Source organism: Engystomops pustulosus, chromosome 6, assembly GCF_040894005.1.
Source record: "Engystomops pustulosus chromosome 6, aEngPut4.maternal, whole genome shotgun sequence".
Classification (NCBI taxonomy): domain Eukaryota; kingdom Metazoa; phylum Chordata; class Amphibia; order Anura; family Leptodactylidae; genus Engystomops; species Engystomops pustulosus.
Genome location: NC_092416.1, coordinates 145656173 through 145727921, shown reverse-complemented (window position 1 = coordinate 145727921; position 71749 = coordinate 145656173). Strand labels below are relative to the sequence as shown.

Here is a 71749-nt window from a genome sequence, read left to right as displayed (position 1 = left end):
AAAATTCAGTGAAAATGGTGTAAAAACGCATTTGCTTCGTTTTCTTGTGGGCTTGGATTTTACGGCTTTCAACTTTATTCTTTGTGTCGTTACGATCCCGGGGATACCAAATTTATATAGGTTTTATGATGTTTTCATACATTTACAAAAATTAAAACCTCCTGTACAGAATTTTTTATTTTGCCATGTTCTGGCGCCAGTAACTTTTTCATACTTCGATGTATGGAGCTGTGGGTGGTGTCAATTTGTGCGACCTTTGATGACATTTTCACTGCTACAATTTTTACGTACGTACAACCTTTTGATCACTTTTTATTGAATTTTTTCTATTTTTCAAAATGGCAAAAAAGTGCCATTTTCAACTTTGGACCCTATTTTCCGTTACGGGGTTAAACACAGTGAAAAAACATTACTATATTTTGATAGATCGGGCATTTTCGGACGCGGCGTAACCTAATGTGTTTACAATTTTTACTGTTTATTTATATCAGGTCTAGGGAAAGGGGGGAGATTTGAATTTTTAGGTTTTATAATAATTTTTTAAACTTTTTTTTTACCATTTTTAACCTTAAACTACTTTAACCTTAACTACTTTAACCCTAGGTTGTCTGATCAATCCTACCATATACTGCCATACTACAGTAGTACAGTAGTACAGTATATACGGATTTCCCTCCTCATTCATTACAATGAAAGGGTTAAAACAAAACAAGTGGCAATCCCTCACCATGACAGCCTTGGGTCTTCCGAAGACCTGAGGCTGTCATGGCGAGGGATCGCCACTGCTCAATGACGTCACAGGGAACAACGATCCTCAGCAAGATGGCGGCGCCCTTTTTGAAGCCGGCGGCGATCGTGGGGATAACACAGATTGTGGGTGTTACCGATAAGCCTTTACTACAATATGCCGCAAAGATTTACCAGCTATGGAGAGGGCTCAGCCCGTGCAAGATAGCTTCAGATCATCATCATATGATATCATATATATCATATATATTCCTGAATGTGAAATGTTATAGTTTATGTACTAATTCGTTACAGTTTAAGGTTCCAGAAAAAAAAAAATCTCTTTGGGGGGCAATAAAAGAATAAATCTCTACTTACTGCTCCCTACTTTCCCGCTGCTCCATAGAAATAAAAACGGTATAGTATAAAAATAATCAAAAAATGGCCATTTGCCTATATGAAGAATCTGGAATCTATTAAAAAATGAAAAAAGATACCAAATCCGTTCACCAACGACACATCACTAATTCAGGCTACTCCCTTGGGTAGTGCATGGCAGTAGGTAGGCTCATGCCACCCTATTACCTGTTGTTTCCCCATAGCCTGCGATACAATAGGCAGCATCTTATTTCTAGAATATAATGAAATCGAACAATAAACCTTATCTCTGTAACTGAATGAAGAAACCAATATCACATCCTCCACACAGTAATGTAATAAACAATCTCCTGTAACACAATTAACACAAGTCAATGTACTGCTCTAATACACAAAGTCACAAGGGATCTTATTAAATCCACATACACCGGGGAGGTGTAACCACTTCATTGCTGGAACACATCAGCATTGACCCTGCGTGTTCACCAGCTCCTTACGTGGGTCTCTTACGTGTAGGTAGTGTGGCCACCCTCCCCCTCTACACATATACATGCTGATAGCTAATTTGCTTCTAATAAAATTATCCATAGAGAGTGTGACTGATGGAGATATGCACAGTAGTGATAATACATTTTGTGTCCATTCCAGCATGATATACACATTTGAATTTGGGGTTTTTCTGTAGGGCTGAGCTCACACTACCGGTCAAATTTCCGTTCCTTATCTGTGTTAAATGTAAAGAACCGAGACTTGGTCAGAGTGCATTGCCTGAAAAACTGACATTTTTGTCTGCATTTTATCTCAGTTTTTGCAGGGAGTCATTAGTGTTTTTGCATTTTTTTAACGTGCCAGTTGTTTGTGTTTTTGCTGCATTTCAGTGCTTTTTTCAAGCACTTGTTTAAAACCACTTGGTTCTTTCATTGGTGCCCAGATGCCACTTCCTTCTTTTTTTTTACATCACCTAGCATCGCATCCATTAAAAACATATTTTTAGAGTGCAACGTGTTGTTGTTTTGTCTCCATAGACTTGTATGGTGCGTTTTTCAAGCGCGTGACGTGGAAAAGAAGAACATGCAGCAATTTTTTTTAAAAATGCACATGTGTGAAAAAAATGCAAGTCTTACAAAGCCCATTGAATACAATGGGGCACATTTACTTACCAGTCCGCTCGAGTTCCCCGAAAGTGCATTGTCCAATGATAATGCACTGTGCCGTGATTCACTGAGATTGTGCGCCCGATATCCTGCATGTGTCGCTTCCCCGCTCAAGTCCGACAGAGTTCACCTTCTTCCTGGTGCATGTAAGTGACACAATTTGAAAGACACCTGCTAAATACCTGTCCAAGCCGTGCAATCCCCGAAAATGGCGAACAGTGCGCCGAAATTGTGATCCGTGTCCCTTAGTAAATGAGCCCCAATGGGTCAGAGTGCAATGCGAGTTCCACACGTCAGAACAAGCGCATGAAAAACATAAGTGTCGAAGGGGCCTAACATATCAGATAAAAATCCCACTGACATCAATGTAATTTTATGTCATCCATTATGGTCAGTTTGGCAGGTATCTGTTATTTATGTTATCCATGGATGAAAAGTACTACAGCCCAATTTTTTCTGTAAAAAAAAAACGCATTGATAACAGATCCCTGCCGAAACAAAACATAACGGATGACATAAAATTGATCTCTATGGAGCTGACAGAAATTGCTGAGATTAAGGCTATATTCACACTGCCGTTGCCCGCCCGTACCGTAGCGGGCAACGGCAGTGTACGGGGAGAGGAGGTGAGCGCAGCTCATCCCCGCCCCTCTCCATAGGAATTAATGGCGCACGGCGCCGTACTACGGAGAAAGATAGGACAGGTCCTATCTTTTTCCGGGTACGGAGCAGTACGGTGCCACGCATGTGCTGCACCGTACCGCTCCCGTAGGCCGTATATACGTCCTCCATACGTCAGTGTGAATGTAGCCTAACAGAGTAGAACGGTCATATGCGGCTGTCTGCTCCATTAGTCTGACGGAGTGACGAGAGGTCTGATGGACCCCTCATTTTCGTGATCTGTGGGGTCCCCACTGATCAGAAAGTTAGGCCCTATCCCGTGGATAGGGCCTAACTTTTTTTCGTGGAAAACCCCTTTGAGTACATTATCAGTCAGTTTCTGAGACCATATGGCATTCAACGCCTGTTCACATGGTGCAGTTCTGCATGGCTTCTGCTGTTTCTGTGGTGCTGTGCTTGTGGGCCCTGTCAGTATGGGTACTGGAGGCTGCTGGGTCTTGGTTCCTGTTGGTTCTGTTGACTTGTGGTGCCACACTCACTAGTGTAGGCTCCCACTAAATCATGGTTACAATGAAGAGATCAGGTGGATTCTGCAATTTTATCAAAATAGAATTAATAACCTTGAGTTGATTATTAATTTATCCTAGTGGCAATAGATTATTGTATAATGTGTAAATGCACAGTCCAGAAGTCTTTCTCTCTTACACCTACAGCAGCTTTTGTAACATGTTATGTTAATTTCATAGCATTCATGAAGTTGCATCATGGGGGGCTCTGCTAACACCCCCGAAGCCCGTCTTGCTCATTGGCATAATTTTAAAACTTTAGAAAGAAGGATGTCATGTAGAACAAATATAGGGAGATTACACGTTGCCACGTTGCCACGTTGCCTGGATCTATGGGTAAGTGCCCCTGGTTTATCATGATGGATGCTGATGGTAGATCTATTCTTCCATAAATATATGTACTGGCAGACAGCATGGCTCGGTGCTTGATGTTATAAACCTGTGGCAATGAAACCGAATGAAACATATAGATCATATAGATCTGATCATCTAGCTGAAGATTTTGGCTATTGAGATTTTAAAGTTTTACCAGGATTAGAAAAAAAGGTTTTTTTTCCTGAATCAGCACCGTTTTTTGTTTCAGTAGCTAGCACAATTCCCCATATATATCAATGAGCTCATACACATGGCTGTGGTTTCCCAGATCTTTGTATAAACTGATTGCCTGTGCTGAAAAATATACAGCAGGTCCTGTATCAAAGAAGGAATGAAGATGACTACTCTCCATAAACATCTTGTGTTACAGTACCGCAATGCAGTTCGGCAGGTAGACTGGGGATCCTTGCATTAGAGTTATATTATAGTATTTCTATATGATGCAAGAACTCAAATACTGTCAAATGTGTTCAGTCCATGGGATCGTAGCAGCACATCAGTCCATTTCCACAGGCAGAACATGTTTGTGTGAAGCCTATTTTAGACTGGGGACAGATGGTTTGGAATCACTGTCGATGGGGTTGAAGTTCAGAATTGAATTCTGCACTCTGAATTGTAGGTTTTTATAATTTCCTGCTAATGCACAGCCACAACATAACAGAGCTTGGTCTAGGGGTGGATTAGACTGCCATGGTCCCTGGGCTGTATGAATATTATATCCCCTACAAGTCTGACATTCACTTCCTACATATGGTACGATCAGCCTCTTGGGGAATGGGGGATGCGTCCTTTCCGGTTTCCGGACCATTGGAGGACCTTCAAAGGTCCTGAAATGGCTCTTGTGTACATGTCTGTTGAGAGCAGGAACAGATGTATGTGAATTTCATGGGTGAAGGTCCTTCTCCATATACATTTGGTAGCTGATTTGGGTCCCCTACAAGGCTCTGGGATACTGCCCAAACTGCCTATGTTATTATACATTACTAGCTACATCTACATGCTAGTGATTGTGAACCTTTTAGCGACCGAGTGCCGAAACTGTAACCCCAAACCCTCATTTACCGCGAGGTGCCAACCAAAAATTAAAGCAGTAACTTATTGCTGCCTGTTCTTCAACAATGTTCAATGATACTGGCCTCGTGAGGACACCAACACAGTAGAAAGAAGGAGGGAAAATTTGCATCATTGGAGCTCCTTTCTAGTGTTCCTCTGTACACAGAAAATCATGGGTCCAGCAGGAGGTCCTCCAAAGATAATTCAGCCCTGTCTCCCAAGTAGCCAAGTAAGTATCACTTTAAAATATCACTGAAAGCAGCATCTTTGTTTCCAAGTTGCTTGGAACTGCAGGAAGATTCTTTGAGTCCTGTCTGGTGTGCTGGGGCGATGGCTCGGGTGCCCACAGAAAGGGCTCTGAGTACAGCCACGGGCACCCGTGCCATTGGTTCGCCAACACTGTGCTAGAACGTTGCTGGCCCTAGCTAGCTGATTTTGTGGTGCTGGGGGTTGGAACAATACTTACATGATATTGATGACCTATCATAGAAACCCTTGTTATGATATTATTCTAAACATGGGTAGATTTTAGTACCAAGTCAGAGGTCTATTGTATGTCTTTATAAATAATGTTGAAATATGTTTCACTTACTTCTAATAACCTTGTGTCTTGTGATCTTTCGTGTCTCAGATAGGATCCAGATTGCATGTTTCTCAGTGGAGCCAGCATACATACAGGCCATAAAACATTCTGTATAATTTGCTCTCCTTACTGGGTGATAAATTGAATATGCCATGTTTGAAAGAACAACATATCCATCTGCATGAAAAATACATGTAGAAAATCAATTGTTCCCTTCTAGCCAAATTCAATGAAGTTTTTTTCAATATATCGACAAGTCTGATGATGGGGCTGTGACGCTCAGTTTCAGACATCAGATCTCTCACAGAAACTGTGAATTATCAATATGCTAAAGAGCTCTGGATGAGGCCATAGCGCTGCCTGAATCGGAGCCTGTGGGGGGTATTTATCAGGGATTCTGCACCTATTTATCAGGCATTCTCGCGTAGAAGCCCTGAAATAATGACAAATGCTGGCTTATTGCTGGTACTTGCGAATATTTTTCCCAATCCGCCACCACTACGCCGGGAGGTGTGAAGGGGGACGCAGTCGGCCGGGAGTGGGTCGGTGCAGGGTGTTCCTGTCCCCATGCTTGTGCACTCGCTGCAGCCGGCGACTTTTCATATAAATAGGTTGCCACCTGCGTTATTTCTACACCTGGTAGGGCCTGGCGTAGAGATAATCGCTGCGCAGGACCCCGGTGAATACATAAAGAGGCCATAACTGCATCCGGCTGCGCCTTATTGGTGGTGGATGAGCACTGATGATAAATTATATGATAAATAGCCCCCTGCTTTTATGTTCGCCTTTAATTTTTAGGGTCACATTGAAAAGTAAGGATCGCCTGGGATACCTTGGCGTAGATGTGTTGGCTTGGTGTTGCTATGATTGCTAATTAAATTCAATCTAGACATCTACTTATTATTATTTTTTATAGGGCACCATTCATTCTATGGTGCTATACAATTAGTAAATTTCACATACATTACATTAAGTCAAGTACAAATGCAACTACAAATACAAAAACTACAGAGATCAGGACACAGGTGGAAGGAGGACTTTGCCCCTGAAGGCTCACAATCTATTACTTACAATGACTCTCCACTTGGGATTGGTTAGACAAACCTCTAAATAAGACATATAAAATTTTGGGACTGTGTGTATGCCATAATTTTACATTAACAATGGATATATTAGTGTCTGCATGATGGGAATCCATCACTAAATGAAGTAGCAGAGTGAAAGCAGCAGATTTGAACGGGTGGGTTTGGCATACCTGGGGCACCAAGCAAAATTATGTCTTGGTGTCCATCCTAACAGATAGCTCTGTTCCGCACAGTGTCCTGTGGATACAGATAAAGTTAAAAGCAGATGGGAAGGATACAGGTCGCAACCCCACTTCTGTTAATTGGTGATCTTACACTGACCACACTGCCAGACTGACCACACTGCCAGACTGACCACACTGCCAGACTGACCACACTGCCAGGGACAAGATTTTGATATTGATATTTGATGTAAGGAGTCCCTTTTTGTCAGTATTGCTGTTTAGCACAGTATAAGAAACTCCTTGCATCATAAAGCAATATGATGAAAGGAATCACATGCCTGTCGATGTGGTGATCCCATGACACAGGTAAGAATTTTACTTCAAAGTGTGTGAAGTTAATAATAATTTATGTGACAATTAATTCTAGATCATGGTACAATACTTGAAGGATTTTTAAGTAACATTCATATTTTAGAGGCAACACCTATGTATAGCATCTCTTTGAATATCAGGTAGCTACAAGTATCACCAAAAGACAACAATGAAACTATTATGGCATATACTAGCTATTCCAAGCACAATCCATGATGATAATAACACTTTATTGATTGTTTTATATAGGAAGACTTGATAATATTGATATTTTCAGATGAAGTCCTGCCAGGGCCAACAAGAAGAAGATCTACCAAGAAGACTGCATGGAAGAAGACCAAGCTGCCAGACGTCCAACAGGGAAAAAAAGGGAATGAAGTCCGGAATGAAGGTATCCTTTCTGGAGGTTTACACACACAATTGCACACATTGGGGCTCATTTACTTACCCGGTCCTGCGCGTTCCCCGATCCAGAGTGTCCGACGAGAATGCACTGTGCCGCGATTCACGTACATTGTGCACCCGATATTCTGCATGTGTTGCTCCCCGCTCAGTTCGCCGGACTTCACCATCTTCTTCCCGGTGCAGTTTGTCCGAATACGTCGGATCGTTCGACGGCCCGCCCCCCGATTTGTGTCGCATGAAAGCCGGCGCGATTGCACCAAAATCTGATTACGTGCGACACAATGCCCTTTTAAATCGACTTTCAGAAAAGTCGGAAAACCAGAAGGAAATGGTACCCTTAGTAAATAAGCCCCATTGAATCAACACGAAAACCACGACCACTACACAAACATACATACATAGGGCTTATTCACATGGCCGTCTGCAAATTTGCGGCCGCATGTACGTCCCCATAGACGGCAATAGCGGCACGGCGGGGATCCGGGCCGCACACCGCAAAAAGAGAGAGCATGCTATATCTTTTGGCTTGTGTGCGGCCTCCTCCTCCACTCCAGCACACGGACCGCGTGTGAATGTACCCATACATACCCAAATACATTTATACAAGCGTCCTAGAGGTGACCTCACTTATCATCACCAAAGTAAGTGCAGAACGACAACCATGGTTCCCTGAAGGTTTCCTGTCTGAGTGGTGTTGTTTGTTTTTTGCTAATGATAACCAGCACATATTAAATATTCAAATAATAAACTTCCCACATTTTATCTTACTTGCTATGTTTATGTAACTCCTTCTTGTTTTGTGTTCACAGTTATTTACAATCTAAGATCAAAGTGGGGATGTTGTGTGATCTGTAGGAATTCTATTTTTTCAAGATGCAACTTTCAATAGGTTCTTTCCTTGTCCTCATTAAAGTTAAAAGACGAAATTTCATGGCAAAATATATTTGCTTCTTCTTTTTATTTTTGTATTAGTCAAAGTAAAATTTTGTTGACCGAGGACAGGGGTATACGGAGAGGGCTCACGGCTGAAAATAGGTTGATATTGGCAGGGGTGAGGTTTAAAACTTTAACAAACTCTCAACTTTGCTTATGAGAAGTCTGTTGTGTAGAGCACAAAAATGATATCTACAACAATTACAATACTTTAATGCTATTTAAACCAATATTTATGCATCTAAAAGTGTTATGTTTTTCAACTAACCCTTGTAGCTTAGACTTTAAAACATTTGGCTCAGGTTGGGTTCACACCTCGTTTTGTGCTATACGTAGTCCTGACATGTCCTTACAACATATGGCACAGACGTATCCCACCTGTATAAGCAACGGCAATAGCCGCTGATTGGCTGCTGACGATGTTAGATGTTAGGTGTTTCCCCAGTGAGACTCTTATAGGGACAGTGACAAAACCAGTGGCCTCCCTCCTGCTGAAGGACCTATCCACTCAGCAGAGGTTGAGGGACCTTGCATCCGCTCCCCACAGGCTTCTACTGCCTGCGCTGAGTGTATAGAAAGACGTAGCTTTCCATTCTTACAGGATACGTCTTTCCATCGGGACAGTATACGTTGTGCACTGAGGCAACAACTATACCGCCATCTCTCATTATATGTCAATGGGTACGCTCAACAAATACTAAAAGCGAGCCAGCCTAACTATAAATAAATCATTCACATACCTACCTGCACAGACTATTTTGTCATAAATAGTCTCATTTATAGACATATGCAGCCTCTTTAAACGCCCCATAAATGCAAAAATGTTGTTTAAATTACCATAACTAGATTCAGATACAATGCCAGAGTTTTATACATAAATACAGCACCAGAACAAAGCTCTCTGCATAAATACAGCACCAAAAGCAAGTGAGTACATATTTATAGCACCAGAACAAAGCTCTCTGCATAAATACAGCACCAAAAGCAAGTGAGTACATATTTATAGCACCAGAACCAGGCTAAGTACATAAATGTAGCACTACAACCAAGCTCAGTAGAAAAAATACAGTATATAGCAGTGATGGCAAACCTTTTAGAGGCCGAGTGCCCAAACTACAATAAAGATCCGCTTATTTATCGCAAAGTGCCAACACAGAAATTTAATTTGTGATTTACACTCCCTTCTCTGTCAGGGCGCGTTCACACGTTCCGCTATCGTCGCGTTCATAACGTGCCGCTAGCGCACAGTGGGCAGGGTTCGGGCCGATCGCATATGCGTTTCCCGGGAAACGCATGCGATTAATAACCCGATCGCATGCGTTTCTCTGGAAACGCATATGCGATCGCCCCAAACTCCACCCCCTGTACGCTAGCGTCGCGTTATGAACGCGGCGCTAGCGGAACGTGTGAACGCGCCCTCACAGTTTCCATTGATACCAGCACCCTGAGGACACCAATAAAGCAGAAAATAGTCCCAGGTAGAGCTGTCACTTTAAAATACCTGGGCTGTCTGGGACTGCAGGAAGATACCTAGAGTCCTCTCTGGTGATGGCCTGAGTGCCCACAGAAAGGGCTCTGAGTGCCACCTCTGGCACCAGTGCCATAGGTTAGCCATCACTGGTATATAGAATAGTAGCAGTGCCCCTACACTAATAAATATAGTAACAGTGCTCCTAAATTAGCAAATAGTCAAAGGGGCCCCACAATACCCAATTTAGTGACAGTGCCTCCACAGTAGCCCATATAGTCACAGTTCCCCATCAGTAGTTAATAGTCACTGTGCCCCCAGGAGCCAATAGTCACAGTCCCACTTTCCGACTGACAACACACCCTCACCCCCAATAACAGCAAATACACTCCACCACTAACAGCACACACACCCCCCCTGACAACACACACCCTCCCCCACAGACCGCACATACATTCAGCAGCCGGCCTTATTAATTAAAGCAAAGTTCAGAAGCCCCCCTTATTAATTAATGCAGAGTTCAGCAGTCCTCTCCACATCCCTTATTAATTAATTCATAGTTACACCTCTCTCTTAGCCATCATAACAAGTGTGATAATAGGCACAGAATAAATAGACTTTTTGGGGATTTACCAGCCTACCTGTTAGCCTATCTAAGTTAGTCGAGACTAACTGCAGCACATGTTTCAAGGGATGGTCCAATGTTTAGATCCACTGAGACTTTTTTTCTCTGGTAAAATAACATTACAGGCAATAGAGTACTGTTGGTGTCTGGTATTTTACATATTAAGGTCTTCTATTTTTCCTGTCAAAAACAATGAAAGCCCCGACAGCTATGTGAACATCACTTTACAATGATCTTTCCAACTTCCCAACCATGAAACCTTCTGGTAGCCCCGATTATCACACTCCAAGCAATAACTATGTAGTTAATGAGTAGTTCTCTCTCCAAAATTCTCAGCTCAGAGAGAATCTTCCTCTAGGGTTATAAAAACTGTCACTCCCTGTCTTGTCACTGTCTTGTCTAAGGCTTAGTAGAGACTTGAGTCTTGCACTTGTTTTACATTACACATGCACTTAACTCATGTATATATAGGTTTTGTAGCTTATGTTTATATAGTTTTTTTTTTTTTTACAAATAGAGCTGTACATGTGTTATATGGCAGGATGAAATGAGAATATTGTACATAGTGTCCTTTCTGCAGGCATCATGTTATAGAGCAGGAGGAGATTGTACATAGTGTCCTATCTGCAGGCATCATGTTATAGAGCAGGAGGAGATTGTACATAGTGTCCTATCTGCAGGCATCATGTTATAGAGCAGGAGGAGATTGTACATAGTGTCCTATCTGCAGGCATCATGTTATAGAGCAGGAGGAGATTGTACATAGTGTCCTATCTGCAGGCATCATGTTATAGAGCAGGAGGAGATTGTACATAGTGTCCTTTCTCCAGGATTCGGAATCAGTGGATCCTCTGGACCACTGCGGGAGGTGGTACTCGCCGTGAAAGGAATTTTCATGAAGGGCCCCAACAGCCCTCTTGTGAGTCCTAATTAACTCTTTCATGGTTGTCCTGGTACCTGGAACTTGAACATAAAAACTAAGACACACGTCAGTCTCTTAGTGTATGTAAAGATCTTCTCTCGTTTTAATATCTCCAATGCATAATATCACAGACAGAAGAGTCATCAAAGGGGCGTGAATAGTATACTGCAAAGCTATTGGACATCAGCACATTCTACAAAAAGTCAATTAATTGTGCTCAGTTCTCAGAGACCTTGTACACAGATATTGTTTATACTAATTTCCTGAGAAGGAGATAATCGGACTCCAGAATCATAATATTGAAATAAAGATGAAGGACAGACTTGCTTCTCATTAAATGTCAAAGGGTATTAGCTGACAGGCGAGCAAACAGGTTACATAAAATGAAGTTTGAACTGAATTTAACTTGACAATGGTCAGCGAACATGTCTGCTGTATCTAAGATGGCGGACAGTAGTCAAGATGGCGTCCAAAACCAGTGCAATCTCCTTAACAAGCCGACACCTGGGACCGGAATCTAAGTGGCACCTGGTCTTCACCAGAGGCCGCCATAAAAAAGGGATGGTCTTGCTGCGGCAGGGTACTACCAGGTCGTTCCCGCGGTGGCAGCCAAGGTTGGGGTACCTTAGCAGGAGACAATTTTAAAGTTAAATCCTGCGCTCAGTACAAATTAGTCGGATTGCCTGATTGCACGCCCCCCAATTTGTGTCGCATGGAAGCCAAAGCAGCTGCGCCAAAAAACGATCATGTGCAAAACAATCCCAACTCAGGCACCTAATAAATACCTGTCAAAGCCGTGCAATCCCCGAAAAAGACGAACAGTCCGACAAAAGTGCAATCCCCGACCCCCAATCCCCGACCCTCATAGTGTTGTATCTGCAGGCAGCATGTTATAGAGCAGTGGGATTTAGGATATTGTATTGTATATAGAGTCCTTTCTACCAGAAGGCATGTTATATGGCAGGAGTAGTTGAGCAGATTGTACATAGTGTCCTATCTCTATTGGTGAATCGTGCCGGACTTCATCCTTGTTGGGATTGCGTCAGGATCGGGTAAATGTGCCCCGTTGTGTCTATTTGTGTGAGCAGGATTTAGTAGGAACACATTTTAGGATTATCCCTACAAAATCATATAGTCTGAATGAGGAGCACAAAATACAGCATACTAAAGTAACTGAAATATAGTTATAACTTTCCAGGTATCGCTTTGTTATATTTCTATTTCATCATTATGTTTCCTTATACGAGTATAATGATGTCCAGCTACAGCTAATATACTATAGAGACATATTACTTTTGGCTATTCCTGGAATCACCTTTCCTCCTCCATTTCTTGTATACCGTTTAGTCAACACTTATTTTGTTGAATTAGCAGACTTAAAGTAGCATTGAAGCCGCTCTCATCCTTTATCTCTGGAACTTTAATAAAAAGTAGATAACAGTAATTCATTGTGATAAATGTGCTTAATAGATATAGGCCCCAAAAAATCTTTCTCCACACTGCGACTCCTACCAGTAGTGATGTATATCATTTTCTATACAATGGGTATTGGTGTTATGTACATTGATAGAGAGTGCCATCTAGTGGACAGATTAGGCATTTCTGAAAAAACAATAATAATGATATTTGGGATGTGGACTGGTGGACTACTAAGGACAACTCCATATGTTAAGGAAATGCAGGAAATTCCATGTGGAATTTATGCTGGACATTACAGCACATGTACTGCTGTGGGATTTTTGTAATCGCTCTTATATTGTGCGGAATTAACCCACACAGAAAATAGTATGAATTAATGTGATTCTGAGGAGGATCAACCTATGCAAGTCCCAGGTAAACTTACAGATTTTAACGTCTATGGGGAAAAGACGGTCAGCGTAAGATACAGTATAAGTTGAACGTAGTCAACTACCCAGCACCACCATTCAGCCACCATACAGCAAGTTCTATGTGGTTACTGAGAGAAGCAGCAGAGAAGAAAGGAGAACTGCTGCAGGGGAACTGGGTATTACAGTACTTATATTACAACAAATACTTGGATCATTATAAGCAGAGCCAGTACAAGGCATTCTGGTGCCCTAGGCAAACAAAAAAATGTATCCCTCTCTGCAACCTCAAAATTTACACTTCATTGTGGAAAAACATTGGTGAACTGGAGGAAATTCTATCCTAAGGTAAAAAATTAAATTGTCCTCCCCCACTTAAAAATCATAAGAAAGGAGTTTAAGTAGTAAACTGCTAGTGATTCATTCATAATTAAGGAATTCACATTTTGTAAAAAAAAAAAAAAAAAACTAATATATACTCGATACCGTATATACTCGAGTATAAGCCGACCCGAGTATAAGCCGAGACCCCTAATTTTACCACCAAAAACTGGGAAAACCTATTGACTCGAGTATAAGTCGAGGGTGGGAAATGGATTGGTCACACCCCCCCCCCCAGTATATAGCCAGCCTGCCCCGTATAGTATACAGCCTGCCCCGAGTAGTATACAGCCACCCCAGCCTGCCCCCAGTAGTATACAGCCTGCCCCCAGTAGTATACAGCACTGCCCAGCCTGCCCCCAGTAGTATACAGCACTGCCCAGCCTGCCCCCAGTAGTATACAGCACTGCCCAGCCTGCCCCCAGTAGTATACAGCACTGCCCAGCCTGCCCCCAGTAGTATACAGCACAGCCCAGCCTGCCCCCAGTAGTATACAGCACAGCCCAGCCTGCCCCCAGTAGTATACAGCACAGCCCAGCCTGCCCCCAGTAGTATACAGCACAGCCCAGCCTGCCCCCCGTAGTATACAGCCAGCCCAGCCTGCCCCCAGTAGTATACAGCCAGCCCAGCCTGCCCCTTGTAGTATACAGCACTGCCCAGCCTGCCCCCAGTAGTATACAGCACTGCCCAGCCTGCCCCCAGTAGTATACAGCCAGCCCAGCCTGCCCCCAGTAGTACACAGCACTGCCCAGCCTGCCCCCAGTAGTATACAGCCCAGCCCAGCCTGCCCCCAGTAGTATACAGCGCTGCCCAACCTGCCCCCAGTAGTATACAGCCTGCCCAGCATTAAAAAAAAATAATAGACTTATATACTCACCCTCTGGTGGCCCCGATCTGCAGCACTGCTCCCCCGATGTCCACTTGGCTCGTCTTCTGGCTCCCGCGCCCCTCTTCTGTACATCGCGCTGGGCCCGCCATTGCTCTCTCCCGGGAGGGAGGAATGGCGGCGCCCAGCGCGATGTACAGGGGACAGAAGACGGGCGCAGAAGCCAGAAGAGGACCCGCGCGGACATCGGGGGAGCAGCGCTGCACAGCAGGGCCACCAGAGGGTGAGTATATGAGTTTATTATTTTTAAAGTATTTTTTACTTATTTTGTGACTCGTGTATAAGCCGAGGGAACGTTTTTCAGCACATTTTTTGTGCTGAAAAACTCGGCTTATACACGACTATATATTGTAAATACTTTTCAACATTGAAAATAGCACACTCAAAAATATATCCCTTTACTCACTATACCGTAAACATAAACGTATCCATGCAGTCACTACACCCCACATATAGTTGTGTCCCAACAATCACTATACCATACATATATAATTATATCCCTCCAGTCACTATATCACAAACACAATTATTTCCCTCTAGTCACTATACAAGACACATAAATATATCCCTGGAGTAACTATACCTCACACATAATTATATCCCTGCAGTCCCTAAACCACACATATAAATATATCCATGCAGTCACTGTACCACACACATAAATATAATCATGCTGTCACTATACTACACACATAAATATATATCTGCTGTCACTATACTGCACACATAAATATATACCTGCAGTCACTATAACATACACATAATTATATCTCTGCAGTCACTATACCACACACATAAATATATCCCTGCTGTCACTATACCTCACACATGATAATATCCCTGCAGTCACTATACCACACACATGATAATATCCCTGCAGTCACTATACCACACACATAAATGTATCCCAGATGTCAGTATACCACACACATGATAATATCCCTGCAGTCACTATACCACACACATAAATGTATCCCAGATGTCAGTATACCACACATAATTATTTCCCTGCAGTCGCTATACCACACTGTGGGGGTGTAGCTCCCCGGTAGATACTGTTTCAGCACAGACACAATGGTAGGTGCAAAAGTAAAATGAGATTTATTGTCTCTTTAAAGGGCACCTACCACCACAATTCTACCTATAAAGGAGATACTATAATGCAGATTTTAAAGGGGTTCTCAAGTGACAACAAGGTAATCCTATCCACAAGATATCAGCTAACTTGGTGATCGGTGGTGGTCTCATTGGCCCCTATTTTACCCTCGATATGAACGGAGCAGCCCGTATTCATCTCTATGACACTGACAGATATTGCATAATTTTCTCAAATTTTTCCTGATCTCTGATTGCTGTCATGCAACAGGAAACTTCATTGTTTACTTCATGTGGATAAACATCAGCAGAAAACCCATCTGGTGACAGATTTATGGCCAAGAAACCCAGAAAAGTCACAGAACATTGGAAGAGACTGAAGAAGAGTGGACCAATCCCAGAGAGCAGCGTGAGAGACTAGTGATGTCCTGTGACCACACATGTACTGAGGTCATTACCAAAGGCCTGTGTCATACCCTTCAGAAAATGTAATTATAATCTTTCTCTATGTTACAGTCATTGCTGTTCTCTAATTATGATCATGTCTTTTGCTGGTTTTATGTTGATATACATTGGTCATTTGGTAAAACCGTGTTCTAGTGGCATGGTCTACTTCTTGCAAAACTCCATCAAATGTTTATCAATGGAGATTAAATTATTTCTTGGCTTCAATACAAATCTTCATGTTCTATAGATTTCTGCCATGGTGACATCAAGAGAATAGATCCTGGGAAATCCATATCCACACCGAGAATTGGCTGAAGGAACCAGCCATCATTTCTGCTTCAGGATTTGATACAGATGTGATCGAAAAGTTCTTCACTGTATGAGTAAGTTTAATTTCTACAAATGTCCCACGAGATGACCAAACCCCCCAGTCCATATATAGTGTATATGTGCCTCAGAGGACATATAAAGGAGCCTAAAGAGGATGCCTCGAAGGCAGACACTCCTAATATGTTGATGGACATGAGGCCTAACACTGAAAGCCCTGCACTATTACCATACATCTCTCAACCCATGTCTGATTCTGTGAAAAATTATAAAAATGAGACTATCATTATATTTTGCCCTGTATTCTTACAGAGGAAACCAGAAGAAATCTTCCCGGTGTATGATGGAGGAGTGATGGCTGCATATCCTAACTGACCTGGCGTGACCTGCCTGAATTGTAGAGAAGACACGTCCTGTTGTCCTTACACAACCCCGTTACCCGCCATACCTGCTATAAGCCGACTGACCCTGTTACTTAATAAAGCCCGTACTGCCTGCGCAGTGTGAAAGGATCGTGACTATTTCATTCCAAAAATAGTTTACTCAAAGACGTTAACGTTTACAATTAAGGAGTCATTTCCATGTCTGTGGAATCTACATATGCTGGTGATATTCATGTCAATGGTGTTGCTGCCTCATTAACAATTTCAATTCAATCCGATATGGTAAATTTTATGGTGACATTAAAAAATACATGTTCTGCAAAAAAAAAACAAGACCTCATACAGCTAAGTAAAAACATATGGTTCTTTGCAAATATAAAATGAAAATAGACAGGGTCAGGAAAGGGTTAAAGGACATCAACCATCAGTTTTACTAATGGTGGACATGTTCTTCTAGGAAGTTCCTCAGGAACAATGTTCCTCAGGACTTCTTTTAGTATAACTCCATACACTGCGGTTGCTGAAATATAGATTTATAAAAATTCCAATTAGCCTGGGGTGCTGCGGCTACATCACCAGAGCGCCTTGTATTGTAATTTATTCACTCCCCCACCCTTCCCATGTCAGTAAAACTGATAGTAGATGTCCTGTAAAGAGGACCTGTCACCCTAAAGTAAGCAGCTCCTAGCGCTACCCCATTATTAGCAGTGATAAACTGCTAGCTTTATCGGTACCTTCCAAAAAAGCTAGCGAACACTGCACTGCCATATCCTGCCATTACAGCAGTCCGGTGTATTCATGAGGGGGCGGTACGAGGAGGCGGTGACTGGCTGTCATCGCTGATCTATGGTGTGGGGGCGGTCTGGGGAAGAAGCAGCGCCTAGGACCGCCCCCTCATGAATACACCGTATCACTATAAGCAGCTCCTAGAGCGTTTTGCGTGACATGTCCTCTTTAAAGGGATATCCCTTCTGGCATAAACTCAAAATATATCCAGTTCCCATCTTAGGGAATGGGGGTTCGGTCTCATCTGGTGGCTATCATTGTGGTTTGCACATGCCCCCCTGCAGATCAGTAGTATGAAGTAGATGTAGTTCTCAGAAGAGAATTGATTACCACCTAAAAACTCATCACAGTAAAAAATCTACTTCAACACCAACTACCTTTATAAAATAAAGTCAAATGTATAAAATCTAAAGTGTAATGGATGCATAAAACATATTTATGTTCCCCATCGACGCTAAGTTACTTAAGGTTATAGAAGGTTCACTTACTTCTTTCACTATTTATAGCAGAAAATGTCATGAGGGATTGCTCCACTATTTTTTATTAACAAAAGTTAATAACTTTTGTTAATAACAAAAGTTCATAACAAAACTTGACAAAAGCAGGTGTGAACTTATATTGATATTCTACTTTAAAGGGTTTCATCCACAGGGATGAAAAGGTGGTCGGTAATGGTCTGACTGATGGAAACTCACCGATTAAGAGAACAGAACCCCCACGCTCAGGAGAACAAGGGTTCTGCTCTGACAAATGGGTAAATCGTCAGCACAGTAATCTTGGTGCTCCATTCAATTCTATAGGTGTTTTGAAAATGACAGAGCACATGCTTATAGCACATCTCCTGGACAGTGATTCTCCAACCATTCACATAGAATTGAATGCATTCATGCTCATTCTACTGCTTCACCCATTAGTGAGAACAGGGCCCCAGAACTCTGGATCACAGGGGGCTCCATGATCGGTGGTGGTCCCAGCAGTCAGTCCCTTTAAGTAATATTTCCACCCAAAGTGAAAATTTCATTTCACTCATTTACAGTACTGCCTCTTCTGACAAAAGTTACATATCGGGATCTGCAGAAATCCAAAACTTGGAGTAGTCTATACATGATGGAACCAAATACAAATTACACTGATTGTGTCCAATGACCCATTAAGCTAATCAGTTCTAGAGCAATTGAAATCATCCTTTGTGAAACTTCCTATTTGCAGTAAAATTGAGCTTCATCCATAGGACTAATAAATTGCCTGGATAATGTATTATATTGTTTGTGTCTCCTCCTGTTACATCCAACAAACAAGAAAATAGAAAAAATGGCAGAATTCCATTTCAGTCCTGCCATTTTTACGATTTCTATTTTTCTATTTTCCTCCTTTTGCTGCAATTCCAGCATTGCAGACCTTGGGCATTTTAGCTGTTAATTTGCTGAGGTAATCTGGAGATATTTCCCCCCATGCTTCCAGAAGCTCCTCCCACAAGTTGACTTGATGGGCATCATACGGGTCAAGCTACTCCCACAGCAGCTCAATGGGGGTGGTGACTTGGCTGCCACTAAATTACAGATAGAAGACCAGCTGCCTGCTTCTTACCTAAATAGTTCATGCATAATTTGGAGGTGCTTTGGGCCATTGTCCTGTTGCAGGATAAAATTAGTTCCAATCAAGGGTATGGCATGGCATTGCAAAATGGTGTGATAGCCTTCCTTATTCAAAATCCATTTGACCCTGTATAAATCTCCCACTTTACCCCCAGACCATCACATCACCTCTGCCATGCTTGACCATTGGCGTCAGGCATCTACCTGCATCTTTTCAGTTGTTCTGCATCTCACAAATGTTCCTATGTGTGATCCAAATACCTCGAAATTTATTTTGTCTGTAAATAACACTTTTTTCCAATCTTCCTCTGTCCAATGTCTGTGTTCTTTTGCTCATATTAATATTTTGCTTTTATTAGCCAGTCTCTTCACAGTAGAGGTTGACACTGGCGTTTGGGGGGTACTATTTAATGAAGCTGCCAGTTGAGGGCCTGTGAGGCATCAGTTTCTCAAACTAGAGACTCTAATGTACTTGTCTTGTCGCTGAGTTGTGCAGCGGGGCCTCCAACTTCGCTTTTTACTCTGGTTAGAGCCTGTTTGTGCTCTCCACTGAAGGGAGTAGTACACACCATTATAGGAAATCTTCAAATTTGTGTCAATTTGTTGCATGGAATGGCCTTCATTCTGGCCATTGTGAGAGTTTAATAGAACAAACAAATGTGATGCTCCAGATTCTCAACCAGCTCAAAGATAGGTCAGTTTTGTAGCTTCTCTAATCAGCCAAACTGTTTTCAGCTGTGCTAGCATACTTGAACAAGGGCTGAAGGTCCAGCCTTTTTACACAGTTAGAAAACACAATGGGCCACATTTACTAAGGATCCATGGACTGCATTTCTGTTGGGTTTCCCGACGATTTCCGTTTTGCGCCGCATTTAACAGGGGTTTTTTGACGCACACAATCGGATTTTGAGGCAAGTGCGCCGACTTTCATACGACACAAATGGGGGTTGTGGGTGTCGGACAACCCAACTGTTTCGGACTAAGCGCAGGATTTAAAATTCAAATTGTGTCACAAGACAATGCACTCACATACCCCAGGAAGAAGAAGGTGAACTCCGGCGGACCTGAGTAAATGTGCCCCAATGTACCATTAAATCACTGGAGTGGTGGTTGATGGAATTGGGCTTATATACACGTAAGTAGATACAGGCGGTCCCCTACTTAAGAACACTCGACTTACATACGACCCCTAGTTACAAACGGACCTCTGGATATTGGTAATTTATTGTGCTTTAGTCCTAGGCTACAATAAACAGCTATAACAGTTATCACAGATGTCTGTAATTAAGCTTTAGTGTTAATCCTGATTCTTATGACAACCCAACATTTTTAAAATCCAGTTGTCACAGAGACCAAAAAAGTTCGGGCTGGAGCTACAATGATAAAATATACAGTTCCGACTTACATACAAATTCAACTTAAGAACAAACCTACAGACCCTATCTTGTATGTAACCCGGGGACTGCCTGCATTGCATCTAGATGTTTGCAGCTAGAATTGCCATTTACCACATTAACAATGTATAGAGTGTAATTATGATTCATTGAAAGGAAATTTGCTGTTCTTTAAAAAGTAAGGACATTTCTGAGTGCCCCCCCCCAAAAAAAATATAAATATATATATATAGAATGTATACAATGTATACATATACAAACTATATACTAAACTAATGCTGTACCTGTCTTATTCAATAGTGGACACAGGTCCGAGGTACAGTGAGGTCACAGTACGTGGATAAAAAGCAGTCAAGATATAATTAACATGATGATGATGTCTCTGTACAGGAATAATAGAAATAAAGTTGGTGTCACAGTACAAATACAATGAACAATGATAGAAATTTAAGACCATTATATCTCATTACACAGATGCTAAGCGCAGGGATGTCATTATGTAACATGATGATGTCACAATAAAGACAGGCAGTGATCTCTTAGTGCCCAAATAATACAGTGATGTTACATTACAGAGAACTTTTAATAATTTCTCATTTAAAAAGTGAGAGCTAGTAGCGTACAGTGGGTAGAGGGTGAAGGTACAATTCCAGTACACTAAGGTTAAAATTACAGTCAGTTGAGTTGTCAGAGCTTTATTTTTCTCAGTGTCAAATAAGAGGGCAAATCCTATGAGTGTTTTTGCAGTGTATTGATAATATATTCGGGGTTTGTATTTGGCTTCTCACTATGGTCTGATTAGTGAAAAGGGCTCAGGGAGGCATTCACCCCTATCCCTGCTGGTAAGCCTCCATAGGGTATGTGTGGGGGTACATAAGTCCTCCCTATTTAGAGGCGGATTTCACCCACATACTGGTCTCATACTCTAATGGTTAATGTAGTCCTGGGGCGGGCCGAGCCCTCTCCATAGCCGGTAAGTCTATGCTGCATATTGCAGCCGCGATCGTCGCTCCCCGTGACAAAATCGGGGAGTGGCGATCCGTCGCCATGGTATGAGTAGTGAAATCCCCATATACTGCCATACTGTGGTATGGCAGTATATGGTAGGATCGATCAGACAACCTAGGGTTAAAGTACCCTAGGGAGTCTGAAAAATAGTAAAAATAAAAATAAAAAAAAAAGTTAAAATAAAAAAATTATAATAAAAAAAAACTAAAAATTAAAATTACCCCCCTTTCCCTAGAATTAATATAAATATAAATAAACAGTAAAAATCATAAACACATTAGGTATTGCTGCGTCCGAAAATGCCCGATCTATCAAAATATGATAACGGTTTTTCACTGCGTTTAACCCCGTAACGGAAAATCGTGCCCAAAGTCGAAAATGGCACTTTTTTGCCATTTAAAAATTTTTTTAAAATTCTATAAAAAGTGATCAAAAGGTCGTACAGTCCTAAAAATGATAACATTGTAAACGTCATCAAAATCTGCAAAAAATGACTCCACCCTCAGCTCCGTACACCAAAGTATGAAAAAGTTATTAGCCCCAGAAGATGGCAAAATCCCCCCAAAAAAATTTGTACAGGAGGTTTTAATTTTTTTAAATGTATGAAAACCTATACAAACCTATACAAATTTGGTATCCCCGTAATCGTACCGACCCAAAGAATAAAGTAGACATGTCATTTGGGTGCACAGTGAAATCCGAAAAAATTTCAAGCCCACAAGAATACAGCACAAATGCGTTTTTTTACCAATTTCACTGCATTTGGAATTTTTTTCCCGCTTCCCAGTACACGGCATGGAATATTAAATACCACCATTTTGAAGTGTAATTTGTTATGCAGAAAATAAGTCATCACACAGCTCTGTACATGGAAAAATAAAAAAGTTACAGATTTTTGAATGTGGGGAGTGAAAAATGAAAACCGCGGCCGCGGCGGGAAGATAAAGTCATTATTCATTTTCCTGAATTTGTTGGTTTTTTTACAAAAAGAGGAGAATCGGCTTTATCCTACTATTGTGTGGGGCCTTCCTCATGGGGCACGAAACCATTGCATGGTTTGCGTTATGGATGGACTCACCCCTGGTAAAACCATGGTTATAATTATTACAGAGAGATGAATTCTATTTTCCAGCATGAACTTATCTTGAGTGTTGTGTGTTACTTGTCCATAAAGTGCCTCTAATGGTTCTGTATTAATACCCGGACACATACAGACCTTGTGCTGTTCAGTCCACTGATGTTTTATTCTGTGTATCTATCTCCACAACAACCACAAATACACTATAAATCACTTAAACAACCATCCATAAAAACACAATCAAGGAAGCCCTAAAACTAATGTTGCAAAAGACAAACTGCAGTAAATTGAGGACAATAAAACATAGATTTATAGTAGTTCTCAGCAAAAATCTTCATCCAGCGATGAAAGCTTCATGGAAAACGTGTCTCATTTTTCTTCAATATCAATTCAATTAAATATGGACTAAGTAATTACAATTAACGCCAATGATTTTATGTTGTAAATGTTTATGTCACAACAGTCTCTTGTGTAATGCTTTAAGCAAATTTAGTAGACACACTAGAATTTAAATACCACCAAGAAATATGTATTTCTTATGGACCTTTTTCATGTTATTTTTAAGGCTGTCCCTAAGATACAAAGTGAAGAACAATGAAAGCTTAAAAACTGCTTAATGTCCACTGCAATTATATTAAAAGGGTTCTCCACTTGCCATAAGTAATTGCTTCTTATAATAAAGTTACATTGATAATTCAGTACCCTACTTGACAATATGGGTGCATGATGTGCATGATATACATAGACATAAAATTGGAATTTGAAAAAACTAAATTTGTGACTCTCCCCTTTAAATTTCTGGGTTTCCATTTGCATTGATTTCCCTTTCAAGTGGTAGACCCTTGGCTCTTCAAACTATTATGGAGTGGGATGAAGAATATAAAAAGAACTTTGCAATATATTTTCTCAGAGGAAAGTTTTTCTTGTTCATATATGTTTACTTTTTATCATCCTCCCTCCGTCTACTCCTACTCTGCATTCCATCTCTGCTGAATTCTGCCTTGTCAGCCAGATGGACAGAACCTCACCAGAAAGCCAGCGCTTCATTAGATCATGGGTGCTGCATTAAAGCTACTATGCTGGGGAGATCCAGCCCCTAAGTTACTTCCCAGTGTTAAGTCCTATTCACACGACCGTCGGGCAACGTATATCTGGCCGCAAATACTTCCCCCATAGATGACTATGGCACCCAGGTTCGGTATGGGTAGCACAATGAGTGCTCACCATTCCGAGCCGTGGCCGCAAAAAACATAGATCCTGTTCTGTCTTCGTCCATAAGAACACCCACGTGGCTCTATTTTTTATGGAGAGAGGAGAGGTGAGCGCTGTGAGCTTGTTTCCGATGCACCTCCCGTATCCCCACCCGGCATACGTTCATGTGGATGTAGCTATACAGTGACTGTGGGCAATAGTGGATTATAATATAGGCGGTTTGGGTAGTAGCCCAGGGCCCAAGCCTTTATGGAGGCTCAGGGCAACCCAAATCACCAACCAAATTGTATCCTCAGAAGGACTTTACTCATGAAATTCTTGGACATCTGTTCAGCTCTCTTGATACAGATGAATTCAGGAGTCATTTTAGGACATTTGAAGGTCTTCCAAGGGTCCTGAAACCATTGGATTGAAACCCCAGAATGAAAGCAGATAGAAAAGGACACATCCTCCATTCCCCAAGAAGCTTTTTTCTAGTACCATATGTATCAATTGAATTCCAGATTTGTAGGGGCTATAATATTGACTGTGACTGTGGGGGCTAAATTACCCCTCTAATCCATACCTAAGTCACATGATCTAACGACGCGTTAATGTAATGTGTTATTTTAATTCATAGAAAGAGCAGCAGGACTGTGATATTTACATGACATTGCAAGGGCCACGGTGACAGACAATGTAGAGGTTATAGCATTTTTCATTTCTCTCGATAACCCCTTTAAATCAGTCAAGTCAAAAACATGATTTCCTTACTATATTTTCCAATTAAAAACATTAGACCGGTATAACATTAGTGAGAACAGAACCATATATCTCCGATAATAGAAGTTAACTATAACATGACAGCAATTCCTAGATGAGTCCTAAAGTTGCTAAGTAACATCACAACATCTTGGAAGGAGACTGATGACACCATGTAGTCCAGGGATGCGTCATTATAGGTTAATGATTTCATTGTGTATCTTAGTGAGCTAAGAGCTTGACGTGGGCACCTTTACCTATGTGATGCTTCACTTTAGTACCTGAGGGCAGAAGGAGCATTATTTGCCATTATGTATCTTACAATAGTCAAAGCTGAGTAGCATAGGTTGGCGTTATCATGGCTGTCTTTGCGAGGGGATGCTATGCCATGGTGAGACAGAATAATTGATTGAACTCATGCAGTCACAACACCCTGTAGTTTTGCCTGGTATACAAGCATATTGGTTATATTCTCTTGCAGAGGTACCAGGGCATGTTGGTGTCTATTGCTCCCGGTGAGTAACTTGGACTTTAACAGAAGAACACATGAAGAAATTCCATAGTCTCTTTTGGGACCTGGAGGACACCACAAAACCTGTAGATGTTAGGAAGCACACAAGGAAAAGAAGATCTGGTCTGTTACCTGAACCTTGTGTGCTCTTATGGGTTTACAGAAGGGTTACCCAGTGGCGTAACTAGAAGCTGATGGGCCAGCATGCATAGTCTGTGCCAGGCCCCTGACTATAAAGTATGGAGTTTTGAACTAGTCTTCTCATATTGGAAAGTGAACCTTATGGGCCCCTAAACCTCCTGGGCCCGGTTGCGATCGCACCCTCTGCACCCCCTCAAGTTATGCCCCTGGGGTTACCCCCAACCTAAGGCATAACTACTGGAGGGTAGGGGGAGCCATAGCTCCGGGGCCCAGGAACTTTTAGGGGCCCACTGAGGAGTCGTATGCAGGGATTAGCACAACCCTGCTCTGCTCTCTGTAGTAATACACAGTAATACATGTGTGCTGGCTCCTGACACACATGTATTAATATTGACCTTTTTAGGACCTGTAAGAAGAGGCATCTTGTTCATGCAGCACTGCTGAGGGGAGAGCGAGCACATGTGTTAGGTTGGGCTCATTTCATGCTACTGTCCCTTACCTCTATTAAAAAAGTAAAGAATGGGTTTAATGTATCAACTAAAAATCCCATTGACATCAATGTAAATTTGATGTCATCCGTTATGTTACGTTTAGACAGTTATTAGTTATCCATGCGTCTTTTAGACAGAAAAAATGACGGAGGTTGCAGTACTTTTGCTATGTTTGAAAAGAAACCTATGGATAACGGATACCTGCCAAACTGACCATAACGGATGGCATAACATCTACATTTATGTCATTGGTATTTTTTTAAAAATAGGGCATGTTTCATAATTTTTTTCAAGGACAATGGATCAGTGAAAAAAAACAGCCAATGGGAAAATACCCATAGAAATCAATGGATTTTTGAGGCATCAAACCAAGATCACTGAACCAAGGATGTGAAAAACAACGGCAATGTAAAAGAGCCCTTAGTGTGGGCAGGATATTTGGTAATTTACCAATATACATCTTTAAAATAGTTGTTTTGTAATCTTTTGATATGTCAAGTGAAGACTCCTTTATTTTACCTCATCATAAAATGGCCGAAGATGATGTGATCTTTTTCTGTCCATGAACAATTGCCCTACCAGGGCCTTATGTTAGTATTCATGAATATAAGATCAATGTCCTGGCAGGGAAATTGTACATGAACAGATAGAGATCACATGACCCTCCATCTGCGACCATTTTATGGACAGGAATATCTTGCTCATGAGGCTTGAATCTAAATATTAATAAAGCAAATTTTAACTTTTCAAAGATGTATGTGCAACATCCCCCACCGGGGCCTAGCCTTTTCTCGGGGCCTGGAGTCAGCCGGGGCCCGCAGTACCTAAGTGGCTGGCGGTTGCGGCCTAGGCACGCTAGTATCACGGTGCTTGGTATGGGGACCGAAGGGCTGTCCTACAGCCTGGCAGGTCTCCAGCAGGGTGGTGTTGGCAAGAAATAATGAGGGAGAGGCCACTATAGCGGTTCTCCCTAGGGCAACCCTTTGGTGTCTAGAGTATGAGTCTCTGTGTGGTGTATAGGGTGCCTGTGATGGTGGCAGCCGTAGTAGCAGGGACCAGACGGAGGCAGACGTTGAACAAAAACAACTTACAGTTCTTTATTGGAACCAACAGGAACCGCAGCAACGTGCCTTAACAGAATGGTAGAGTGCTGAGATGCAGTTGGAGGGAGCCACAGGATGTAGATCACCAGCCTGGATGCAAGGGCAGGCTGAGAGATAGCTGTGTCCTAGAAGGATGCTTCAGCTTGTCCTGGGTTGCTTCAGATATCACCCTTGAAGGTAGGATGATATCCCTTTCCTAACTAACTGTCTCACTACAATCTTCAGGCAGGGAGCTGGCTCACCTGCTCTTGGTCTGGTGTGCTAGCTGCACTGACTCCTCAGAGTCTCTAATCTGAGAGAGTGAACTCTCTCCTCACACTGCACTCTCTTCTGAGAGAGAACTGACTTCTTCTGGAAGTTTCCTGAACAGGGATCTTGTTACTCCCCCTGGTCAGGTGGTGGCTGCTCCTCCAATTACATCTCAGCTCACAGAAACAGAGTGTAACACATGTGATTGGCTGACACATCTGACATCACACAAAACACTTAACTCCTGCCTTACCAGGCAGGTTCTACTACTGCAGTGTTCCCCTGTGTTATCTATAAGGACTATGTAGTGACATGCTGTGGGGCTAGTCAGACCCTACACAGGCTGCAAGCTACATGGTGGGACATATTCGCAAACACAGCTCTGCCTTGCATCGGCGAGGGTGTTGCATATGTATTAACTAATATCCTGCACTCCACACTTACACATATATTACTAAAACGTGAGGTAAAGTGGCCAACCCCTTTAACCATTGTTTGTCCAGGTTTTTCAAGCTGCACTCCCCCTAGTGTTTCATGCTTATCTACATGCCCACACCTGCAGAACTGCCCACACCCAAGAAATGAAAATTTACAAGAGAGAAGGTTGAGATGAACTCGCATCACACTCGAAACACGTGCTGCCCGCATCTCCCGGCCCAAACTCTGCAAACCGGGAGTGAACTGACATGCAGAGTTCAGTCCCGGTTTGCAGCATTCAGGCCGGGAGATCCCGACAGCACGCACTGTGAGTGTCATGCAAGTTCATCTCATCACATCGGCAAGTGAGGAATGGGCCTTAGTATACTCTATAGCAGTGGTCAAATCCCTGACATATTGCCCCACATTTACTAAGGAGCATCGGACTTTGCACGCTCTAGTTAGGTGAAAACTGTTTGCACAGGTATTTAAGAAGTGTCTGCACCACATTTGTGCCCCACACGACCTTTTTTCCGGTGCTCAGTTGGACCATGCGCCACATTTATCATGCAAAGTCTGACAAAACTGTGTTGAAAGCCCTATATTAAAGGTGCACTAAAAAAAAAGTGGTGAACTCCATCGGGGCAGTGCAGGGGCGCCAAATTCATGAAGAACGGGCACCACAAATCCTGAATCTGGCACCCCCTGCACTATACACAGGTAGACTGCACTGTTCTTGTAAATGTGCCCCATAGTATTCAGTAGAAATCTGGATTTTTGTTAATATGCTATTGGCCCATGATTACACCCTGGGTCGTCATCTTTAGATGCTGTTTTCTATTTTGTTATCTATAAATAATTCACGTGTTAGCAATATTATCAGAGGTATAAAATTTACTTGTGATTTTCTGCTACAATCATTATTCAAGCTATTAACCAAATTATCCAGGGGTGAGTGCTCACAGAGCTGCTAAATCCCAAGGTTTATAACATCCTTATCACATCTAATGAACAGGGTAAGTTAAGAATAGCTACCCGACTTATTCTTAATAGCAGGAAGCCATACACTTAACCAAAGCCTTATCAGAGCACTAATATACAGGTAATATAGTATGTACAGTGGGTGCGGAAAGTATTCACACCCCTTTAAATGTTTCACTCTTTGTTCCATTTCAGCCAATTGGTAAGATCAAAAAAGTAAATTTTTTTGCTCATTAATGTACACTCTGCCCCCCATCTTGACAGGAAAAAATTGAAATGTCGATATTTTTGCTAATTTATTAAACAAAAAAACTCAAATATCACATGGTCACAAATATTCAGATCCTTTGATGTGACACTCATATTTAACTCACATGCTGTCCATTTCCTTCTGATCCTCCTTGAAATGGCTGTACTCATGGACACGCCACGATCACGTAATGGTGTGTGGGCATCTGTGGGGAAGAAGACAGAGCCGCAGGGAGAAGAAGCCGGAGGTAAAATACAGAGTTGTTTTTTTAAAGGGGCTCTGCTCTGGATATTACATTAAAAGGGGAGCTCTGCTGTGATAATATAATAAAAGGGGGCTCTGCGAAAAATGCTGAAAACCACTCCCCCCCTCCACCCCTGCTGATGCTATCTCACACGCTAGTAGTCAGACATTAGACACCTTTATATATTTCCTCGAAAAAATTATAGTATCTACAGCTCCCATAATTTATTATTCCACACCCTCTGAACTACAGCATCCTGCTAATTTATATACGCACCCGATTTATATACAGTTCCCCTAATTTATTTATAACAGCCCCCATATACAAACTCCCAAATTAAATAATATACAGTACTCCATGTAAGGCCACTTTAATTAAAATCCAGCCCATATAAACAGATCCCCATAGACAGTATATAGAGCTACACCAACCCCAATACCACACAGCCCCTCAGTACACACAGCCCCCACCGTATTACAGACTTTTCCTCAGTATACACAGCCTGCCCCTCTGTATACACAGCCTGCCCCCCTGTATACACAACCTGCCCTGCCAGTATACTCAGCCTGCACCCCTGTATACACAGACTTAGCCCCCCTCAGTATAGACAGCCTGCACCCCCCCCCCTTTTTTTGCCCCAGTGACAACTAGAGTTTCAAATTTTTTTGCTGTAATGGGACTGTTGGTGATATATTCCTCTACAGCGGCCATCTTGAGCAAGAGAACTGGGACGCCATTACAGGCCTGGCCTGAAGGGGGGGGTTATGTTGCCCACTCAGAAGCTATAGAGTTAAATGTCTTAATTCAGCTATTTTTCTTATTTAAACTGTTGTTTGCCTTTCACATTATCCTTGGCATTCTTACTTTCCTTCAGGCCTCTGTTTTCTTGGTTTCTTGTTTTGGTTATGAAGAAGCTTCTGGAGCCATTCTGTAGATAAGTATGGCTGTAAACAAGGCCTTTTCATTTTTCCCAGAATGTGCTGGTAAAATCATAACGGCCAATAGAATCTAAGTGCCTTATCTCCTTTCATACAACACCCCAAATGCTGATTTCTCTGTTCTAAAATACAGCTGTGGTTTTGGAAATAAACAGTGTGATTTGAGTGCATCGGAAGACCGGACTGCGTCTTTGTTCTATTCTGTCATCTCGCTGCCGGCAGCTATCTCATCCTCCCTCAAAGGGTTAATTAGGACACACCTTACAAAAGTCAAGAGGGCTGTTGGGGCCCTGCATAAAAATCCCTTTCAGGGACAAAGGATTATCAATAAAGCTTCATTACAGACACTTTACAGCTGATCATTGCAGTCTGGGACTATAGTAACATCCAGAGAGCTTCACCAGAGGTCACAGTGGGCAGAGGGGTCCGTCTTTAACTAGGGGTCATCTGTAAGTCGGGTGTCAATTGACACCCATAAAAAAATTAACCTTGTATTTACCATCAAACCCGCTCCCCCACAGCTCCTCGTCTTCAGGGCCGTTTCTAGCCTTAGTCCTGAACTGAAATCCCCCCCCCCCCCCCCACAAAAAAGAAATTGGAAAAATACTAGCTCTAATCTCTTCCTATATTCATCCCCTGAATTTACAGACACATCTTAAAAAACAATCTAGAACCTGATTCAATACTAACAAATACTATCCTCAAGCATCTTTGATAATCACCGACACTACACATACTCACACTGTCTCACACACTAGTAGTCAGTCAGTGACACAGACATTAGTGCTGTCTAGTGCCTTACAGGATCCTGCTCCATCATTACCATCCTTCAGTTCCGTGCAGCATCTCCAAACTGTGCCTGCAAAAATACAATAGTCACTTATAGTATAATGTCACCTAGAGAACATTGTACTCCTAAGTAGTATATAAGTATATATCCCAAACTACGCAATTTAGTCCTCTCCTATTATATACTAATGCCACAGATCATTTTTTAATAAATTATATGGCCAGGTTAAAAATAGTAAAACTTTTATTTACCTCCTCTCCCACGCCGAGATCCTCTCCTCTCCTCCCGGCTCTTCTGATGTGCATGGACACAGGCAGCGTGACATCATCAACCGCCGCCAGTGTCCTCCACAGCTGTAGAGGGGCGGCAGCACAGACAATTGGGTCTGCGCTACTGTGCTGTACCGCTTGCCAAAAATGACGGGTAGCACAGACTGTCAGCAGCAGGTTCATATTGCTAGTGGGTGATTCATGCGAATAAGTTAGGGATATTAGCCTGCTCATATTGTATAAAAATAACTTTTGTATTTATGTAAATTAGTCGGAAGGGTTTTGGGGAGCATTACCTTCAACCATTTCTGCTGCCTCCTTTGCCCCCCACCTACTGTTTGATACTTAATGTGCATTGGAGGGACATAGCACTCATGTGTGAGTATTCCCAAGAGCTGACGATGGTTCCAGCTCACAAAATACTTGCGCATGCACGCTATGCCTCTCCAATGCACTGCTGCCTGCTACTCTTTGCGGATGCCGATTTGCAGGCCACAATGTGTAAGTAGCAGAAGGCAGTGCCGGGGAGGTTAGAGGAGGCGACAGACGTGGCTCCAGGGGCAGTGATGCCAGAGCCTTCTACCTCATTTGCATAATATCCCTATTAAAAGGATACCTGCTTTAAAGATTTTAACCTCTGGTGGTGCTTTGTAGGGATTATTTTAAGTGGTAGATTTCCTTTAAGGGGATTACAATTGAAATGATATTTATCTGTTATAATTGTATTATGAAGACATAATTTTGGCTTCTATTCAGGGTATTGGACAACTCCTGTAGAAGTGTAAATGGTCTTTTTCCCTATAGCATCACATCTGTAAAGATAAGGAATTACACATATAGTAGTATAATGGTATATGGAAATAATCATTTAAACAGATCAATGAAGTTTATCAACATATACCATGGAAAATGTTGATTCTGGGTGTAACAAGACTTTGCAATTTAAGGTCACATCTGCAGGAGTGTGGAGACTGAGGACCCTTTAGCATCGGCCTTGTTTTTCACGTCAGTGATTTCCATGGATGCCTCACAAAGACATTGATTTCTATGGATGTTTTCACATTGGCTTGTATTTTCACTGATCCGTGGAAAAAATTATGAAACATGTCTTATTTGTTTTTACTGATGTGGATCACTTAAGGCAATAGTCCTCATAAAAAAATGGATGCAACATCTGTTTTTTTTCACTGACAAGGCTGAAAAACCAGGACTTCAAAGCAATGTTAAACCTTCAGTTTTTTTGCGGACACATAGACAAAACGGATGCAAAATGGAAGAAAAACGGAGATACCACTGAGACAAAATGCAACGGATACGAAACTGAACATGAAAGTCAGAATAGGGCCAATCGGCCGTTTTAACCCTTTGATGCTCTTTAAAATTTAACTTTTAATTCTTATCCACTTAAAATATAGAGTGAAAGAACAAACAAAAAATTGTGTGGAATAAACTGTGTTACTGACTCAGTTTGGTTGTCTAAAATTATCAGAGACCAGTGGGTCGCCTGTTTTGGCTCATTAATCTATCACATTCCTTTAGGGATGTTCTAGTTAGTATTGGAGTCTTTCATTCTGGTCAGCTTGCACACAGAGGGTAGTTAGTAGGGTAGGGGAGAATTTAGGATTGGGGTAGGGTCTCTTTATGCTACCTCTCTTCGATATTTGTCTCCCGTGTTAGAGCCTGACATGACTCTCCATTCCATTAGGCTCCTCTCTGTCTCTGTGCTAAAACCTAGCGTCACCCCCCCCCCCCCCTCCCCGACATGTTTCACCACCTAGCATGGCGTCCTCAGGGGTTTGGGGCAAAAGCAACTCCGAGTGCCGTCTGTGAGCCTTTTAAAGGGCTTAATCGTGACGTCACTCTGTGGGCTTGTTCGGCTCCTCCAATCTTTCTCTCCGTTTAGGTACCTGATTATGATTGGTTCCTGTGCGTACTGGGTCCCCGCCTACTGTGCCCGCGTCCAACCTTGGTGCGCGTGCCCAGGGTTCTCCACACTCAGTCTTAGTTACACAGTTGTTGATGAGTCTGTGGTGTTTGATGTTATCTTAATTGTAAATATTTTAGAGGAATGGTGCAAATGTTACAATGTTACAATCGGATGCCACACACTATAACAGCGGTGGCGAACCTATGGCACGGGTGCCAGAGGTGGCACTCGGAGCCCTTTCTGTGGGCACTCAGGCCATTGTCCAAGGACAGAGCTCACCAAATGTTACTGAATCTTCCTGTAGTTCAAGGCAACTTAAGACATGCTCAGCGCTATTTTAAAGTGACACTTTATTGGCTGTTTTGAACTGCGGGGATAGTAATAAGGTGTTGACAAAACTGCATTACCTTTGGAGGTCATCCTGCTGGACCCACCATTCTTCCTGTACAGACAGACCCTGGAAAGACGCTACAATGATAGCTTGAATTTGCCCTCCTTCTGTCAACTGTATTGGAGGCCTCAGGGGGCCGATACAATTGAAAGATGTGGAAGAACAAGTAGCAATAAGTCACTTGCCGGCACTTCACGGTAAATAAGTGCATTTGGGTTGTAGTTTGGGCACTCGGTCTATAAAAGGTTCGCCATCACTGCACTATAAAGAATCCTCAATGAAAGGAATTTAAGAAGTGACATAAACACTCACATGGGCTGTAGAAGCAATCACGATATCTAAAGTAAGTGAGGCAAATAAACCTACAAGAAATACTATAACTACATACATTCCCATCCCCCCTCCCCTCAACTTAAGGTGCTCCAGATGTAAAGATTAAATACCTGCGCAGCGACAAACCGGGTACTGGGAAGAACTGCGAGAGCGGGCGCATGCGCAATGAAGAGAACAGTTGTGGCGATGCCCTATGAGAGAAGGGACGAGCGCCCCACGCACGCGCATGCAGGAAGAGGTAACACATACCAGAGTCTGAGTGTGGAGAACCCCGGGCAGGCGCACCAAGGTTGGACGCGGGCACAGTAGGCGGGGACCCAGTACGCACAGGAACCAATCATAATCAGGGGGAGGTACCTAAACGGAGAGAAAGATTGGAGGAGCCGAACAAGCCCACAGAGTGACATCACGATTAAGCCCTTTAAAAGGCTCACAGACGGCACTCGGAGTTGCTTTTGCCCCAAACCCCTGAGGACGCCACGCTAGGTGGTGAAACATGTCGGGGGGGACGACGCTAGGTTTTAGCACAGAGACAGAGAGGAGCCTAATGGAATGGAGAGTTAGGACAGGCTCTAACACGGGAGACAAATATCAAAGAGAGGTAGCATAAAGAGACAAGGGGAAAACCAACAGCTATAGGATACCGCAGATGGATGCAGCGGATTGTATGCATGGTGTGGACTTCCCTACCCCAATCCTAAATTCTCCCCTACCCTACTAACTACCCTCTGTGTGCAAGCTGACCAGAATGAAAGACTCCAATACTAACTAGAACATCCCTAAAGGAATGTGATAGATTAATGAGCCAAAACAGGCGACCCACTGGTCTCTGATAATTTTAGACAACCAAACTGAGTCAGTAACACAGTTTATTCCACACAATTTTTTGTTTGTTTTTTCACTCTATATTTTAAGTGGATAAGAATTAAAAGTTAAATTTTAAAGAGCATCAAAGGGTTAAAACGGCCGATTGGCCCTATTCTGTCCTATATTTGAAAGTAATTAACCCAGCTCACCAATGGTTCAACAAAAATAAAGATATTGAACATGAAAGTCAACACCAAAGAGCCCTTACTTTGGAATCTGTGATCTATTAACACTTGGAGAACCTTCAAGTGGGCTTCCCCTACCTCATGTTTCTCTGATGTAATAAACGGCTCTCTATCTGGTCAAGGAAGCAGCCATTTCTATCTATTGATTAGTATGATTAGGTGACCTTTTAATTGTAAAAGGTTTCCATTTAGAAATCCCCTCTATAAACATCACACGGTGATTTACATTTGCCTAATTAGGGAACATCAGAGCTTGTGTTGCATGTATGATTGACTCAATTGGTGATAATGAAGCACATATAATGAGTTCCGTTCTTGTACAGCTGGTATGTTTCTGGGCAGCCAATAGGAATAGGTCACAGGGTATATAAAGTTGTGTCACTTACCAGTGAGTCAGGAGTACAGGACACTGCTCACAGTAAGTAGCATGGAGTACTCATTACATATGTGCCAGAATTATATTTCTTTATATATATTTGAGTCTTTATAGTATGGTTGCAGATGCTCAATCCTTTTGTGTGTTTTAATAATTCTAAAGATAAGATAAAAATCCTAGGTGTAAATTATTATTCTGCCTACATGTCTGATAATTCCAAAATACTCTGTGATAAAATAGCATATGGCATTTTAATTGGACACTTAAAGGGGTTGTCCACATTCAGCAAATAATTGATAATGTTAGTGTAAGAAAAAGTTATACAACTCTCCAATGTACTTTCTGTATCAGTTCCTCGTGGTTTTCTAGATCTCTGCTTGCTGTCCTGCTATAGGAAGCTTCTATGTTTACTTCCAGTTGATAGAAATCTGTCCATGCGATGTGATCGACTTGCAGGTGCATGTGCTGTTATTATCACAGAAAGTGGTAAGAGCTGTGGGATAATAACAGTTCCTGCACCTCCATCACATCGCCATGGACAGATTTCTATCCACTGAAAGTAGACATAGAAGTATTCTATAGCAGGACAGCAAGCAGAGATATACAAAACCATGAGGAATTGATACAGAATGTATATTGGAAAATTATATATCGTTTCCTCACACATACAATATCAATTATTTACTGAAAGTGGACAACCACTTTAAATGTACCTAACCTAGCATCATACATAAATAGTATAGTATGTGTACATGAAGGATCACACTATTTCTGGCCATTTAAAGGCATATATAAAACATTTTTAGCAGTTTTCTCCCCTGCAGGCTTCATCTCTAATTGTCAGTTGATTTAGAGCAGGGGTCTCAAACTCAATTTACCTGGGGGCCGCTGGAGGTAGATTCTGGGTAAGGCTGGGCCGCATCAAGTTTTCCACACAAAATGCGCTTACAAAATATCATTATTCAGATTCAAATGTCATGGCGTCTCCCAGCGCAAGGAAAGCCCCAAGCTGGGAGACGTGTTTTCTCTATGAACGCGTCCTGTGCACCGAGGGGTCCCAAGCTCCTACCGCACTGAGCCCAGTCAAGGGCTCAGTGCGAAATTTGATAATATGTTCAATGATATCATTTTTAGGACTGTACGACTTTTTGATCACTTTTTATAGATTTTTTTATATTTTTCAAAATGGCAAAAAAGTGCCATTTTCGACTTTGGGCGCTATTTTCCGTAACGGGGTAAAACGCATTGTAAAAAACGTTATTATATTTTGATAGATCGGGCATTTTTGGACGCGTCGATACCTAATGTGTTTATGATTTTTACTGTTTATTTATATTTATGTCAGTTCTAGGGAAAGGGGGGTGATTTGAAATTTAATTTTTTTTTATTCTAATTTTTTTTTTTTTTAACTTTTTTTTATTTTTATTTATACTATTTTTCAGACTCCCTAGGGTTCTTTAACCCTAGGTTGTCTGATCGATCCTACCATATACTGCCATACTACAGTATGGCAGTATAAGGGGATTTTCCTCCTATCAGCACATTGTAATGAAGGGGTTAAAACGAAATAGCCTCGGGTCTTCGGAAGAACCGAGGCTACCATGGAGACGGATCGCCGCCCCCCGATGACGTCACGGGGAGCGGCGATCCCAGGTAAGATGGCGGCGCCCATGCGCCGCTATCTGTTTGAGGCTGTCGGCAGCTTTGCCGGCAGCCCACGCTGTAAAAACACCCGCGATCGGTGCTGGCACCGATCGCGGGTGTTACCAGTAAGCCTTTGCTGCAATATGCAGCAAAGACTTACCGGCTATGGAGAGGGCTCAGCCCGTGAGCCCTCTCCATGCAGCGCGACCCGACCGCCGCCGTGAATACACGGCGGGCGGTGCTTTTCCAGGCGGGGGCCGCAAAATGTTGTCCCGCGGGCCGCAGTTGGCCCGCGGGCCGCGAGTTTGAGACCCCTGATTTAGAGGGTGTAGACTAGATGCTATGATGTCTCCCATACACTGCAGAAAAAAAAGTAGAGAAGAATCTGCTCTCTTACTCTTTCTTGCATGTTTTGCTACAATTGAATATCTAATTGATTGTAGCTTTGATAATGAAAATCTGAGGAAGAAAACAGTGTAAGAAGTGGAGAAATAACTTAATAATTATTTGATAACAAGTAAAGTTATATTATAACTTTAATCACCTGTTACAGGTGAACAGGCACAGAAGCCAGGGGCTCCACAAATCGCGGTACAACATTTTGATGTCCTTTGACATTTTACAAATTTAGCATCCACATTTAAAGAAAGTTTGCCAACAGGATGAAGGGTTGTAAACCAAGTACACTGACATACTGGTGTGCGCTACCTCTGTCAGGATCCACTATTTTGTAAGCTTCTTATGCCCTTGTTTTTTTTTTAAAGGCTTTAAAAGTGATGCAGATGAGCCTGAGAGGCTCCAGGCTCCATTAATCCCTATAGAACCAGAAGCCCCTAAGGCTCATCTGCATAATTTTAAAAGCCTTGTATAAAAAAAAAAAACAAGGACATTAGACTTGGTTTAATCACCGGGGACGACAGGGCTTTTTTACTATTTTAATCACCGGGGACGACAGGGCTTTTTTACTATTTTAATCACCGGGGACGACAGGGCTTTTTTACTATGAGAACGGTCAATCTGTGGAATAGCCTGCCTCAGGCGCTGGTCACAGCAGGGACAGAAGAGAGCTTCAAGAAGGGTCTAGATGCCTTTTTACACCTAAATAACATTGATGATTATGTTATATAGAATTGTTTCCCCTAAATCCCTTCCTCATCCAATCCCTTCCCTTCCTTGGTTGAACTTTATGGACAAGTGTCTTTTTTCAACCGTATAAACTAAAAAAAAGACATAAGAAGCTAAAAAGAGAAGATCCTGCCAGAGGGGGCACACACCAGTATGTCAGTGTGCTTGGTTTACAATCTTTAATCTTGGTGGTGGATGTCCTTTAAGATGCCTGCAGGTCAGTATGTAGTGAAGTAACAGGTTTAGACAAATATGCAGCTTCAAGGGTTACAGTCTTCTCCTTTTACTCCATTCTCACTGCATTTAGAGATAGGTATTCACCTTGCATAGAGCTGAACTGCTGTACATTAGCTGCCTTGGTAGAAAATAAGTATTAATGATTTTCTGTTTTCAAAGTCTGTTGAGGGTTAATAAGGGAAAAACATATCTTAGTGCCTATGCCCCTAATGTTTTAATACACTGGAAATATACTTGACAGCTAGTACTGCACCCATGGGTCATGTGATCTGTTAAAGGTGCTGGTGGGTGTAAGAGCTAGTTTTAAGCTATGCTACTGGTAACCAGTGAATTAATAATCCATACTTGTATTTTACATACACGTCCAAAGTGCAAGCAGTTAACAATTTATGTGATTATATTAGGGGTTTCTGATCATAAACGTGATTATAATAGAAGGACTCTAGGGATTTTAATAAATCTTGATGATGGGAAATAGTGGCAAATACAGATTTGCCTCCGACTTCCTGTCCTGTCCTGCATCCACTATGTAATAATAATTCTTTATTTATATAGCACACACAGATTCCGCAGCGCTGTACAGAGCTTGCCAAATTGGTCCCTGTTGGGGGGCCTATTGGGGGCCTTTATACGGGGATTGTAATCTAATTCTTTGTACTTATTATTATTATTATTTCTTATTATTATTATTTCTTATTATTATTTTTTGCAGATCACAAGATGATGACACCAAAATATTTAGCTGTATTTTTCACTTGTTTTGCCTTCAATACCATAGATTGTGAAGAAACTAATGTAAGGTAAATGGGATATATACAATATGACTCTGATTTGTGGGGTAACTGATATGGTTTCCTTTCAGAGGAAAAAAAATTGTGATAAATAATACTGCTAGCTTTGTAATAATTTAGTGATTGATAATAGATAATAGGTTACATTCTCAGTGAGGGGGATGGAACAGATGTGATCGCCTTCTAGGAAAACCCATGAACGGGAAAAAGATCCCGACTATGAAAATCCATCTGATTCTGCTTATATAACCGACAACTTTTTCAGCTATGTAAATTGGTCATCCTAATAAACTGCAACTTTTCTCTCTTCCAGGGCCTCAGTGAGCAGTGAGGAGGCACAGCCCATACAGAGACGATACTCAGAAGCTATTCTAGCCAGTGACTACAGCAGATCAGTAGATAACATGCTCAAAAAGAATTTTGTGGACTGGTTACTGGGGAGAAGAGTAAAGAAAAGCGAGTATGTATTTTCAAGATCAATATGCTGAGTCCTGGAGATTCCATCTTGACTAGCTATGAAATAGCCCCACAGCATAAATTTAGTGTACCCATATGATTTTGACTTTGCCTTTAATGACAGAAAGTCTGCCAGTACAGGGGGAAGCAATATGCCCATCCGTAAGTAAGAAGATCGTTCCATATAACACAGAGCTCCTGGGCAGTGCCAATGGCAGGCAATTAGAGATCAGCAGTAAAATTATAATATACTACAATACAGTAGTATTGCAGTATATTGTATGAGCGATCAGACCCCCCAGGGTTAAAGTACCATAGGAGGCCCGAAATAATAGCAATGAAATATTAGCATAAAAAAATTTAAAAGTTCAAATAACCCACATTTTCCTAGAACACATGTTAAAATCATCATGTTAGGTATCGCTACATCCCAAAAAATGACGGTTCTAACAAAATATAAAAAAGATTATTCCAAGACCTCAACACAGTAAATATCATGTAGAAAATAGCACCCAGGTATCTGAATCGCCACTTTTTTGCCATTTTCCATCCATAAATGTTTTTGTCGGCAGATAACAAGCTCTCACGTATCTCTGTAAACTCAAAAATAAAAAGAATTATGGCTTTTGGAATGAGTGGCGTTAAAAACAGAAACGCAAAAAAAAAACGAAAAAGAACCTTTTGACCCCATATCTGTTCTCTTTCATAGCAATATCGACTTTGCCAAAAGACAGGTGGATTTCCAGATTCCAGAGTTCACTTTGGACTCTGACTCAATGGAAGGTTCTGAGGGGAATAATAAATTTATGCCCTGGATCTTGAAGTACAAGCAGATGAACAGGTAAATTGGTAAAAATCTTTATACCATTAAACTCATATATATGAATTAGCCTTGATACCAACCTAAATAGGGAAAGGATCTGATATGTTGTTATCCATGTGGATCCTTTGCAGTGCTCAGAATGATGTCAACGCAGCAGTGTGTCAGCAAACGTTGGATTTACTCATGGCAATGGATTTATGCAATGTTAGGTGAGTTATTGGGTATGCTGGTGTATTGTTACCAGACCCAGAATTAAGCACAGTTTGAAGTGTTATTTTAAATGTTTTTAGAGATGTGATGTTTTTTATGGGTCACTAATACACAGCAGCTCTTTTGTGTTTATGTATCAGTCCTAAAGTGTACACAATTTCAGTTGCCCTGGGATCCTGCCATTAATCTTCTGACTTAAACTGTCATTAGAAAGCATTGCCTCTATCCCTTCATTGTCCCTCTACAGGCCTGTAAACCTAAGCAATAAGGTCCTAAAGCAGCATGCAAATGACCTGTGAAATGTCCAATGGGTCATTATCATATTCAAGCTGTCCAGCTTATTCATGAATGGGAGGCACAGCCACACCCCCAGTGCTTGACTGACAGCCTGTATAATGATGTGAGGTATAATGGTGTAATGGCTCCTCCATGTGCTTTCTGGTGCTGGCGCCCCCAGCAGCCTGTGTGTGAGATATTCCTATACACATGACTGACAGCCTGTATAATGGTGTCAGGTATAATGGTATAATGGCTCCTCCATGTACTTCCTGGTGCTGGCGCCCCCTGCAGCCTGTGTGTGTATGAGATACTCCTATACACATGACTCACAGCCTGTATAATAGTGTTAGGTATAATGGTGTAATGGCTCCTCCATGTGCTTCCTGGTGCTGGCGCCCCCTGTAGCCTGTGTGTGTATAGGAGAGATACAACAGCTCCAGGCAGCCATGTTATAGCAGAACATGTCAGGTACTTGTGTATCTGGTGTCTGTGTCTCACACATGTGTAGTAGGAGGGAGAGCATGTCAGCAGATAAAGCATAGACACTAGCAATGCTTTACTATACATTACACACAGACATGGGGAGGGGGAACAGTGGTGACATCATTGCCTCTGGCCATGTGACCAGCCTCATTTAAATAATAAAGAAAAGATGATTTTACATTGATTAATGCATGAATTGACTAGTTAAAGGCTGGGATGTAATCCTTGTGAGCTGCTCCAACAGGTAGAGGTGACAGAAATAGTGGCAGAGACCTGATGACAGGTGTCCTTTAAGGGTCGGGCAGAACAGATTTTTCTCTTGAATTCATTTTCCTGTCTCACACTGCTGTGTCTCTGCATTGCCCCTCACCCCTGCATTCCAAGACGAGCTCACACACACACCCACAGACTCTCACATTTCCTGTTGGGAAACAGCAGCATGAGGAGAGTAAATCTATAAGCTACAGACAAGATAAGATCTTTATACCACTGGAAGTAGGTAGCAGAGCTGAGAATGTCATTGTGTGTTATATCCATCTCACTGATCTCATCATCTCTCATCTCTGATCTGTCTCATCTCTCTTTTTCTATGTGTGAATGTTCAGAAGCTAAAAGTGTAGATAAACCTGGACCCTGATAATGTAACCAAATTGTCAGCTCACAACATGACATAGCACAGAGGAATCATAAAGTGTCTGCTTAGAGAGTCCCCGCCCACACTATGGAATCTTACACTGAACATCAGTTATAGGAGCTAAAACAGCATTCAAACTGTGTAAATTTGTAAAGTAAGGGGGTTAAAAATTATGTCACTATCGCGTTAAAATTTTAGAACTTTCTTTCATGGGCAAACCTCTTTAAAAATTTAAAATCTTTCTAATACAAGTTTTTTTATCTCCACAGATTCCCATAATGAGTATCATTCCGTCCAGTACCGGTTGTTGGGGAGACAGCGGAAGTATTTGCAGCTTTATTATTGGCCAGCATTCAACATGTATTCACAATGCAATTTCATGCAATAAAACATTCATATAAAAAATAATCAGAATCTGGTATTTATTTTGGATGATGACATAGTGTCACTATACCATCAAAACTTACCCTAGATCCACAGTCACTTAACCCTACAGTCCCAAGTCTCCCATGTCTCCCAAAATCGAATGATGGTTAAGCATGTGCACTGCTGCTCCATTTAATCTCTTGGAAATATCCATCAATTCCATTGATTTCAAATGGATCTGCATGTGCAGCTGTTGCTTCATTCAGACACGGTACACAGGACCCCAGGTCTTGCTGCGCCTCTTGTGCTTTATTTATGAAGTGTTTTCCGACACTCACAACTAGTTCTGTTTTGAGGGCAAAAACGCTTGTGAATCCGTCACTTTTCTGTCGCTTCAAATTTTTTCGACTCATTTTTGGCACACAGTTAGAGGAGCTAAAATCTTGTCTAGGGTGTTATATTTCATATTCATGAATGGGAAGCTTCAATTTTGCACAAAAAAGTGAATGCTTGTACAATGTCCAGACTACATCTTGTTGTAAGTGCAGAGACTAAAAGTTAAATATATGTAAAAAAAAATTAATAGATTCTTGCTCAAATGAGTATCTTCCTTTTTTATTTTAATGTATATGAAATTGAGCCAGCACATTAAGATTGACAATAATCCCACTCAAAAATGTGATGTCCTATAGAAAATGATTAGTTAGTTACTTGCGGCCATTCGAATGGAAAGATGATTAAATTTTACATTTCATAGTATTTTTTCATGCTGCATTAAATTTGTAATTTGGAAGCGTTGACCTTTGTTTCCAGTAATGAAATGGGAGGTTTTTATCAAGTGCAACTTTTTAGGCGCAAAATTGTGATAAATGCAGTGCAAACGTCAAGAGAACACCCATTCACAATGTTAGATAAGGTGCACAGACTCACTATGTGCCGGACTTTTGCTTGCACCCAAAAAAGTCGCAAATTATTGAGAAAAAAACTGCAAAATCTGTCTAAAAAATTATGATCAATGTCCCCCCTAGACTTTTTGAAGATCTCTGCTCTCTCTTCTGTGACCAGCCCCTTGGGAAGGTTATTTAATGAATTCACGGATCTTAAGCTACGTTCACACAACCATCAGAATTTCCATTATTTATGTCCATTAAAAAAATTACAAAATAGTAAACATTTTGTAATGTTTGCAATTTTCATGCCATCTCACATGTACAGATAGTCCCCGGGTTACGTACAAGTTACGGTTACTGTAGAATTGTTCTTAAGTTGAATTTGTATTTAAGCTGGAACTGTATATTTAATAATTGTAAACCCAGCCAATTTTTTCTGGTCTCCGTGACAAATGGATCTTAAAAATGTTGAATTGTCATTACAACCAAGGTTAACAATAAAGTTTCATTGCAGACACATTTGATAACTTACATATATCTTCAGGGTGAGTAGTGAACTGACAATATATTAAATATATCTTTTATTTCATTAATAAATGGGAAAATGACAGATTAGAAATATCTCTTGTGATTTTTAACACAAAAACAACCAGCAATGTTCTGCACAGCTATTAGACTATTTATGGGTCACTGTGTGTAGGAGAGTACATCTTTGGCGATAGAAGGCATAAAGAGAACCTGTTGGGTAAATTTGGGACACTAAGGCCCCTTCCCCTTGCGTTGCAGATCCCGTCACAGTCTGATCAGGGTGCGATCAGGGTTTGGTCAGTGAAAAACTGACGTTTTGCATCAGAGTGCAATCAGTTTTCAGTCAGAGTTTGTTCAGTGTCTCAGTTTTTCACGCGCGTTTTCAATGCAATTCCAATGCAATTTCAATGCGTTTTTCACGCGCAGATAATGCGCGTGAAAGGACTCAGGGCTGGGCTCCATCTTTTCTATGGCAATTGATGCGTGAAAAACGCATTGCACTTGCGTTGGACCTGCAGGTGTCTCAGAGTGCAATGCGTTTTTGATGCATCTCCATAGACTTGTATGGTGCGTTTTTCACGCGTGTGACTTGCAAAAGTAGAGCATGTCGAGATTTAAACGCGTGTTAAAAAAAAACGCGCGTGTGTGAGTGAAAAAAAATGCAAGTCTGAAAAGACCCATTGATTACAATGGGTCAGGGTGCAAACGCAAGTGTGAAAGGGGCCTAATTGTTAGTCATATAATCCTCTACAACAGCCATTTAGGAGATCAAGCGTCCATTTTAAGTCTTAGTCGGGGGTCATGCTGACCACTGTCCAGCTAATGTTAGGATTCAGCCACTTTTATGTAACCTGTTTGCTTGCCAGCCAGCTTCTCCTTGACATTTTATTACAGATAGTTGTCCTTCAGCCTGTTTCCTTCTCTTTATCTTGTTTTGGTAGCAAGAAGCTATTGGAGCCATTATCTGTACATTTTGTATCTGGGATGATATAAACAAGGCCTCCGAGAAGAATTGGTTAACCTTTTCAGAGAATGTCCTGGTAAAATTCATTATGGCCAATAGTATTGCAGTATTCTATCTCCTTGTCACGCGCCCCTTTTCCTGATGACTCTATATTTGATATATGCGACTGAGCATACTAATAAAGGGGGAGATTCTACATTCACTAAGAGACTGGTGTGTCTTGGGTTTGTGCTCTCGTCCCGGTCCCGAGCAGCCATGAGAGAGTTAATTTGAAAGCCACCTTTACCAAAGGGGGGGGGGGAGGAGGAGGTTGTTTGAGCCCCAGATAAAAATCTCTATAACTAATCTATCAAAATATTAAAATGGACATTTCCAAGAGGGGAAGCCCCTAAAGGAAAATAAAGCACAAATGTCTGCAACGTGCCTTTTACACCACGTAAAAAATGTAATAAAAAGTGATTTAAGGGTCACACAGTCCTCAGAATGGTAGCAATGAAAACGTCATCTCACAAAAAATGACGTCTTACACAGTATAAAATGCTGTGGTATGAAGGGGTTGAGGTCGATGTTATACTATGTCTGGGGTGAGGCAAAGGGTGAGACAATGGGCATGGTTGAGGGGCAATGGGTGGGACTTTTGTACCTATTTCATCTTTATGCAACTATTATATTAATTTAATATGTTCAAATCTATCATAAAAAGTGACATTTTGTGAGGGTTATTTAAGTTATGATGTCATATAAGATGCGCTGATGGAGACACCAGAAGATCTGAGAAAAATTGGCAAAAAAAAACAAAGAAGAATCAATACTAGGGGAAAAAGCAGGACTTCACCAACATGGCCGCCACCACCGAGTAGAAGACACTTTTTTTTAAACGTACGTCTCCCCCTAGCGTTCACAAATATTTCCCCAAACCTGTCGTCATGACCTGGTGTCAGAGTCGCGCAGTGGTGACGTGTTATATGTGCGGAAGTGGAGCCGTGAGCCGCAGTCATGCACCGGAGAGGGGTGGGAGCGGGGGCGATAGCCAAGAAGAAGCTGGCGGAGGTGAACGGGCTGGGAGTACGGGGCATAGGCGAGGCTGGTGTGTGCCAGGCTGACTTCACCACCTTGCCATGTCTGGTGTAGGGCCATGCCCAGACACTGACTGTCAATGTGTATCTGCAATGGATGAGCCTCTTCTCTCCATACACGTTTATACTAATGGGGTGAAACAGCTGTGCTCTGTCATCACATGTACATGACACCCCTTGGCACATATTCACACGACTATATTATGTAAATTCATTTTAAAGCTGCTGTTTAAAGCACATCTGCCACCAGGATGAAGGATTGTAAACCAAGCACACTGACATACTGGTAGCGCGCACAGAACTTGCCAAATCGATCCCTGTCCCCAATGGGGCTCACTATCTAATCAGCCTACCAGTATGTTTTGGAGTGTGGGAGGACCCGGCGGAAACCCACACAAACATGGAGAGAACATACAAACTCTTTGCAGATGTTGACCCTGGGACTTGAACCCAGGTCCCCAGCGCTGTAATGCTAACCACTAATCCACCGTGCCCTTTAATATCCTACTTTCTATTTCACTGCAGTTTATCATTTTGACTGCCCAACTCCAACGATCAGCCGCTCATGTAGCACAGCAAATCTCTGCTGTGTAGATGCCTATTGAGTTGAATGGAGGCTAAACTGCAGTAACCCAGCATGGCCACTACACAGAGTACAGTGCTGTGTTTCTAGCTCTGTCATTTATTTTTTTTTTAAAGTTTTTCCTTTACTCAAACAAAAAAATTTAAAATACAGAATCATATACATAAATATTCATAATAGCCAAAACATCAGTAAATACAAATACATACAGTCCAATATCATTTCCTGATCTGTCATTGATCTTGGTTGTGAACATCGACCTATATGTTATATTGATTATTCAGAAAACTGGTTGTTACATTCAATTCATGGCACCTCATCCTATGAGGACTGGGACTTTGGGGATCATGGTCTAAGCTTACATTATAAGGAATACTGTTTTTGTCCATTTTTTTGAACTGATGAGAAGTTCAAATTCATGGTCCCATGCACATGAATGTGTTCTTCACGGATCTGCGTGGAGATTGTAGAAGATTCAGAGCAGGTCCTCTTCCTGCACTTTTTAGCTAAATTAATGTTACACAGGTGTCATCTGCATGCTGTCCATATTTGTGGATCACTTGCTAGGTAACAGCCATGTGACTCTTGAAGACAAGCAAGTAACAAAATCCCAAAAAATCTTTTTAAGCAGAAATACTGCACACAGAATGCACGGACCACAGATAGCATTTCTGTGGCCCAGAACAGAATATGTTAATTGGCTGAGTGCCTAAGGCCCCATGCACACGATCATTGGGGACACGTATATCCAGACGCAATATACGTCCCCTATAGACCTCTGTGGTGCCCTGGCACGATACAGTAAGCACAAGTTGTGCTCTCCATTCCATGCTGGGCCCGGACAGGGCCGTGCAGTGTCATTTCTTATGGAGAGGGGAGAGCACACATCCATGTGATTGCACCCTAAAGCTGACAGTACATCCAAGGCCCATTATTCAGTCATTGGTTTTTGTGAGCCAAAACCAGAAGAGGACAGAACTCACAGATTTGCTCCTGATTTGTCTGTTTTACCCGAGTGATCCAAAAACCTTAAACTGCAACTGGGAGGTAGATTTTCCATTTAGTTGGAAGTAAAATGCTGTGTATAATTCTACAGATAATATCTTCCCTTCTTTCAGGCCAAGTACAAGGAGCGAGGGAATGTCTTGGCGGAGGACCAGCTCATACAGGTAACAAATGCCTCAGGACGTATTGATGGACAGTGCTCATATGCTACTGCAGCATTACTAACGTTAGGACAGGATGCTTTGAAAAAGAAAGGTATTGAGGACCCTTAAATGTGGCGCAGGAGCTCTGAAATAATCTGTGTCGAGCGAACCGCCAGGCAGCGCTATCAATTTACACTTTATACCACCTCCACAGTATGTGGTCATCCTGTCCCACACTTGTGCACTCCTCATAGCCTGTGACTGTTCAAGCCTGAATATATCAGGCGGCCAGAGACTCCTGATGTATTCATTGGGAAGGGACTTTAATCATAAGCTGGCTCTCAAAGCCCCAGCTTTGTAGACAAGTGCACACAGCGATTGTGATGCGATCTGGTCTTCGAAGCCAGAGCTACTGCACAGATGTAGACCTCCGTCTGTAGTTGTGCTATGAAGAGAAGCTTGGTAGGAGGGATCAAAAGAGGCTATTTGTGCGTGGAGTAGCCATAGCTCCCACTCCACAGTGCAGCTGCTACACGCCGCAGAAACCTCTAAAATAACAATTTTTCAAGCTTCTGCCAAACTAAAAGTTTAATCAAAAATACCATAGGGCTAGGGCAGACTAAAGGAACCTGCCATTGGATCCACCTTACAAAAATTATGAAATACTGTATGCAAATGAGCCTGAGGGGCTTCAGGCGCAATAGGTGTTAGTGAAGCCTGGAACCCCTCAGGCTCATTTGCATTCAGTCTTTCATCCTGGTGGTAGATGTCCTTAAAGTTTTTAACAAGTGGAAGGAAACATGCAATATGTATGAATACTTTTGTATACTCCTTAATAGTATGCCTCATAGTGCACATCACATTTAAGGGCTCCCAGATTGACCCTTAAAGGGTTAAACTACTGCCCCCCACCCCGCCCTCCAGGTAAGGTTATGAAATGTCTTTTCTCTTTTATGTGAAATCTTGCCCATTTACTTACAAAGAAATCTCCTCCAAGGTCATGTGAAAATTAGCAGAGATGAATCCTAGAGAAGTCAAGTTTAGACTGCGAGGAATATGTCACTTCTGACGTCCCTATCTTCTATAAAACCTAAAAACGTGCTGCTGGGGTTATATTAAAGATAAGAATTTTAGATTACATCAGGTTTTGGTTCTGTATTCTACAGAACCGAAGATACAGACAGTTAAAGACATAGTGCAAGACAGAAATGCAAGCTGTCGATAAAGATCCATTTCCTACTCTGAGGGGGCTAATCTTGTGACATACAGCCAGTCCCCGGGTTACATACAAGATAGGTTCTGCAGGTTTATTCTTAAGCTGAATTTGTATGTAAGTCGGATCTGTATATTTTACAATTGTAGCTCCAGGCAAAATTTTTTGGTCTCTGTGACTATTGGATTTTTTAAAATGTTGGATTCTCATAAGAACCAGGATTAACAATAAAGCTTCATTACAGACACCTGTGATAACTGTTATAGCTGTTTATTGTAGCCTAGGACTAATGTGCAGTAATTTATCTAAATCCAGAGGTCCGTTTGTAACTAGGGCTTGTCTGTAAGTCGTGTGTTCTTAAGTAGGGGACTGCATGTATTCCCTTTATGCCATTTGGCGTGTTACTTGCAGAGTTAGGGGATGCTCTGGATTGCGATGTGCTCTATAACATGCTGTCTGAAAGTAGGACACTATGTACAATCTACTCTGCTGCTGTTCTATTACATTCTTCCTTCAGATAGGACACTATATACAATCTGCTCTATAACATTCTGCCTGCAGATAAGACACTTTATACAATCAGTTCTGCTCTTCCTGCTTTATAACACGCTGCTTGCAGTGCCTGGCTTGGTTCTACACCAGGTCCTGTGTAGTACTGCGTGGCCCAGCAACCCCCCTGCCCGTGCAAGTGGCATAGAGAGCAAAAGAGCGCAATTTCTCACTTCTAAAAGTGTATAGGTATTCAAGCTGTGATGAATCCTATGTATGATCATCTCAGCTGCTCTATAACATACTGCCTGCAGATCAGAATGCTTGTTCTCCCCAATGTAATCCCTTTGTCAGATGATTTTTTTTTGTTTCATTATTGTAGATGTCAAAGCAGTTGGAAATGTTCAAAACAAATCTAGAAGAATTTGCCAGTAAGCACAAGCAAGAAATTAGAAAGAATCCGCAGTTCCGGGTCCAGTTTCAGGATATGTGCGCCACGATTGGAGTGGACCCATTGGCCTGTAAGTTCTAACTGCCTGCAGTAACATTGTGTATTGCTTCCCATGGTTACATTTACAACACAGCGTCTGTGTATATTATAATACAAGATGTATCACATCTGTAACAATACCAACGTTACCTTTATACATAAATGGTCTTGTGTTTTCCAGCTGGTAAAGGTTTCTGGTCAGAAATGCTGGGTGTTGGAGATTTCTACTATGAGCTTGGTGTACAGATTGTAGAAGTGTGTCTGGCTTTAAAGCACCAGAATGGAGGTAAGTGTTGTGTGGTGGACCATACATGGGCAGATCCTGCTGCTCAGGGCGGTTGTAGATGAATAGGATAATGACTTGTGAGTATGACCCTATCCATTACAGTATATTGTACAACATAAAGCTATGCAATATACTATTTCCTGAGCCTCCACTACAAATGAAAGTGATCATATTCTTGTTCTCCTCCATCCACCTGATGTGTTGCCCTTAAAGGGAACCTGTCAACACATTATGCACATATGCAGCCAGTGACAGGTTCCTATAGGGCTCTATTAACTGACTGACACCTTCTTTAGCTAGAAATTGTGTCCTTACATCCACATAAATCACCTTTTATCTTATATTCCCTGGCATCAGAGGGGGGGCATGTCCTGCTTGGCTGGCCCCTCCAATCTAATACTCCCCATGCTTTATGCCTGAGTGACATCATCTCAGCTACTTTAGCCTCTGAGCAAACTTTAGCAAACTGTACCCAATGCATGTATCTGACCACATGACTTCTACTCCTCTCTACTCTACTCCGTGTATGTGATTACATGAAGTCACAGCAGCCTCCATGGACTTCTACTCCTCTCCATCCTCCATGGAGGCTGCTTCGATTTCATGTAATCACATACATGGTGTACTGTTTGCTATTCTTAGAAGGCTGAGAGACCTGTGATGATGTCACTGGTCACATGTCATTATTGTAACACAAGGAACAGTGTAAAAAGATTGACACAATATTTCCCATCTGTACATAGAGCTTTATATGGCTGTAGTTGAACATTAGCAGACGGTCCCTAAGTACAAGGAGGCAGAGCATGGATTTGAAGAGACACAGAGCTGTCAGTCAAAATAAGGGGGCGTGGTTCACTTCTAGCCTGAGAGAGGAGAAGAGTAGGAGATACCAAAGATGAGTCAGAAAAGCTAATTTGCATATTAGAAAAATGGCTGTAATTAGGACACAGGGCCCAACTAGCAGCTAATTTTAGGTGATATAGGGAGGACCTTTATCAGCAGGCATTGTTAGTTGGGGGGGGGGGGCCCAAATTTTGTGACAGGTCCCCTTTAAATACTGTATGTGAAAGTGGAGAACCTCTTTATTTCATGAAATTTCTTTCCTTATGGGTAAACATCCCTGAGCACTGCAGAGCTGTCATGTTTGCTGTCTGTCACCTTCCCTTATCTCACTGCAGGCTTATTTGTTCCTAGGTCTGATAACCCTTGCTGAGCTGCACCAACAGGTCTTAAAGGGCAGAGGAAAGCTGGCTCAGGACGTCAGTCAGTGAGTAAACCTGGCATGCAGCGGGTCACTGGAAGCATGTTTCCCTATTATCGCACCCTGAATGGCATTTGGTAACTTCTCTATGGGATTGTCAGTCTAGCTCAGCACAGGAAATAAGCTGCATTCCTGTGGAAGTGAATGGAGGGGCTCAGTGACCAACCGCTTCACTCATTCTTGTAACCTCCATCCATCAGCAGGTTATTTCCAAGTTGCAATACAACACACAACCTGTAGACAGGTGTGGTGCTATTTTTAAAAAAGAATAGCGGCCATTGTTATCTAATAATTGTCAAAGAACCAGAGCAATAATAGGTATAAAATGAAACCCCACAAAAGTGCTACTATTGTCCAGAAAAGTATAATTCTATGCAAAGGGACTCTACGTGGAGACCTCTGAAATAATAGTTCCTTATTGATCTCTGAAGCGCCATTACTGTTCTTTGATCTTCTTACACCAAAGTTAACAATGGGGTGGCTGAAGTAGGTGACCTCTCCAGCCACTAGCTATATGGCTCGTACAAGTTTTTCTTTGGTGTGTGCAAATACTGTATCTAGTATTACACCCATTTCTGATTTCTTTTTTAGGGACGATATCATCAGAGCAATCAAAAAATTAAAAGTCCTTGGCAGTGGTTTTGGTATCATCCCAGTGGGGGGAAGTTACCTGGTGCAGTCGGTTCCTGCTGAGTTGAATATGGATCACACCGTGGTCTTACAGCTAGCCGAGGTCAGTAAGGTTGGATGAGAGCTGCGGTTGTGTGGCTTATTGTTTTTAAGACTATTATAATTAATATTAGAGTTGATATAAGATATGATGAATAGATTGCTGTCTTCTTGTTATTTTATACAGTGGTTATGGAAAGTATTCAGATCCCTGTAAATTGCTCACTCTTTGTTTCATTGCAGCCAATTGAGTTCTTTCAAATAATTTATTTTTTTGCTCTTTAATGTACACATATTTAACTGACATACTTTCCATTTCCTTCTGATCCTCCTTGATATGGTTCTACTCCTTCATTGGAAACCTGCTGTGTTTAATTAAACTGATTGGAATTGATTAGGAAAGGCACACACCTGTCTATATAAGAGATCACAGCTCACACTGCATGAGCACATGACAATCATGAGGTCTAAGGAACTGCCCAAGGAGCTCAGAGAAAGAATTGTGGCAAGGCACAGATCTGGTAAAGGTTACAAGAGAATTTCTACAGCACTCAAGGTCCCTGAGAGCACAGAGGCCTCCATAATCCTTAAATGGAAAAAGTTTGGGACGACCACAACTCTATTTCGACCTGGCCGTCCAACAAAACTAAGCAATTTTTGGAGAAGAGCCTTGGTGAGAGAGGCAAAGAAGAACCACCAGATAACTTTGACTGAGCTTCAGAGATGCAGTAGGGAGATGGGTGACTTTGTGGAACTTTCTCCCATCACTGTAGCCTCCACCAGTCGGGGATTTATGTCAGAGTCTGCTGACAGAAGCCTCTCCTCAGTGAAAGACATATGAAAGCTGGCTACAGTTTGCAAAAAAAAACACATGAAGGACTCCCAGACTATGAGAAATCAGATTCTTAGGTGTGATGAGACGAAGATTGAAATTTTTGGTGTTAATTCTGGAGATAACCAGGCACTACTCATCATCTTCCAAATACAATTCCAGCAGTGACACATGGTGGTGGCAGCTTCATGTTATAGGGACAGGACCACTGGTTGCCATTGAATGAATGATGAATGCGGCCAAGTACAGAGATTTCCTGGATGAAAACCTCTTCCAGAGCTCTGGACCTCAGACTGGGCTGCAGCTTCACCTTCCAACAAGACAATGGCCCTAAGCACACAGCTAAAAGAGCAGAGGCTTCAGAACAACTCTGTGACCATTCCTGACCGGCCCAGCCAGAGCCCGGACCTAAACCCAATAGAGCATTTCTGGAGAGACTTGGAAATGTGTGTCCACCAATGTTCACCATGAAGGAAGAGGGAACTGGAGAGGATCTGCAAGGAAGAGGCAGAGGATCCCCAAATCCAGGTGTGAGAAACTTGTTGTATCATTCCCAAGAAGACTCCTGTCTGCACCAGCTCCAAAGCTGCTTCTACTCAATACTGAGCAAAGGGGCTGAATACTTATGTCCATGTGAGATTTCAGATTTTCTTGTTTGATAAATTGGCAAAAATATCTACATTTCAGTGTTTTTCTGTCAAGATGGGGCAGAGTGCACATAAATGAGCAAAAAAAAACCTTTGATCTTACTGCAAGAGCTGCTTTTCCATCTAAATTAGTGATGTCTCAAGACATCCAAGATAATTACATGTTTTCCAATCCCTTGATGTACATTGATGCAGTGTAATGTAATAAGATTACTGATCTCTGGAGTTTAATATTAGGACATGTTCTAACTATTTTCATTACTCATTCATTTAACTGTTACTTGAAGAATACTCAACAACGACTTTTTAGTTTTTTCACTTCCATTTTTCACTCACCAACTTCAAAAATCTATAACTTTTTTATTTTTCCACATAAAGAGCTGTGTTATGGCTTATTTTCTGCGTAACAAATTGCACTCCATAGTGACGGTATTTAATATTCCATGGCGTGTACTGGGAAGCGGGAAAAAAATTCCAAATGCAGTGAAAATGGAGAAAAACCACATCTGCGACGTTTTCTTGTGGGCTTGGATTTTACAGCTTTCACTCTGCGTCCCAAATGACACGACTACTTTATTCTTTGGGTCGGTACGATCATGTGGCGTTGCAACGATGCTCAATTGGTACCAAGGGGCCCAAAGAGTGCCAAGAAAATATTCCCCACACCATGACACCACCACCACCAGCCTGGACCGTTGATACAAGGCAGGATGGATCCATGCTTTCATGTTGTTGACGCCAAATTCTGACCCTACCATCCGAATGTCGCAGCAGAAATCGAGACTCATCAGACCAGGCAACGTTTTTCCAATCTTCTACTGTCCAATTTCGATGAGCTTGTGCAAATTGTAGCCTCAGTTTCCTGTTCTTAGCTGAAAGGAGTGGCACCCGGTGTGGTCTTCTGCTGCTGTAGCCCATCTGCCTCAAAGTTCGACGTACTGTGCGTTCAGAGATGCTCTTCTGCCTACCTTGGTTGTAACGGGTGGCGATTTGAGTCACTGTTGCCTTTCTATCAGCTCGAACCAGTCTGCCCATTCTCCTCTGACCTCTGGCATCAACAAGGCATTTCCGCCCACAGAACTGCCGCTCACTGGATGTTTTTTCTTTTTCGGACCATTCTCTGTAAACCCTAGAGATGGTTGTGCGTGAAAATCCCAGTAGATCAGCAGTTTCTGAAATACTCAGACCAGCCCTTCTGGCACCAACAACCATGCCACGTTCAAAGGCCTCAAATCACCTTTCTTCCCCATACTGATGCTCGGTTTGAACTGCAGGAGATTGTCTTGACCATGTCTACATGCCTAAATGCACTGAGTTGCCGGCATGTGATTGGCTGATTAGAAATTAAGTGTTAACAAGCAGTTGGACAGGTGTACCTAATAAAATGGCCGGTGAGTGTATATTCAAATGAACGAGCAGTGCTTGTGGGGGTGTCACTAAAGCCCCCCTGGTATCCGGCTTTGCAGGCTAATACACGCCCCCAGAGCACTGGCTCCTCCTGCTGATGTCACTCCCTACAAATCTCTGGTCTGGCTACTTCCGGGAGTAGCATCCATCTGATGTTACTGTGAGACCTGCATCACCTATGGTCAACAGACTTACAGTGGGCAGGGATAAAGTGTCTTATAATGATTCTGTATATCCTTCACTTCCCACTTTTTTTCTGCAGAAAAAGGGCTACGTAACAGTCAGCGAAATTAAATCAAGTCTGAACTGGGAAAAGGAAAGAGCTAAACACGTCCTGGTGAGTCTCTTCTCTATTGTTTGAGGAAGTTCCTACGTGTCTAGTCCTCACAGGGACCCTTGTCCTTTATCTATTTAATACAGAGACAAATGCTCCAGGACATATAACTAATGTGATGGTGATTTCATTGTCTAGGATTTTGGTGCCCTTGTATGAACTTGGTATCATTGTGTGCGTGATATGATCGGGGACAGTAGTATGTTGTATTCAAACAACTAGGCCGATTTGTGACCATGTTGCATCTTGCAACCTGTCATTGGGAGCCCTTATCTGCCCCCACCCCGCACCAATGTCTCTATAGAAAAAAGTGTGCACTTTGCCAAAGTGTTTTTATAATAAAACTGAGTCTTTCCGACAAAAATAAAAATTAGATGAAAGTTTACCTATATCTCTGCAGAGCTGTCCCATGGGTGTGGCCAGTGAGAAGCGCGCAAGGCTCCGCAATGCGTCTATTTGAAATAGGAGGGAAAAGTGTGTTTATATTCGAAATAGACGCATGACAGATTTTCCGAAGGTGGGGAGGGGGGAAACAGCTTCTTACTGGCCACTCCTATGGGACGCTGCTGAAGTTAGATGAAAGGTAAACTTTCATCTAACTTTTCGTTTTATCGGAAGAAGTCCGTTTTATTATAAAAACACTCAGGCAATGTGATCATTGTTCTCTATGGGGAAGCCAGAAAAAAGGGCTCCTGATAACAAGTTCCCTTTAAACTGTTTGGACAACCCACGCTACTTTGGGGGTGTATGTCCCAACCCAACGAATTTACTTAAGTTTCTGCTCCTGATTTTAAAACCAGGTTGGACTTCTAATCCGGTTAAAACTGGTGGAAATCAGGGAAAAGGGCAGACCACCCTCCTGGTAAACCCCGCATGTGGTATGCTACGTGGCATGCTACGTGGCAGACAATGAAGGCTGCCATTGTGTACATAGTTCTATGGTTAGAAAGGTGGATATGCTGTGCCCACCACTGGATGGGTAGGAGTTGTAGTTTGCGGCAGTGAAGAATCTGCCATAATTTTATGGATACCTTTATGAGATTCTGTGTCTCCCCCTCCAGGAGCATTTACTAAAGGAAGGCCTGGCCTGGATCGACTCTCAAGCTGCAGGGGAGCCCCAATATTGGCTGCCTGCCCTATTTTCTGAACTGTATTCACAACAGATTAGCCCAGATGAGAGCAAAGTGGGGGCTCCCTGACACGGGTGGTCACTGATGACTGAAATCTCCACTACCTCAGACTCCCCCGTCTAGAAGAAGCCTCTGAGGGCAAGTTCTTTTCTGCTGGGGTATAGCTGGTGTGGGCTGCAGAAGGTATATATGTATCTCTTTCCAGTAACTTAGCACTTCTATCCCCCTGATTTACAGCTGGGTACTGGAGGCTTTCTCCTCGGAGCTCAGTAAGGATGATAAACATGTACAGGATTTGTCCAGCCCGATTCTGCCTGTAGTGTGTACACATGCAGAGTATCTGTGTAGTGTTCCTATGTTTGAGGCTCCACAAGTACTTGGATATGTAAGCAGCAGTATAGGAGCAGCTGTGAGCTGAACCAGCCTGGAGGAAGAGCAATCTCGTGTATCAATGTAATATACTTTCTATTAATAAAATCTTGGAATATTCAAGATGTTAGATGCGTGTAATGTGGGTGCCAGTACATATGGCAGACTGTGAGCTGAAGTGTCACACCAGCGTGGATGAGGAAAGTAACCCAATGCAAATCCATTTTATATGGTAATTTCTTTATTTATAGAAGATTCAGCAAATAAATCCTTATTGTACTCAGTCCACCTACCTGTAACAGGTTCACACTGCACATCACAACATAAGCAAGCAGTGATCTCAAATGTCAGATGTAGGAAATGGAGGGTAACACAATGCCATGACGGATGGATCCTTACAGACACAAACAAGCATGTCATTACAATGTCTTAACTACTCTGATATACCAGACCACACAATGTCCTTCTCTTCAGAGCTAGAAGCATACGGCATCCTCACACCGTCCTTGTCAGTTCAAGAAGCCCTCTGTACCCCACAGCAGGGAGCACTTGATCCTGCCTAGCTGATGACCAGACCACAGACCTATAACATAGCTATAATGTAGATGAACATGACAGCCTCCAACTTTCTAGTTATGATCTCTTGGATTTTTAGGAGAATAATGAAGAAAAATAAAAAACTTTAAGGCTGTCCACACATGTTGCGGATTTTACACACTGATTTTTGGTGTGGAAATTCCACAGTGTAATACAATAGCATTAAAGGGAATGTGACTTGGAAAAAGTAATGTACACAATGCATTTTTTTTTCCCGTCCGGGAAATTTTCACTCAGTGCAGAAAAATAAAAATGTACTTTTTGTGCATTTTGGCAATGTTTTTTTTTTTTTACGTTGAAGTCTATGGTAGGGCAGTTTTCATGTACAATTCGTATAGCATAGAGCAGTGAGGGAGAACCTTTTAGAGATCGAGTGCCCAAAATGAGACCCAAAAAGCACTAGCTACCCGAATTTTTGAACTCCAATCCAACCCTGTCCACACCTTTTCACTCTTCAGAGAGGACCAAGCAGCACAGGATGGGTCACTTTAAAATAGCAGGGCCCTACTTGGACTGCCTGAGACTGCAGGAAGATGCCATGTCTGGCAAACTCTGTGCCTGTGCTCTGTGCCATCTCTGGCACCATTGCCATAGGTTCACCACCACTGGCATAGAGGAATGGGGGAAAAAGCATTTAATGGAAGTGGATTTTCCGAGTGACAATCTGCAAGGTGTAGAGATGGCCTAAAAGAAGAAGTATTATATGGGTGATCCCATGAGGGTCTCATAAGTACCCCGTTTCTATAAGTGGTCCACCCCTTTAACCCCCATCTTGTTGCTAGGTATCTAAGATACTGGAAAAACCCTTCAACTCCATATCTACACAAAAAATATGAAGCAGATAATTACCAAGGATAAGAAATAAATCAGATCATACTTTTAGGACTGTTTAAGGAGGTAGCTATGGATTTCTTAATTCTGTGCTTCTAATGAAAAAAACTATTAGAATTTTTACTATATAGCGATTTTCTCCATTTTTGAGAGGTAAATGTGATCACTAGACTGATGTCACTGTGTGTAGGACACTCACTAGGCACTTGATGTCTGCTGCGATCTGACAAGTGTATGCCTTTAAGACACAGTGATAATAATCTGATGTGTTTAGCACTTGCAATTACCACAATGGAAACCTGGTTGATTATATAGTCTTAGACAACTTCACTTTGACTGCATGTGCTCCATAGAGACAGAACAGTACCTCATTTTAACTCTGGAAAGATCTGAAGGATGCAAACTTGGCAGATTAATCCAGACCAAGTCAAAAACTGGACACCATCTTACCGGACACTGATGTCAGTACCAGCTTTTCTAAGGCGTTTATTGGCTTCTATGGCTCTATTCACATCTTGGCGTTGCCATGATTTCGGCACTGACCACATATGGGTCAAATTGTTGGTAAGTGACATTTTGTTTTTCCACCTGCTGAAATAAACAAAAATTCTTCTCCATCTCAAAGATCCCAACATACACAGATGTGAACAGGACAGAACAACTACTGAATGGTGATTTACATTGCTCATCCAGATTTACAGCACATACAAATACATAAAAAGTACATAGAACTTTGCTTTATTCCTGTAGGAAGCCTATGAGTAATAACAGATACAACCCATCAGGTAAAAAGACAAAGTGCTGGTTTAGGGGGGGGAGGGAGGGGGTGAAAACATAAAAATAAAAGACGACGGTTCATGGTGCCTGCTGTGTGGTCTCTCCCGTGGCTGCGCAAGGCTTGGCTCACTTGACTTGAACTCTTTGGCTTGTCTGGGCCCATAAGTGACCAAATCACAAAAGGACATTAGTATTAGTAAAAGTGCTGCCTTCATGTCTGATCCAGGCTCCAATAGTCCAAGCCCCACTGCTGTGTTATCTAGAAACTGACCACAGGTCGTCTTTCCTTAGCGACGGCCGAGAGATAGACGGACTCAGCTTCCAAACAGCCGCCAAAAGCATAAGTGGCTTTGTGCTCAACAAAGTCGTTTAATCCAGCATTCCAGCTAGTCCCATGTGACGACACTCAGCGCTCTATGTCTCACATTCCCATACCTTATGGGTTTGAACTTCCTTGTGTGTCCATGTCTGTCTCAGAAGAGCTGGAGTCCGAGTCTATATCCACAGTCTCGTGCCGGTGTTTTTCTCGTACTCTCTGATGGATTAGTTGCAGACGACTGAGAAGAGACTGGTAGTCAAAGTGTCCTCTTTTCTCGCCAAATGGGTCCTAGAAGCACAGCAAGACCTATGTGAGATGTCCACCACAACACAATACACTTGAAGCATCAGCATTTGTGAATTTCAGAATAATTTTAGCCTGAAAGATTTAAGTTTGCCAATGCTAATGTCCAATACATTTCTGAGAAGATATGCAAACTTAGAATACACCATTTCTATCCATCCTGGGGTGTTCATTAATGTTCTGGCCAATGGGTTTCGCTGGGACAGAAATGTGCTTGCATGAGATTTACTACATGGAGAATACAGTCAGTAAATGGAGGGATGCAAGATTTGTGATGCAGCATCTTAACTTGTCATCTATAGGTTAGATTACGTCTCTACAGGGGTTGTCTTGAACCCGAATATGTATGAAGTCACACAAGTACTCCTTTATTCCATTCATGCCCATTGATCACCCGTTCTATGAATAGGGGATAAATTGTGAAGGCTGACATGACCCTGCAACTGTAGTACAATGTTAGGGCAAAGTAAAGTGCTTCAGCTGTAAGATTTTTGGCAAATTTTGCAATATTTCTTACTAAAAACTTGACATCAATATCAGGAGACTTACCTGCATGCTTTGTCCTTGTAAGTGAAACCTGTCTTTGCAAACCACTTCATAAAAGTCATAGTATTCCAAGAAGGATTTTTCCATTACACTCCTACAAGTAGAAAAACTTCATTTAAAAAAAAAAAATCCTTCTCCCATTGCTGGTCATTGTTGATAGGTTTAGAGGTGCATTTTAATAGAGAATGAACTATACTCCCAGTGCCTTTGTAACTGGAAACATTAGGGCCCAGGAAGTACAGAATATATGGAGAAGACTCTGTGCATGTACACAAGGAAAAAAATGTAAACTGAATCGGGGAATTGCATGTACCATATTTACTCGAGTATAAGCAGAGTTTTTCAGCACAAACAATGTGCACAAAAAACCTAACTTGTCTTACAGTTGAGTCAATGAAGAAAAAAAAAAAAACCTCTGTTCCATCTTTCCAACGCTCCCTGCAGGTCCTCCTCAGTCTCCCCGCACTGTCCCACACACCATGACGTCATGGTGTAAGCGACGGGACCACGTGGGGTGCCGAACACAGAAGAGAACCTGTGGGGAGCGTTGGAAAGGCGAGGGGCTTTTTTTGCTGGGCAGGGGGCTGCTGGCTATATATACGGGGTTAGGGGGCAGGCATTACAGCTTTTACAGTCTTACAAAAACATTTTAGGTTTGAAGGGAACCTGTCAGGGCGTTTTGGGACGCTAAACCACCCACCCAAGTTGTTTGGTGGCCCGAATCGCCCTGTATGATTAAGTGGAATGGTTTTAGTTGGTTTAAGATCCCAAATCGTCCTGCAGGTCCTCTTTAAGGATCGGTTATTCAGTCCTACCCACGATGACCCCATACCCAAGATACATAATGGCATAAACTGAGGTATACAAGACATTTTAATATTAGATTTTTCACAATAGTGTAAGGGAAGGGACTCCCATTTATCAGGCATCTTTGGAAAATGAAAGCAGAAATCTCATGGGTTGCAGTGAACGAGCGCTTCACTGTCTTGGCATTTGTGTGATAATTCTTACCATTCTTAAACTGGTGTTGTGTAGGAGGTAAAATAACAATTAGGGGCGTCGCCAAGCGGCTTGAATACTATGAAGTGGATGTGGTGTATACAGGAATAACTGATCTGTCTTATAGAGCAGGTATATCCTCCAGTGCAGGTTTTATTCAGCCAATATAAAGTATTTTGTAGATTCACCACACATTATGTGACCCTTATTCCTTGTGCGTACACTGTATTGCAGGAGCATCACCCACCGTAAGGCCTCAGGACACTGGCACTTTCCCTCTAGCATTTCACATACTGCCACTCTTATGGTCTCGTGACGAATGCACTCATTGTAGTTCTTGCTGTCTCCCGAATGTCTTTCCTAAGAATAAACAAAGGACAAATGTAAAGAGCAGAGTCCGGAGTAACAGCAGAGAGTAAAAGAAGATCCATTACCTGTTCAAACCCAGGCTCATTGTGATATGGGTTTTCTGTCATCAGGGACTGGATAGAGATGAGCACTGAAGACAAGCTCTGAGCTGGACTCCAAGCAGGTCCTGTCCAGGTACTGGTGTAAGAAAATACATAGTAAAAAAATCATGCATCATAGGTCTGTGGCTGAGCTGTCAACCCATGCAGGTCCCCACAGCTCTGTATCTGAAGAGAACTCATATTAGTTTCTTACCCAAGAATGCTCAGACAGACTTTGCCATTGCGATAGAAGTTAGGGTTAAACCTGACAGTATTGTTACCAGTTGTCATCAGTTTCACTCTAGGGGGGTGAATGGGATAATCTGGGGGACACCGAAACAAGAACAGGAAGAAGCCGCCTTCATAAGGTGTATCGAACGGCCCTGTGATGAGTGCGTGGATCTGCAAGACAAGAGGGTTTATACTATTTACAGGGTTGACACAATCTCTACTTGTATATACCTGTATATGATGTAAACGGCACACATATAACCACATTTACAAATGCACCCCATAAAATTATCAACATTTAGGCACGGGCCCAAAAGGTGGGATCCTCACCAATCCAGAGCAAGCATGCACTTCACCATTCACCTACAGTGATGTACACAACTACAGCCAGCCCCATTGGTTTGTGAATCCCTTTATACAATGAAAGTGGTCAAAATGTGGAGCAGTAACACAGATGGATATGATGAACAGAGGAAAGACCATGCTTACCTTTGTCATGTCGTGGGGATCAGGCACCACAAACATCCCCGGTGGAGGCTCTTTATAAATTGACATAATATCACTAAAGAGAAACAGGAAGAAAAAAAAAACCCAAACATTAAAGGTGCACAGACATTACAGCAGTATTTTCATACTTGTTACTTCCATCAACAAGAAGCTTCCACTGCTCTTTCCATAGAGATCTAGAACATCTGCAGATAGAAGAGACCTCATCTAAAGGAAATACGTCAGAAGAAGAATCCAGAGACGAGTCTTCACCTATCAGCTATGGGATGTGCCGGGGATAAGTCATGTGTGTCTGAGACTGCACCGCACCCTTATATGTAACCTGAAAGTGAAACTCAAACATCTCCTGGTGTTTTCGACAAACAACTGAGTAACACAGGAACAATATCAGAACCCAGTAACATGTAGAGCAGAATCCATCCACATGATAGAACTGGTGGCGGAGACGAGACACTGCCCTGCATGAGGTGCATTTAGTGTATGATGTCAGCCATGAACCAGGGGACTTTAAATGCCCCCATTTTAAAGGGGTTGAAAAATATGTTTTCTTCCAAAACTAGCTCCTCTCCTGACCATGGGTAGTGGTTGCTGAGCTGCAATACCATAACAAACTAACATGTGTTGCATGGTTTTTTGGAAGAAAGTAGCCATGTTTCTCAGCTTTACTAAATCTGTTACAGATATGACCCTCATACTCTAACAAAGCCAAGACCATCCGAGTAACCACATTCATAAACCTGTGTGTTTACATGTTTGGTGCCTCCCTGTATCCCGTTTATATAACATGGACTATCCTCATATCATAGGAGACGCTATAACAGAACTCCCTGTCACAAGAAAAATTCTAAATAGAATAACAAGCTCCTTATATTTTGGAATTGCTTGAAAAAGGCGCACAATGTCAGATTGGTTAAATTTACATATAGGGCAGGATAGTTTATTTCTTACACCTACACCATATGCTAGACCTCAAATCCGTATAATTAGGCACCGTAGAGGATTTCTGGCAAAATCTTCATCAAAATGTTAAGAATGGACGATCTTAGCATTTCTGGTAGAATGTGAACCAGGCAAGAGATGGTTAATCTTTCCCCCACCTCTGTCATGTGAACCCCTGCCCAGGGTAACCACAGAGAAACAACAGCCTGTTATTCTGAATTCCAGATTTAGTTATAAAGTAAAAGTATGAAACTGGGAAAGTAATTGAGTGAGGTGGAATGTAATGTAGCCCCCGTGTCGTAGCATCACTATATGAGACATGTCCGGTTTTCTGAACCGCAGGAGCTTGCCATCAGTCAATAATAATAATTCTTTATATAGCGCACACAGATTACACAGCGCTGCACAAAGCATGACAAATTGTCCTTGTGCAAACTACAAGTGATTTACTAGGCTTATGAATTTTTGGTGTCAATAAGTCCGAAATACAAAGAACACACGACAGGTTGTGAACATAACGATGGCCACATATTGGACCCTGCAGAAGGAGGCGCATACATGGGAGATATAAACATGTCTTTTTATTCTGTTCTTCCTCTGTTATTCTTCATAGAAATACATTGTGGATGTTACCAGCTGGGGGCGTGTGCTGACACTACCGGACTGAGCAGGGTCACGCCCCTTTGGATAATGACACGGTAACACCCAGTTGTTTATTCATACGTTTCTTTGAGGAATAACGGTATTTACCAGATTGGATCGCTTACAGGGAATATTTCCTACAACAGACGTGTCACGAGAGGCGATGGATCCTTATTAAAGGGATTTTCATCTAGCTAAGCGGGCGAGGCAATGTCCCCACATGGTTGTCACACTGCAGCAGTGTAGGAAGTGCTAAAGATTTAGGGATTTTGCTCTCCCTCAGAAAACCCCTTTAATATTAGTCATTATTACTGTATCCTGGGCCTCTGTGACCAGCAATGAGGCAGTAACGTCGTCCCAATCCTTAGCCCCGCCCACGATGGGGTGTACAGGAGGTGACCCGCTGCCTCTCACCGCTTAATCCGCAGCACACACTGCGCTGACGCCCTCTCGTTGTCCCAGTCAGCGCTGGCTGTGGGGTCCCACACGGATGATGTAGTGAGGTGCGAGGTGCCGGGGGGCTGGAGGCCGCTGAGGTGGGGGACCAGCCCTCCCCCGACCGCCCCCTGCAGGATAATCGCCTCCGCCGCCGGACTCTCCGCCATTCCTTCTCACTGTCGCTTCCGGGACTCCGGAGCAGCGAGATGACGGGGCAGAGAGACTTTCACTGTCATAGAAACGCCGGCCAGACAATCTATTTACTTCCGCCGGAAACTGGGCCATAGATTCCGAGGCTCAGGCTAGAGCGACCTACAGAACGACTACATAGAGCACTTCCGGCGGAAGGAGTGACCCCTGAGTGGTTTATGTCGCTTTGTGGACGGTAAGTGGCCATCTTGTTGGTTGTGATGGTGAAAGCCTTCCCATAGGGAGAGGGAGCTGTGTCTTGTAGTGCGGCTGCGCTCCTGCAGAGCTAACAACATGTCTGAGGATACTAGTATCGGGCCATTTTGTGTGATAATAATTAGGGTCTGATTACATCTGCGTATGAAGACAAGTATAATGAGATGTTCTGTGCCGTGATTGACCCAAACAATGCGGCTTATTGGTTTTGTTGTGGAGCCTGTAGCAAAGCTCCCAAATTATGTAATGGAGAACAGGGGAATCTTGTATTTACAGCCACGCCCCCTGCAGGGTGTAATACCTGCCTTACTGACCCTGACACCCCCAAACTGTATAATGCCCCCTTTTGGAGCACTCACATGATAATGCCTAATGTGGCCCACCAACATATAATGTCCCTGTCCCATATAATCGCCCTTTCATCCTTTCCTCACTTATAACATGTTCCCTTACGGTAACCTACTCTATTTTATTGCTCGCGTCCCCCTTTTCTTGTTGCTGTATGTGGTTCTAAAGCCCCCAGATACAATGGCGGCAATACATGGCGCCTGTCCGAGGCCGATGGTGGTGCAGGAGCTGGCGGCTGGGGCATAGATGGAGTTGTAGCCCAGGACTTGCCCCTCACCACATGGGACAGCAGGCCGGACCCTGACATTCAGGTCTGTTGTGCCAGATCTGGGACAGTTAGGTCTGTCTATGGCAGTGGTGGCGAACCTATGGCACGGGTGCCAGAAGTGGCACTCAGAGGCCTCTCTATGGGCACCTGTGCCATCACCCCAGCGCAGTGTTCGCCAGACAGGACTCAAGGCCTCTTGCAGTCCCAGGCAGCGCAGAACCCTAGAAGGAAGCTACAATGATAAACCAAACTTCTTCTCCTTCTTTTACGGTATTGGTGTCTTCAGGTGCCTATACAAATTATACATGTGACAGAGCAGGGAGTAATAAGTTACTGCTAAAATTGTCACATCGGCACTTTGCAAAAAATACATGGGTTTTGGTTGTAGTTTGGGCACTCGGTGTCTGAAAGGTTTGCCAATACTGGTCTATGGCATTACCAGTCACATCCACACAAAGAGATGAAGCTATAAGCAGTATGAATGACATGTAATACTCACTGAAGCATCGGAAGCCCTTTGTTGTGGTGGTCCCAGATATCAGATCCTCATAACTTGGACATTTTGATGAGTGCAGCGTCAGAAGAGCTGTCCCAACACTGTTTCCTCAAAATCCTGAATTTCAATGTGTTTTGGCATGATGGAGAAGACAATTGCTTTCAGATGATGTGAATTCCAAACCCTGAGGGCGCATTCACATGATGTTTCACGTTGTGCGTTGCGTTTTTGACGCATTCCACTGGCTTCAGCTTTGATCACATGCTAAGGTTACATTGCGTTTCCACTGCATCTGCTAAAACGTAATGTAACCTTAGCATTTAGCCAAGGCTGAAGCCAGTGGAATGCGTCAAAAACGCAAAGCAACACATCGTGTGAATTCGCCCTGACATCGTTTTCAAACGCAGCAAAAAACTGAACATCTGAATGCAGCCTGAGACGTTCCACTAGTGAGTGCAGTGATTGCCACATGGAGTTCATTCAAGGGAGAGGGGTAAAAGGGCACGATACAGGGATTAATCCTTGCAGCAAGGGAACATTGCTGGTCAAGCACAGTTATATGATGCTGCTGAGCCAAGTCATCCGTGCCTCCTTAGAACATGAACATGTCTGTAGCTTCTCCTCCTTAACCCCTTCACAACTGTCATACCGCTATATATGTCCTATTTGCACATGCCCTGTGCAGAAATGACTGTGACCAGCTCCAAATGGCTATATCTCCTGAACCCTGGTACCTAGAAACACAATTCTCCCCTTTAATATGATAAATGGTTTGTGTAAAATTTTGATATTTATGTACAGCTTTATATTACCGACTTTAAGAGTGGATGTCTCTTGTTCTGTGAAGCATACATACACAATCCATATAACATTTAATATGACACCAGAAATGTTTTTCTAGGTGAAAGGGTCAGGGAGATGTTTGAAGTGTGCAGGCAGAATATAGAAGGAGCTGCAGGAAAGACTTAGCTTACAGTTTTCAGAATTGTAGAAGTACATGCATCCTCTGCATCTGTAGCTGAACTTGGGGAAAGGGTGAAGAAATGATGCTGTTCATATTTATAACATATTTTGGTAAAAGTTTATTCAGTTTTACTACTTAAAAAAAGCTTTAATTGGAAAAAGATGGGTATTAGTGGTGGATGTTTGCTGCATTATGCAGCAAACCCCACCTCTGTATGTAAAGGACTCACCCGTGAGCCCTCTTCATATATCCCCGCACCTCTGCGCCGTACAGAGGTCATCAAAAGTCGCAAAAAATTACACCACCTACACTGAAGTATGAAATGGTTAATAGCGCCAGAAGGTGGCAAAATAAAAAGAAAACATTTTGTACAGGAGGTTTTAATTTTTGTAAATGTATCAAACCATTATAAAATCTATATAAATTTGGTATCCCCTTAATCGTAACAACCCAAAGAATAAAGAAGACATGTCATTTGTGGCGCACAGTAAAAATCTGTAAATCCAAACCCACAAGAAAATGGTTCAAATGTGTTTCTTCACCATTTTCACTGCATTTGCACTGCAGTGTATGACATGGAAGAATAAATACCATCACTATGGAGTGCAATTTGTTGCGCAGAAAACAAGCTGCAACTTACTTGTAAAAATAAAAAAGTTATAGATTTTTGAAGGTGGGGAGTGAAAAATGGAAATGAAAAATCAAAAAAGGGCCAGGTCGTTAAGGGGTTAATGTTCCCGGAGATAATGAAGCCTGAGATGCAGAAAGGTAAGATTCTAGATATTGAATCTTCAAGATTCTTCAGACTTTATTTTAATTTTTTTTTTTTTTAGTAGTTTTGTATTCTTAATTCTTTTTATGGGGCTGGGAGGGTCTGTATACAGGCAGTCCCCGGGTTACATACAAGATAGGGTCTGGAGGTTTGTTCTTAAGTTGAATTTGTATGTAAGTCGAAACTGTATATTTTATAATTGAAGTTCTGGACAATTTTTTTTCTTTTGTCCCAGTGACAATTGGAGTTTCAAAATTTTTGCTGTAATGGGACCAAGGATTATCAATAAAGCTTCATTACAGACACCTTACAGCTGATCATTGTAGTCTGGGACTATAGTAAAGCATCCAGAAAGCTTCACCAGAGGTCACAGTGGGCAGAGGGGTCTGTCTGTAACTATGGGTTGTCTGTAAGTCGGGTGTCTATAAGTAGGGGACCGCCTGTACTGGGTTTGTATAATGGGCTGGTCCGGGTTCTGTATATGTTTCACTTTTGGTCATTTCATTGTCAGGTGACCCAACTGATGGTCTCATCAATGTGACATGAAAGCACTCGGATCACAGTCCGTATCCCTGCAGATGGTTGGTCTCATCACCTTGAATGACGTTGGAGGAATCTGACTATGACCAGCAGCCCCGTGGATGAGGCTTATAATGATTCCCAAGCTCAGAGCAACAACCACAGTAAAGACTGTAACAAACCAGAGGAGCATATGGATCACAACTATTCAGTGTGCGGTGACCTGACAGAGTGTGATATCCCTTACTCCGCTCTGAGCCCGGATACCATGGAGCTTAGACGGAAAATCCGACGCCTGCATCGACGGGCACAAAGACAGAAGCATAAGATTAAATGCATGAAACAACTTATTAAAACGCTACGGGTGACTACTTAACGGGCTATACAAGTGCAGATCTGTGAGATGTAGGCTACGGGTGACTACTTAACGGGCTACACAAGTGCAGATCTGTGAGATGTAGCTGTGATCACAGAGGCAGCCATATTTCTGGATCTCTTGCCGGTCCTGCCATGGGACTGGGTTTTATTACATTGAACTGCATTGTAAGATGGATCTATAAATATCATCATTATTCTGGAAGACTATAGATGACTATGACAACATACATATGTAAACATTTTCCATTTTCTGGGATATAACGATGGATATGCTAGGTCATCAGTGTCGGGTCTGTCATGCTCTTCCCTGCAGCACCCCTTTGGTCAGATGAATGAGGAGACTGCAGCCTTCAGATCAATGTTGCGACCTCTTTACTCCTTGCCTTGCATAGAGTTGTACACTTTATAGTGGCTGTTGTTGGAATTACATCTCAGCCCTATTGCCATAAGACCAACTGCAACTCATCAGTGAGGATGTTGGATGTGGAGGACCTATGCTAAGGATGGGTTATCATTGTTTTACTGCTGAAAATCCCCTTTAACTGCCTAGTTAATGCGTATTGAAGTGTGCAGATCCTTAAGCGTAAATGTGCCGCAGTTTCTGTAGTGCACAGTATGGGAGACTTGTGTCTATAAGTTGGACAAAGCTGTGTACAACTGCACGAGATTTGTGTCTGGATCACAACTATTCAGAGGTCAGTGTCCTAGTTTAAAGGGATATGATTTTACCCCATTTAACTATTAGTCCCCATAGATCAAGTATGAAATGTCCATTTTAGAATTTTATCTTTTAAGTGAAATCTCACTCATTTACCTCTTCAAAAAAAAATAAAAATCTCCTCCAATGTGAAAATAAGGAGAGAAGAGTCGTATTATACCGGAGATGAGTCTGCAGGGGAACAGTCACTTCAGACGCCCCTATCTTGTTTTGTTTCTGATTGCATTGGGTTTGTGGTTTTGTGATGTATGAAACCTATAGATACAGGCTGTAAAAGACCCAGGCCCAGATTTATCAATAGTGTATGGTTTTATCAATGTGCAGGGTGTGCCAGATTATTGAATACTAGTGCACAGTCTTCAATTATCTGGCGTCCGCTGCACTGCTGGGGAAGTGTGCACCTTTAACATAGAGCGTGCCACACAATTCTGTCGCGTCGCTGTATTTAATTTAACTGCCTGTAACTCTAGTTCTGTAGCTCACAGAAAAACAAGCCTAATGCGATCTGAAAAATGAGATTATTATCTTTAATATTATATTAAAAGCATGTTTCTGTGTACTACAAAACCAAAGATAGAAGAGTCTGAAATGACACTCCCTTTGCAGCCTCTAAACCTGACTCTTCTCTTTTTTGTTGTCCCGTGACTTTGATGAGATTTTATTTCTATAGGTAAATTGCTGAGATTTCACTGTTTACACCTCCTAACTTAAAGGACATCTACCACCAGGATGAAGGATTGTAAACCAAGCACACTGACATGGTGGTGTGCACCCCCTCTGGCAGGATCTGCTCTTCTTTGAACTTCCTATGCCCTGGTTAAAAATTAAAAAAAAAGTTTTAAAAATTGTGTAAATGAGCCCAAGCGGCTCCATGCTCTATTAACACACATGGAGGCTGGAGCCCCTGAGGATCATTTGCAGAATTTTAAAAAAGCCATTTTTTTGTAAAAACCAGGACAAAAGAAGTTAAAAGAGCAGATCCTGCCAGAGGACACACACCAGTATGTCAGTGTGCTTGGTTTCCATATATGTTAAATTTATTCTAATTTATGTTGTGAAAGTTGTTACAAAAGGATCTGACCTCTTATCAAATAAGAGGTCGGATCCTGGTATCCACTGCGCTGGCAATCGGGTATATTCATGAGGGGGCCGGCCAACACTCCCCTGCCACGCCCCTCTGAGAAGCCGCAGCATCAAGAATATTGTGCAATCGCTGCCGCGAAGAGGCCACTCCGTGCTTATTTACAGCACCAACCACAGCTCGGCCAAAGCCGCTGTCAGTTCGGCGCGCCCGCGTTGCGGAGAGACGTGTAATCCATCACTTGATCTTATACTTTCTTGTTTAGTGTTTCTGACATTGGCCAGGAAGAATACAGTATACGCGGAGAAGCTGGCAGCGATTGCACAATATTCATGATGCTGCGGCTTCTCAGAGGGGGGTGGTGGAGGAGTGTCGGCCGGCCCCTCATGAATATACCCGACTGCCAGCGTTGTGGATACGACCTCTTATTTGATAAGAGGTCAGATCCTTTAGGAACAACTTACAACATAAAATAAATTTAACGTGTTTGGTAAGGGGCTGGGGAGAGGATTATGGGGGGCATGTTTGGTGGGGGACTTTTTTGGGGATGACAGGTCTCTTTAATTTACGGCCTGAGATGAGCGGAGCTGAATTTTAGCTTCAGCGTCCTCTATTCGGCAGCTCCGACCTAATCTGTAGATGTAGCTTGCCGGGGTGCAGAGCCGCCAATCAGGCTGCCTTAGGCACCTAGCAACTAGGCATACCTGTGACTGACCTGTGACTGGTGCTGGACACCTGGCCAATCGCAGGCATGACTAGTTACTAGGAGAGAAAAAGCTGCCTGATCGGCTTCTCTGCAGTCCATTAATAAACACGTCCGGGTAAGGCGGAGCTGCTGAGCGGAGGACGTCAGATCCTAAAGTTTGGGTCCGCTCATCTCTATTTACTGCACACTGGGATTTTTGGACACAACATAAGCCATGTTTCATTTGTACAAATTGTAAACGTGCCTAAAATCTGTCTAAAGAAGTTGATAAATTTAATAAGTATTTGGAGGTGCACCTCTGACCTATAGATATTCCTTAATTTATTTGTCTGATTTATAGTAAAATCTTATTAAACGGTCTACTACACTTTAAGTGTCATGGGCAAAGCCACTTATCAATATTCCCCCCTTTTCATGGCATCATCAGGGACAGAGACCCATTGTCCAGAAATACTGTACAGACAGTCCCCGATTAAAATACAAGATAGGTTCTGGAGGTTTGTTCTTAAGTTGAATTTGTATGTAAATCGGAACTGTATATTTTATTATTGTAACCCCAGACAGAATTTTTTTGGTCTCTGTGACAATTGAATTTTAAAAATGTTGTGTTGTCATAGGAACCAGGATTAACAAACTGCAGAGACCTGTGATAACTGTTATAGCTGTTTATTAAAGTACAGTAAATTACCAACATCCAGAGGTCTGTTTGTAACTAGGGGTCGTCTAATTTGGGTGTTCTTAAGTAGGGTACCGCCTGTAGATGCTGGTAAGATAAATAATTTTTGTTGTATTAATGGCACACAAGGCCCACCTGTCATCTTGCATCATTGGATATGCAGTCTGATGCTAGGACCATAGATGGGTAAACAATTAATGGCAATATCCCTTTAATTGAGTTAATATACTTAACTAGGAGATAATTGGCTATTTCGCACCATAGAAGATGCAGGATTATCATATTTACACCCTCTTATACTCAATCACTCATATGAAGGGGTTAGAGAAATATATGAGTAGACTGGAGCACTAGGAGCACACAAGTGTCCGATGGGCGTGTCTTCAGACGATGTCCGCTGCAGGACCTGGTTTGATCATCACAT

At 42.3% G+C, this 71749-nt stretch overlaps 3 protein-coding genes and 1 long non-coding RNA gene across 5 annotated transcripts; 3 read left to right on the top strand and 1 right to left on the bottom strand.

Annotated features, from left to right (window-relative positions):
- Nucleotides 1–35084: 35084 nt before the first annotated feature.
- Nucleotides 35085–42125, top strand: GIP (gastric inhibitory polypeptide). The gene is made up of 6 exons (XM_072113664.1): nt 35085–35094; nt 38771–38858; nt 39163–39309; nt 40015–40146; nt 40260–40337; nt 42004–42125. The coding sequence occupies exons 2-6, from the start codon at nt 38779–38781 to the stop codon at nt 42011–42013; spliced, it is 447 nt and encodes a 148-aa protein (XP_071969765.1). The 5' UTR covers nt 35085–35094; nt 38771–38778; the 3' UTR covers nt 42014–42125.
- Nucleotides 42126–45399: 3274 nt separating this feature from the next.
- Nucleotides 45400–56539, top strand: SNF8 (SNF8 subunit of ESCRT-II). The gene is made up of 8 exons (XM_072111645.1): nt 45400–45532; nt 47260–47310; nt 49374–49512; nt 49663–49767; nt 50962–51034; nt 51620–51761; nt 54846–54920; nt 55979–56539. Exons 1-8 carry the CDS (start codon nt 45479–45481, stop codon nt 56114–56116), a joined length of 777 nt encoding a protein of 258 aa, XP_071967746.1. The 5' UTR covers nt 45400–45478; the 3' UTR covers nt 56117–56539.
- A 695-nt stretch (nt 56540–57234) lies between these two features.
- On the bottom strand, nt 57235–64161 carry UBE2Z (ubiquitin conjugating enzyme E2 Z). Of its 2 annotated transcripts, none has more exons than XM_072111643.1 (8): nt 63971–64161; nt 61958–62030; nt 61452–61639; nt 61223–61334; nt 61036–61148; nt 59793–59883; nt 59057–59228; nt 57235–58435 (listed from the first exon to the last, which is right to left on the bottom strand). In XM_072111643.1, exons 1-7 carry the CDS (start codon nt 64159–64161, stop codon nt 59058–59060), a joined length of 939 nt encoding a protein of 312 aa, XP_071967744.1. In that variant the 3' UTR covers nt 57235–58435; nt 59057. The 2 variants fall into 2 exon arrangements, with proteins under 2 accessions (XP_071967744.1, XP_071967745.1); XM_072111644.1 differs by having other exon boundaries at nt 57235–58432.
- Nucleotides 64162–64235: 74 nt separating this feature from the next.
- Nucleotides 64236–71342, top strand: LOC140064594 (uncharacterized). The gene is made up of 2 exons (XR_011847778.1): nt 64236–64379; nt 67759–71342. It is a non-coding gene; the product is annotated as an uncharacterized lncRNA (long non-coding RNA).
- Nucleotides 71343–71749: the final 407 nt, after the last annotated feature.

Coding starts and splice junctions, on each gene's coding strand:
- UBE2Z (XM_072111643.1), bottom strand. CDS start 64,161: ATGGCGGAGAGTCCGGCGGCGGAGGCGATTATCCTGCAGGGGGCGGTC. Junction 61,149..61,222: donor ATGAGCCTGGGTTTGAACAG/GTAATGGATCTT, acceptor GTTTATTCTTAG/GAAAGACATTCGGGAGACAG. Junction 59,229..59,792: donor TACAAGGACAAAGCATGCAG/GTAAGTCTCCTG, acceptor CTGTGCTTCTAG/GACCCATTTGGCGAGAAAAG.
- GIP (XM_072113664.1), top strand. CDS start 38,779: ATGATGACACCAAAATATTTAGCTGTATTTTTCACTTGTTTTGCCTTC. Junction 38,859..39,162: donor TGTGAAGAAACTAATGTAAG/GTAAATGGGATA, acceptor TCTCTCTTCCAG/GGCCTCAGTGAGCAGTGAGG. Junction 40,147..40,259: donor AAGTACAAGCAGATGAACAG/GTAAATTGGTAA, acceptor GATCCTTTGCAG/TGCTCAGAATGATGTCAACG.
- SNF8 (XM_072111645.1), top strand. CDS start 45,479: ATGCACCGGAGAGGGGTGGGAGCGGGGGCGATAGCCAAGAAGAAGCTG. Junction 49,768..50,961: donor TTTAAAGCACCAGAATGGAG/GTAAGTGTTGTG, acceptor ATTTGTTCCTAG/GTCTGATAACCCTTGCTGAG. Junction 51,762..54,845: donor TGGTCTTACAGCTAGCCGAG/GTCAGTAAGGTT, acceptor TTTTTTCTGCAG/AAAAAGGGCTACGTAACAGT.